This window comes from Aquila chrysaetos, chromosome W (assembly GCF_900496995.4).
Source record: "Aquila chrysaetos chrysaetos chromosome W, bAquChr1.4, whole genome shotgun sequence".
Taxonomy (NCBI): Eukaryota; Metazoa; Chordata; class Aves; order Accipitriformes; family Accipitridae; genus Aquila; species Aquila chrysaetos.
In genome coordinates, this window is record NC_054457.1 from 1577068 (window position 1) to 1649156 (window position 72089).

At 44.1% G+C, this 72089-nt stretch overlaps 1 protein-coding gene across 1 annotated transcript; it reads right to left on the minus strand.

The window, feature by feature from the left end:
• Positions 1–1828: 1828 nt before the first annotated feature.
• Positions 1829–43131, minus strand: LOC121232773 (ankycorbin-like). The gene is made up of 16 exons (XM_041121202.1): positions 43049–43131; positions 38529–38593; positions 32972–33029; positions 32411–32481; positions 32256–32288; positions 24731–24837; positions 12376–12554; positions 11659–11687; positions 10601–10687; positions 9869–9955; positions 9110–9170; positions 8657–8775; positions 6033–7556; positions 5089–5238; positions 3440–3505; positions 1829–3181 (listed from the first exon to the last, which is right to left on the minus strand). The coding sequence occupies exons 1-16, from the start codon at positions 43089–43091 to the stop codon at positions 3113–3115; spliced, it is 2748 nt and encodes a 915-aa protein (XP_040977136.1). The 5' UTR covers positions 43092–43131; the 3' UTR covers positions 1829–3112.
• Positions 43132–72089: the final 28958 nt, after the last annotated feature.

Here is a 72089-nt window from a genome sequence, read left to right on the forward strand (position 1 = left end):
CTGCCAAGATTGAAGTGTCTCAGGTGGACCTGGACTGGCAACATAAGGGTGAGCTATTTATGGCTCAGTGGGCCCATGACACCTCAGGCCATCAGGGAAGTGATGCAACATATAGATGGGCTTGTGATAGAGGGGTGGACCTGACCATGGACATTGTCGCGCAGGTTATCCATGAATGTGAAACATGTGCTGCAATTAAGCAAGCCAAGCGGTTAAAGCCCCTGTGGTATGGAGGGCAATGGATGAAATTTAAATATGGGGAGGCCTGGCAGATTGACTATATCACACTCCCACAAACTCGCCAAGGCAAGTGCTATGTGCTCACAATGGTGGAAGCAACCACCAGATGGCTGGAAACATATTCTGTACCCCATGCCACCACCTGGAACACTATCCTGGGCCTTGAAAAGCAGGTCTTGTGGCAACATGGCACCCCAGAGAGAATTGAGTCAGACAACGGGACTCATTTCCGAAACAACCTCATAGACACCTGGGCCAAAGAGCATGGCATTGAGTGGGTGTATCACATCCCCTATCATGCACCAGCCTCTGGGAAAATTGAACGATACAATGGACTGCTAAAGACTACATTGAGAGCAATGGGGGGTGGAACTTTCAAACATTGGGATACACATTTAGCAAAAGCCACCTGGTTAGTCAACACCATAGGATCTGCCAATCGGGCTGGCCCCACCCAGCCAAGACTTCCACATACTGTAGAAGGAGATAAAGTCTCTGTAGCGCGCATGAAGAGTATGTTAGGGAAGACAGTCTGGGTTAGTCCTCCCTCAAGCAGAGACAAACCCATCCAAGGGATTGCTTTTGCTCAAGGACCTGGGTGCACATGGTGGGTGATGCAGAAGGACGGGGAAGTTCGATGTGTACCTCAGGGAGATTTGATTTTGGGAGAGAATAGCCAGTGAATTAGGCTGTATGATATTTAACTGCTAAATAACCTGCCAATGTATGTCATTGTATCTATAGTGGCTATATGCCGTTCAAGGGTATTACAGTAAGAATTACCCAAAATGACTGAAAGATGGACTTTGAAACCGAGCCAAGTACAACAGTGATAGAACTTGAACTGGCGCCCAGCGATTTCCTCAAGATCAACGTCTTCGACCTGCAGACCAAGGGCGTGGGTTGCACCAAATGTACCAGCCGCAAACTCCAGAGGCAGCATGCAACAATCCAACACCTCACACCATCTCTGCTATCCTGAAGGACTGTTACAGCAGATGGAGCCCCAAAGTCATGGACTAAATAAAATTGATGGACACATTAGAGGGATAGCCCATCAACTAAGGGGTGATTAGTGTGTGTGTGGGTTGTCCATATACTTATATGTATATAAGACAAGGAAAGTGGTGGTGATTAATTGGAAAATGTAGGATCTGGGCATGATGTAGATGGTATAGAATAAGGGGTGGATAATGTCCTGGGTTCAGCTGGGATAGAGTTAATTTTTACAGGAACCTGGGAGGTCTGGGGGGGGCACAGCCGGGACAGCTGACCTGAACTAGCCAAGGAGCTATTCCATACCATGTGACATCATGCTCAGTATATAAATGGGGAGCGGGCTGGAGGGTGCTCTCTCAGCTTTTGGTGGGGGAAGTGGCGGAGCGTCGGGTTCCGGGTGGTGAGCAGTTGCACTGTGCATCACTTGTTTTGTATATTCTTTTATTAGTACTGTTGTTGTTGTTGTAACTTCTTTTTTTATGTTGTCCCAGTAAATTGTCCTTATCTCAACCCTCGAGGTTCCGTTTTTGGTTTGTTTTTTTTTCTTTTCTCTTTTCTGATTCTCCTCCCCATCCCACCGGAGGGGGGCGGGAGGAGTGAGCGAGCGGCTGCGTGGTCCTTTGTTACCAGCTGGGCTGAAACCACGAAAAACACGTAGAAACTTTTGATACCTTTTGCTGTTCTCTACCTATCATTTCTACATTTGCTGAAACAGCAGGCTGAATTGCATTGTACACTTTGCTGCTCTGGACCACACTGACAGACAGGTCTATTATTCCATACATATCTTTTTCATACTGAAAACACTTCACTATGCTTCACTATTATTGGGGGGTATAAAAAGAAACTCTCTAAAGCACGATTACATTAAAATATTTGTTAATAAGCTTAATGCAACATTATATAGAAAAAATGGTTTAGTTACCAAAAAAAATCATTAGAGGGCCGATAAAAATATACTGAAGAGAAGTTCTTTACAAAAGTGAGGTTAGGAAGTATGAGGCATTGACATTCACTGTAAACATCCTGTGTTCACTAGAATCCCTTGTCTAAAGTATATGTTCTTCTGGTTTTGTTCCTGAGCTTCATGGCCAACACTTGCATAGATAGCTAAACCTATCATAAAGGGTTGTTTATACAGATCTTTCTGTACTGCTTTGTACAGAACTTCAATAAACTAATGATTTTACCTTTTGAAATAGTTTCATCCCACTATCAGGCAGTTCAAGGAAACTATGAAGCATGGTATGATTTTTGTGTACTCAGTGCATTGGATGGGTTGGGACAGCTACCTTACGGTGTGTTAGTCTTAAATATTACATTAAGAAGTGTAGCTGTTTGATGTTCTGGCTCACCATAAATATCTACTTCTGCTCACTGCTGCAAGGCTCACTTCTGCTCTGCCAAAGACCGCATATAGCAAAATGTCAGGAATCTGAGTGCTACAACATCAAGCAACTAAATTACTCCCCAGTAACAAGATACAGCTTATAAACAGTACAGAAGACCTTATGGAGAATTTCACCTTTACCCAGGCAACATGAGTGGTTTCCTCCAGATTAACCTCCCTCTATTTGAGGAAACCAGAAAGTACTTTCAGGGTAAACATAACATGGAGTGGCCTAAGTAAAAAGTCTGAAGAACATACTTGCATTTTGGATATGAAAAGCAAGCATGTGTTTAGTTACTGCACACACAAATGCACGTGGGAAGTGGTAGAGACAGACAAACAAATCCTCCTCACAAACAGCACAATAACACAAAAGCAGCAAATTGCCGATTTTAAATCTTATGTTAAGGCAAATCTAGATAAACACCCATAACAGGATTAATAAAAATGGGGAGTTTTCCTTGGCTTTTTTCTTTACTTTTTCTATGATTGGCTTTTACACATCGATAAAATTTGTTTAAGCACTTTCTGGACATCTTCATCCATTTGACCCTAGACAAGGGGAGAAAGAAAAAAAGATGATTGAATTCAAGCATCTCTCTACTCCTTAAGAAGATTTACAAACTATTTTTGAGGTATAGTAATTACATGAGTTTCCCAAAAGGAAGCAGTGTTAAATTTGTGCTTAAACAGTCATACCTTTTGGGTAGGATGTCTTAGATAAAACATGCAAAGTTCTTACTAGATCTGCAGAAGAAACATCTTTCATTAAAATACCAACGCTCTGTAACTGACAATATGCAACCATACCTGCACAGCATAGAGAAGATGCATCCTGTAAACTGAGACAATTTCCTGATGTTGTTTCTTTGTTTCCTAGAAAATAGTTAAGCACAAAGTCATGGAGCATTCAGAACTGCTGAATTCAGAACTCTCCAACTAGATTTAGGGAACTCTGGGGAATTACAAACCATAGTCTTGTGCATGCATGGAAAACCAGCTCAGACAGTACTGTGCCACTAGCCATTCAAAACATAATTTGCTTGGAAGCGTAGTCCACAGAAATACTGTAATTCTACCCATCCCAGTAAAAAAGCTGGTGAGATGACATAAGTTGTAAAAAGCACTGAACTGCAAAGATGTGGAATGAGCACATACTCTACTTCTGAGCTTATCAGCAACCATAACTGAGGAAAGCCAACAATATTCTGCAAATCAACCCTCAACTGCAACTGAGCTCTTCCCTGATGTCAGTGACCCATCTGTCAGCTAATGTCTTCACAAGGAAGAAGAGGTGCTTACAAAGGTAAGGTTACCCATGAAATCCTCAGCTAATTACTATACATTCAAACAAGGAAAGCCAACCTCCTTTTTCATGATCACAGACTGCCACATCCCAGAAGCCATCTTTCCAAATAAACGTGAAGCTGTTAGGAAAGCTAGGCTACAGGAAGGAAAGAATGCTTCTGTCCTGTTTTAAGTCCTACCTGCTTTCCTAATGTGTTGCATATCTTTGCACCTTACACTACGTTGCTGGTCCTTGAGCAGTGGGAGATGAAGGTTCCTTTTGGACTTGGTAGACTGGGATAATAAACAGCCATATGCCTTTACACTGCTAGGACACAGTGTTTAACTGTCTGCTTATTTATTTCTCCCCACTGCAAGGGAATTTTCCTGGCTCATATACATATTGACTCTTCTGTCTGTCTGCTGGGGATGGTAGGAAAGTAGACACCAGGTAAGCCATTAAGGCTGGGAATTTTCTTTTCAGAGTTACTCCAGAGCTCTCAAAGGCCTCTGGTGGACAGTACCTTCTTTTCACCCTCTGCAGTGAATTAAAATGCTCTTTTGGACAGGCAAGCTCTTGGAAATGGCAATTATGGATCAACCCAGCTTAGAAGACTGGACTTTTCATGCACAAATGAGTACAATCTTAAAAATCTTTAAGCACTTCAGAATTTCAGAGAATAAACTGTGCTCCCTATAAACACATGGACTTGCTTGATTTGAAACTTCATGCCTTCAGTGACTATTTTCTTCCAAAAAGTCAAACTTATTTTAGCTTAAAAAAACCAAAAAGACTTCAGCTGATGAATCAATCCACATGTTCCTGAGAAAACACACAAATCCACTGCACACTGTCCATATTTTTCACAAATCAGGGTCTCAGCAGCAGGTCTGGCCACTACATTCCACTACAAGTACAGGAACTTTGCTCCACTATTGATCTGAGGAAATATATTAGGGAAAACAGCTTTCTTCAGTTAGACTATTTCTGAGTAGCAATTTGTGACTTGCAGATTCCTAAATGTTTCAGACCATTACAGAATTTCTGGATGAAAATTCCTTTTCTTGTACTCATTGACTGTGCTCCATTTTAAATAAGGCACAGTCAAGAATGGCACACACATCTTAGGAGAACTGGGAATAATGGTGGGTTTATGAATTATCACACTTACAGTCAGTTGGTTTTGCAACTGCTTCACTTGTTGTTGTAATGCCTCCAGCTGCTGGCTTTGTCTTTTGGGGGCACTGGTTAAGTAGGAAAGCTGAGAAAGGCTGTTCAATGCTTCTTTTAATTTGCTAACTTCCTTGGACATTTCATTGATCTAGGGAGGCAAAAAATAGGTTTTCATGAAAAGCTACAAGGTATACTGTATACTCGTGGGTCTCATCTTGGGGGTATTTGTGACTTAAATTTAAGAATTGGGGAAAAACAAGATGTAAACTCAATGGACAAACAGAGATATCATGTAAGCAAAAGGTTACAGTGCTTCTCTATCCCCCCTCCTAGCCCAGTCAATTCAAAATGCATTCTTTGTTCTGAAAGCCAGCAATATTTACAAACAAGGATTGCATTTACCACCTTTAGAGACACTGCTGCTGAACACGACAGAAACATACCAAACATAGGCCAGCTATTCACAGCCAGCAAAATACATAGCTTTTTATAAAGAAATTTGCAGTGACAGATATGGTAGTTGCAGAGTAAACATAGTCAAGTCATGCTGAGGTTGAGATGATATAGTAAACTCAGAATAGTGAATTTTTGTTCCTTTTTGATATTTTGGTTTTGTCTCCTTTGGAATCTCTTCCTGCTGTAAATCCCACTTCTTTGACTTCAGTTGCCTGAATAGTGTGAACCCAACCTAAGCAGAACTTAAAATAGGTAAATTGAAAGATCATACATATCTCCACAGAGGAGGAAAACCAACTGTAAAGTTAAACATATTGAAAACTTCTTTGACTTCGATATCTGAATTTTTAGATGGGCAAATGCACTCAGAAGTTACTCCACTCTGTGACACTTGACACATCGTCTATTAGGTCACCCATGCACCATCCAATATGTTTTGCAGTCTGAACTCATGTACTACCCCCTCCACTGTAGTGAGTCACTAACCTTTTTATCTTTATCCTCTTCTAGTTTTGATGAGCTTTCAGAATATCTTTTCATTTCAAGATCATCTTGAGCTTGATGGTACTTTTGGTGGTGAAGACCAGTCACCTCCCATTCCTTTGCTTCAAGCAGAGTATGCATACCTTCTTTCTCTTCTTTCAAGTGCAAAACTTCATTTCTCAGTTGCATAGCATCTAAGGACACGTTTTCCTTCTCTTTGATTACATCCTTCAGTTTGGATGACAAACCACTAACTTCACCCTCTAATGATAACTGGAGCTTTTCATATGTAGCCTTGGGTACCATTGCTTCATTAATTGCAGCTTTTTCTTCCAGTAATTCCTTCTGTAGGTTTCTTACTTCGCTTTCCTTGTTGGTAAGCAGTCCTTTGAGTTCATTTATTTCTTCCTCCATTTCCTTTACAGTATTTCTGAGTGCATTCATCACCTGATGGTGTTCAGTAATTGGCAAAGAGTTTTGTTTCTGAGTGTCTAACAGTTGCTTTAGTTCTTCTGCTTCATCTAATACTTTTGTGTACTGGGATTTCATTTCTGATAACTCATTCTCTGCTTTGTATTTCAAAGAATTTGTTACCTGCATCAGTTTTTCATGTTCATCTCTAGGAATGTAGTCCAAAGCTATATCATCTAGAGTTTTTCTCTTCCTATAGTCTTCAAGTTCTGTTTGTGCTTCTTTGTACAACTGAGACAATTCATTAAGTTGTCTGTTGAGCTCATCTATCATTCTGTGCATCGTATCTTTAATTTCTCCAGCTTCAGCATTAGATTCCAACTGTGTCTGATTTGTCAGCTTGTCCTGTAGCCTTTTAATTTCCTCTTGCCCTTCTTTGTACCTCTTAATCAACAATGCTTTCTCTTGATTAATGTTATCAATAACTGAACAATATGAATTCTTTATTTCCTCACACTCCACAGACAATTTGCTTGCCACATTCTGCTCTCTTTCTTCAAACTTTTTCTGTAGCACTCTCACTTTATCTTTTTGTCTTTCACTTTCCTCCAATGCTCTCTTCAATTCTTGCTTAAGCATTTCAACTTCTTCACATGTAACCGTCAACCTACTCAGCTCAGAACTGTTTCCTTCACTTTCAGAGGAAACAAGACCCAGCTTCATTTGCCTTTGTACATTCAAAACCTCTCTCACAGCTTCCTCATGCCTGTTTTGAGTTTCTTGGAACTTCAGGTTAAGACTAGAACCATTTTCTGAAATGTCTGTGCTATTTAAATGATCTGTTTCTGGGACTCTAGACTGGACCTGAGCTTCTATGTGCTTTCTTTTGGCTTCAGAATTCTCTAATTTCCTCTGCACATCCTTTAAGTCTTCCTGGAGGTACTTCATTTTTACTTCACTGGGGCTTGCCAACTTTTCTTGAATTTGGATGGCATTTAATGTAGACTTCAGCTCCTGAGCTGAGAACTCAATTTGTCTATCTGCTGTTTGATCAAACTCTGTTTGGGTCGAATGATAAGATTCTATGGTTGTATCCACTTCTTTAGGTGTTCTTTCCTGTGCAAAAAGAAACCCGAAGAATTGTACAATAAAAACAAGTACATGATTATATTTTTTAGAATAGAGTAAGCAAGGAAATTTTGCCACATCCTACAGAGACAATTAAAGCACCATGGAAGAAAGTTTTTAGAAAAATTCAAAACCCAACTGCTCCCATTTAGTCAACTACAGCGAGAGAAGGCAGTAAGTGCCAAGCTCCTCTGAAAGTCTAGGCTGATCTCCATAAGCTAATAATCAAAGCTATTGTCATGGTTTAACCCCAGTCAGCAACTAAGAACCACACAGCCGCTCACTCACCCCCCCTCCCACACCCAGTGGGATGGGGGAGAGAATCGGAAAAAAAAGTAAAACTCGTGGGTTGAGATAAGAACAGTTTAATAGAACAGAAAGGAAGAAACTAATAATGATAATGATAACACTAATCAAATGACAACAGTAATAATAAAAGGATTGGAATGTACGAATGATGCACAGTGCAATTGCTCACCACTCACCGATTGATGCCCAGTTAGTTCCCAAGCAGCGATCCCCCCAGGCCAACTCCCCCCAGTTTATATACTGGACATGACATCACAGGGTATGGAATACCCTGTTGGCCAGTTTGGGTCAGCTGTCCTGGCTGTGTCCCCTCCCAACTTCTTGTGCCCCTCCAGCTTTCTCGCTGGCTGGGCATGAGAAGCTGAAAAATCCTTGACTTAGTGGAAACACCACTTAGCAACAATTGAAATCATCAGTGTTATCAACATTCTTCTCATACCTAGCTCAAAAACATAGCACTATACCAGCTACTAGAAAGACAATTAACTCTATCCCAGCCAAAACCAGGACAGCTATGCAAATTAAAATTCTGCTAATACAACTGTTAACAACATCTTTTAGAATGTGCTTATCATAATAAACAAAGTTATTCAGTAATTTATTGGAAAATTGAGAAGATCAAAACACTGTTTTAATCCTTTGGGGCAGAGTGTTTCTATGATCTTACCACCAACAAGCTCGTTAAATCATCTTCACAGCACATCTCTCTAAAACGGTAAGCAGCTCTTTGTTCTGCTAGCAGATTAACAGAGCACTAGAACAGCACAAAAATATGCCACCTGTAATTTGTCCTGTAGTTCCTTATTGTGCAATGTCAAAGAAGTGATTTTTGCTTTCATCAACAGAAGTAGATCTTGCTGGTCAGCTTCAGAACTCACATCCAGTAAACTATCAGCACCTTTGGAGAAAAAAAAAAGATTCAAAAGCTTTCAAAAAGCTGAACTGCTAGCTAGTTAGTTATTCTAACCTTTCAAATTAAACAGTTTGTTCCCATGACCACTAAGCATAGTGAGCAAGTGAACTGTTCCTAGAAACTGTTTCCCAAAAAATGTGTTAGATCACCCAATAGAAGCAGGAGGTTTTGGTGGGGAGCCGCTAGTGAAATTACAGAACATTACTGCCAATACTTATTGTGTCTCACATTCTAAGCAGAAAGGCACAGATTTCAACATTTCACACCACCTAAAACACCTAACCAAATATGAAAATAAGGATTAAGTGTTATTGTATACCTGGTGTGCTGTCACTCAGTCTGTCTTTATTATTTCGATGCAAGGAGCTGAATTCTTCCTGCTGAGACACCAAAAGAAAATGCTTTCACAGAAAGTGGATATAAAGTTGGACAGTTCACCAAAGACAAGTATAGACAGTATAGATCTTGCCGAATAAAGCCTGGCAAAGTGGGTTTCTTTTATTTCTGGGGTCTTGTTTAATTGCAGCATGTGGCCAGTATTTCAAAGTCCACTGAAGGCATTCAAGTTCCATTGCCCAATTCTCATTAAATGTTAATGAAACATGGGCAACTATCTATCTCATAGATAGTTTGGAAGGCTGCAGCCCCTGTGATAAATAATTGCAATATATTGTGATGTTTAAAAAAAATAAAATCTTCATTACCATAAGGTAAAGATCAGACAGAACACACACACACACATTTCCCTGATGTATTTGGTGAAAGGGGGCTCTACTTTTTGCATTGCACAATGCCATGCACTTCACTGGTATTAGGTAATGAGCTCTCACAGCATTAATACTTTCATAACCATATTCCTAAATACTTACTAATTTATGACTAATTCTATTTACATATTCAGTAAACATTAAAGAAATCCACACTTGCTTTATAAATTACATTGAAACAGATTTGGATTCCTTTCTGTTCCTAAAACTCAGCTAATTAATTCACAGGAGACTCTGCAGTCAGCAAACTAGATTATTAAGGTATTGTACTTTCCTTCCCTAAGCTTAATAAGAACGGAAAACTTTGATACCTTGCACACTTGGTCAGCAAAGAAAGCCTGCCCTTTTCCATTCATGGGAGTTGAAGTCAATGAGTATGGAGAAGACAAATCACTAAGCTGTAAAAGACTTTATATAAATATGTATGTATACATACATGTACATATAACTACCTCTCTAACATGTGCCCATATATACACACACACACAAAAGAGTACTTTTCCCTGCACTAACACAAGTCACAACTCTAGGTTAGTTTCAAAGAGCAGATCTAATTCTTCAGTGCTCTTCTGAGTCAGTATTGCATATGCAGTATAGCTGCTATACAGGTAATGTTCCTGTTTAACATTAAATCTAACTGTTAAACTGCATTTTTACACTATATAAATCTATTTAAGTATTTTACTTTCATATGTATATATGCATATAATAATGTGTACATATATATGTATATTTAAAATATACATAATCATTTACTTATGGAAGTTGGCAAAACCAGGAAACCTTCAACTTTAGATGGAAAAAGCAATTGTACAGTAAAACTTGTACAGTTGTATCTTAGGTCATGCTATATGTCAAGCAATTTTCTTAGTTAACCTAACCAACGTATGCTGTCATGGTGTCATCCTAATGTCAGGAAAAGCACTCACGGTAAGACAGGCATATAAAATAACAGTGATAGAGCAAATCCAGCCCACATCATTAACATTGCTCAAAATGCTTTTCACCCCCTAAAAGCATCTCAAAATTGATGTTTTCTTTACCTTAATAGGACCGATAGGAGGAGGTGGGGCTTTGCGTTTTTTTGGAGTTACACTTCTTTCTGAACTTAATTTAGAGCTTTGATCATGCTGAAAGTTTCACCAGCCAGAAAAGGCAGGTTTGTTAGTTTGGTTAGTAAAGTCCAAGCAAGTTGTTTTATAAAAAAAAACCAACCAAACCCACATTAATATCAACTTTAGCAGCTCATGCAGTGCCTTATCTTTTTTTTCCTATGCAAAGACTACATCTCTATTAACACAAAGATATTAAACATGCCTGACAATAAGAATCTGCCCCCTTGTAATCCATGCTTCAGTGAAAACAAACAAGATTTAGTGAAAAAGCAGAAGCTGACAATAGGTTTAGCACTAGTGATCTTAAATACTTCCATTCATACATAGTCCAGTCATGTAATTCTTAATGGCTACCACCTTTCCTCTCCATCAGCTTCTGCCTGAGCTCCCTGAAAAACCCACCTCTCCACTCAGAGAAGGAATGAACCAATGCATTGCACCCTCATCCACTTTCCAGCCACCAGCAGGTCTACAAGATACTTGCACTCCAAGATATCATGATACTAAATAAAAAAGTGTAAAAAACTTATTTAATTGCCTAAACTTGCTGAGATTCTCACAGGTGGGGGTCTCCAGTAAGATGTAACCAGGTATAACCTTTAATTATGTGTTTTGGAAGCAGAGAACCTTTCTAGATCATCTTTACAATTTGAAGAGGTAGGGAGTCCAAGAGCCAAGATCCTGCATTACAGACGAGAAAAGTGGAGTATCTTCCCAGCACACATGTGCGCATACACACACATCCTCCCTTCCTTTTCTCACTGAGGGTGCTGGCTGCTATTACAGAGAAAAGCTAAGTCTAAAAGTGATGTTCCTGAAGCACATTTCTTAAATAAGCAACAAAAACCTTTCACGTTACAGAGTAGTCAATGGCAGCGCATCTCACAGTGACATTTACTAGTGCTTCTAGTCATGTCAATTACTGTTTTTTCTTAAGTTACAAGCCTATATAGCCCAAGTATTTTTAAAACCAAAAGGACAAATACCTGCTTTGCTTTTGTTGGTGACTTTGTATCTGTGAAGCAGAAAAGAAGTGGAATTAAGAACAGCTATCAAAGAAAAAGTTATTTGCCATTCCTAACTCATCTCTCAGCTCTACTTCCCACACCATAAATGCTTTGTTTGGTTTTTTAATTCCTGTCTGAAATCTGAGAAATATACTTTAATTTCCAAATTCGATTTGAACCATATCCTTTCTCTGGTGCTTTTTGTGTTTCATATTGAGATAAAATTTGAAGGATTGTGACAATTCTTATTCTACTATAGTCTCGCACCATTCTTGCACATTAGCTTCCTACTTTAAAAATCCGTCTTAGTTTGACCATAAAGTCCTCTGTCTGCATTAGTTCCTTCTCCAGTCCCTCTACTGAGGAGCTATATGTTCCACTTACTCTTTCACATAATTAAGGAGGATCTATTCCAAATTGTATGCAAGACTTCACAATGCTGCTACATCAGCTTACCTTTTCTTTCTCCAAAACACCTCTTTTTGCCCTGCTCAGTGCTTTATCCCATGCTAAATATTACCTACCATCTATGGCAAAGACCACATTTTCCTGCTTTTGGGAAGCCTCAGCCAGAACATCTTGAAGATGGCTTTTGAAAATTTTCAGGCTACCTTATGGAGTAAATTTGTTCATTGCTAAACATACATGTAGCCAATTCAAGAAGTGACAAACTGCAGATCGGCATCTCTTACATACCCATATCCTGAGATAACTTTGATGATAGGAGATTCTGGATCCCTGTATTCTCGGAGAGCTTGGAGTAATGGAGGGCATTCTGTTCAAAGACATCTACTAAACTGACATCTGCACCTTTCCTAAGGAAGGCTTCCACCATGTTAAGGCTACCAGCTTCACAAGCCATCATCAAAGCAGTTCTGGACAAAAAAAACGCAGAGTAAGTGTCAAGACTGTACTCTTTAAGCAGCAGCTCATTTTTTCAGGAAAAAAATGTGACCGTTATTGTGCAATAAAGTCCAAGATTTTATCAACATGTGTATTGAGACATACATGTAACTGTTGTTTCTCCTTACAAACACCTGCCTGCCCCTCCCCCTCTTCCCCATACTCCCCAGCTGGACCTTCTTCAAAGATCTGGCTTGCTTTGCACACATCTCCAAACATTTCTAAAAATGGGTTCCTGAGGTTAAGAGGAGAGTCATAGATAGAAATAGCTGCAGGATTAAGTCAGACTATCAAATCTTACTGCCACACTCCAATTACAGCTCTGCAAGTGGTGGTACAACAAAGGAAACTTCGTGGTTGGTGTCTACTACAGGCCACCCGATCAAGAAGAGGAGGTTGATGAAGAGTTCTTTCTTCAACTGCAGTAAGCATCACGCTCGCAGGCCCTGATCCTGATAGGGGACTTCAACCACCCGGACATCTGCTGGAAAAGCACCACAGTGAACTGCAAGCAGTCCAGGAAACTACTGGAGTGCATTGAGGACAACTTCCTAGTACAGGTGATGAAGAGCCCAACCAGAGGAGAGGCACTGCTGGACCTGTTGATCACTAATCATAGAATCATAGAATCATTTAGGTTGGAAAAGACCTTCAAGATCATCGAGTCCAACCATCATCCATGCCCACTAAACCATGTTCTGGAGTGCCTTGTCTACGTGCTTTTTTGAATACCTCCAGGGATGGTGACACCACCACTTCCCTGGGCAGCCTGTTCCAATGTCTGACAACCCTTTCAGTAAAGAAATTTTGCCTAATATCCAATCTAAACCTCCCCTGCTGCAATTTGAGGCCCTTTCCTCTAGTCCTATCTCCAGCCACCTGACAGAAGAGACCAGCACCCACCTCACTACAACCTCCTTTCAGGTAGTTGTAGAGAGCGATAAGGTCCCCCCTCAGCCTCCTTTTCTCCAGACTGAACAGCCCCAGTTCCCTCAGCCGCTCCTCATAAGACTTGTGCTCCAGGCCCCTCACCAACTTGGTTGCCCTTCTCTGAACACGCTCCAACACCTCAAAGTCTTTCCTGTAGCGAGGGGCCCAAAACTGAACACAGTACTCGAGGTGCAGCCTCACCAGGGCCAAATACAGGGGAACAATCACCTCCCTGCTCCTGCTGGCCACACTTTTTCTGATACAGAAGAACTTATCGGAGAGGTCAAGACTGGAGGTAGCCTGGGCTGCAGTGATCGTGCCCTGGTAGAATTCTCAATCTTGAGGGGTACAAGATGGGTAAAAAGTAGAGCCAGGACCCTAAACCTCAGAAAGGCAAACTTTTGGCTGTTTAGAGTGCTAGTGCATGGGTTCCCTTGGGAAACTGCCCTCAGAAGCAAAGCAGCAAATGAGAGCTGGGAGATATTTAAAGACATTTTTCTTAGGGTGCAAGAGCTCTCAATCCTGATGTGCAAGAAGTTGGGCAGGGGAGGCAGGAGGCCAGCTTGGCTAAGTCAAGACCTCTTAGTCAAACTAAAACACAAAACCAAAATGCATAGGCAGTGGAGGCAGGGATATACATCCTGGGGAGATTATAGGGATATGGCCCGAGAGCACAGGGAGGGGATCAGGAAAGCCAAGGCACAGCTGGAGCTGAACTTGGCTAGGGACATAAAAAAATAACAAGAAAGGTTTCTTCAGGACAACAAAGGAAGATGAAAGAAACTGTACCCCCCCGATGAGCAAAACAGGAGACCTGGCTACATCTGACATGGAGAAGGCTGAGGTATTCAACAACTTTTTTGCCTCAGTCTTCACCGGCAAGTGCTCTAGCCACGTCACCCAATTCACAGAATCCAAAGGCAAGGACTGGGAGAATGAAGTACTGCCTGCTGTAGGAGAAGATCAGGTTCGAGACCATCTAAGGAACCTGAAGGTGCACAAGTCCATGGGACCTGATGAGATGCATCTGAGGGTCCCGAGGGAACTGGCAGATGAAGTTGCTAAGCCACTATCCATCATATTTGAAAAGTCATGGCAGACTGGTTGTCCTGGTTTTGGCTGGGATAGTTAATTTTCTTCCTAGTAGCTGGTATAGTGCTATGTTTTTGAGCTAGGTATGAGAAGAATGTTGATAACACTGATGATTTCAATTGTTGCTAAGTAGTGTTTAGTCTAAAGTCAAGGATTTTTCAGCTTCTCATGCCCAGCCAGCGAGAAAGCTGGAGGGGCACAAGAAGTTGGGAGGGGACACAGCCAGGACAGCTGACCCAAACTGGCCAACAGGGTATTCCATACCCTGTGATGTCATGCCTAGTATATAAACTGGGGGGAGTTGGCCTGGGGGGATCGCTGCTTGGGAACTAACTGGGCATCAATCGGTGAGTGGTGAGCAATTGCACTGTGCATCATTCGTACATTCCAATCCTTTTATTATTACTGTTGTCATTTGATTAGTGTTATCATTATCATTATTAGTTTCTTCCTTTCTGTTCTATTAAACTGTTCTTATCTCAACCCACGAGTTTTACTTTTTTTTCCGATTCTCTCCCCCATCCCACTGGGTGTGGGGGGAGTGAGTGAGTGGCTGCGTGGTGGTTAGTTGCTGGCTGGGGTTAAACCACAACACTGGTGAAGTTCCCGGTGACTGGAAAAGGGGAAACATAACCCCCATTTTTAAAAAGGGAAAAAAGGAAGACCTGGGGAACTACAGGCTGGTCAGTCTCACCTCTGTGCCCAGCAAGATCATGGAGCAGGTCTTCCTGGAAACTATGCTAAGGCACATGGAGAACAGAGAGGTGATTGGAGACAGCCAACAAGGCTTCACTAAGGGCAAATCATGCCTGACAAATTTGGTGGCCTTCTACGACAGGGTTACAGCATTGGTGGATAAGGGAAGAGCGACTGACGTCATCTACCTGGATACGCGTAAAACATTTGATACTGTCTTGCACAACATCCTTGTCTCTAAAATGGAGAGACATGGATTTGATGGGTGGACCACTCAGTGGATAAGGAATTGGCTGGATGGTTGCACTCAAAGAGTTGTGGTCAATGGCTCGATGTCTGGGTGGAGACCAGTGGCGAGTGGGGTCCCTTAGGGTCCATATTGTGACCAGTATTATTTAACATCTTTGTTGGGGACACGGACAGTGGGATTGAGTGCACCCTCAGCAAGTTTGCCAATGACACCAAGTTGAGTGGTGCAGTTGATTCGCTGGAGGGAAGGGATGCCATCCAGAGGGACCTTGACAGGCTTGAGAGGTAGGCCCAAGTGAACTTCGTGAAGTTTAACAAGGCCAAGTGTAAAGTCCTGCACCTGTGTCGGGACAATCCCAAACATGGATACAGGCTGGGCAATGAGTGGATTGAGAGCAGCAATGAGGGGAAAGACTTGGGGGTACTGGTGGATGAAAAACTGAATATGAGCTGGTAATGTGCACTAGCAGCCCAGAAAGCCAATCGCATCCTGGGCTGCATCAAAAGAAGTGTGGGCAGCAGGTCGAGGGAGGTGATTCTCCCCCCCCACTCTGCTCTCGTGAGACCCCACCTGGAGTACTGTGTTCAGCTCTGGGCCCCCCAGCATAAGAAAGACATGGAACTGTTGGAGCAAGTCCAGAGAAGGACCATGAAGATGATCAGGAGGCTGGAGCACCTCCTGTATGAGGACAGGCTGAGAGAGTTGGGGTTCTTTAGCCTAGAGAACAGACAGCTCCAGGGTGACCTTATTGCAGCCTTCCAGTACTTAAAGGGAGCCTACAGGAATGATGGGGAGGGACTCTTTATCAGGGAGTATAGTGATAGGATGAGGGGTAATGGCTTTAAACTGAAAGAGGGTAGATTTAGATTAGATATTAGGAGGAAATTGTTTATTGTGAGGGTGGTGAGACACTGGAACAGGTTGCCCAGAGAGTTCATGGATGCCCCATCCCTGGAAGTGTTCAAGGCCAGGTTGGATGGGGCTTTGAGCAACCTGGTCTAGTGGAAGGTGTCCCTGCCCATGGTGGGGGGGTTGGAACTAGATGATCTTTACGGTCCCTTCCAACCCAAACCATTCTATGGTTCTATGATTTCATTGCTGCTGTCCTTCACATGTTGCTTTTAAGACAAAATAGACAAACAGATTTCAACCAAAAAGCCAAATAAATCTCAAAGCTCTTCAGTGAAACTGAGAGATTGGTTTGACCTCAAATCCTGAGCCACTCAGTTTAAAAAAAAAAAAATTCATTACAGCACAATCAATTCCTTCTCCAACACAGGGCATCTAGACAGTGCCAGATCTTAGAGTAAGGGTAACATTCAGAAGTAGCGCTTTCCTAACAGGTTGTATCTGTTCTTCCTCAATGAATTGAAGGGATCATAAGAGATGTACAGAATAATAACACACACAGAGAAAACCCCACCTTTCAAGCATGCTCTAATATTACTTTCCTGCTTGGGCATAATTCTCCCTTATCAACATGAAAACATACCTAATAGGTTGGCCAAGTTCACTGGCAAACATTCCTCAGTGCAGACACAAAACTAAAAAGTTACTACACTGACAATATTTACTAGATATTAAGACAATCATTTCACTGATGAAGTAAACATAGTCCCCATAACAGGTGAGCCCTGGAGAAGTGATGGCTGTTGCAGTGCTGTACTAAAAAGTAGTGCTGAGTGATAACTTGGATAGCAGTTCCACAGTGATACGAAACTAGACACGTGTAGTGGGTTGACCTTGGCTGGATGCCAGGTGCCCACCAAGCTGCTCTATCACTCCCCCTCCTCAGCTGGACAGGGGAGAGAAAATATAACAAAAGGCTCATGGGTCGATAAAAGGACAGGAAGAGATCACTCATCAGTTACTGTCACGGGCAAAACAGACTTGACTTGGGGAAATTAATTTATTGCCAATCAAAATCAGAGTAGGAAAATGAGAAATACAACCAAATCTTAAAACACCTTCCCCCCACCCCTCCCTTCTTTCCACGCTCAACTTCACTCCTGAGTTCTCTACCTACCCCCCACAGAGGCACAGGGAATGGGGGTTGCGGTCAATTCATTACGTGTTGTCTCTGCTGCTCCTTCCTCCTCAGAGGGAGGACTCCTCACACTCTTCCCCTGCTCCAACTTGGGGTCCCTCCCATGGGACACAGTCTTCTATGAACTTCTCCAACATGAGTCCTTCCCACGGGCTGCAGTCCTCCACGAACTGCTCCAGCATGTGTCCCTTCCACGGGGTGCAGTCCTTCAGGAACAGACTGCTCCAGCGTGGGTCCCCCACAGGGTCACAGGTCCTGCCAAGAGCCTGCTCCAGCATGGGTTTCCCATGGGGTCACAGCCTCCTTCGGGCATATCCATCTCCTCCGGCATGGGGGTCCTCCACGGGCTGCAGGTGAATATCTGCTCTACCATGGACCTCCATGGGCTGCAGGGGGACAGCCTGCCTCACCACAGGCTGCAGGGGAATCTCTTCTACAGTGCCTGGAGCACCTCCTCCACCTCCTTTTTCACTGACCTTGTGTGAGAGACTGAAAGAGTTATTGTCTCAAACATTGTTGTGGGGCAAGTTCTGCCTAAGGACGAACTCTACATAATAATGAACCCTGCATAGCATGGAACCACAGGTGAAAAGAAGCCCATCAGCACAGGACATCAGCAACAGGACAGGGAGGGCATGCCAGAGGGTGCTCAGCTCCCTGTTCTGATATGCTGAGCAGGGCAGCTCACCATGTACGGCCAAAGATCAAACAATGGTCATGTCTGCAGGGAAGGGGAAGTTACTCCCCAAATGACCCCCAAGCCCACCAACCCATTTCCCAAAGGTTCTGAAAGCACAAACTGTGCATGACACCTAATTAGCCTAATGAGTTTGAGTGCCCGCCTGAAGGAGGGGCAAGGACTGAAGCCCCACGCGCCTGCACCCACCAGAACTGGACCCTTAGGCTGACTGGACCAATGCTGGACCCAGGACCAGTGAAATCTTTCTCTTTTCTTTTCCTCTTTCTCTCTCTGTCTGGCGCTCTCTTTCTCTTTCCTTTTCCATAATCCCTACACCTCATCCCTTTAAGACATAAAACCATTGACCAAGTCTGGGACTAGGAGTGGATCCAGCCGCCCCTGGGCTCCTCTCTGAGAAGGAGTCCAGAAAGCAAGGGGGTCTGCTCTGAACCTCGTGACTCAACGGGAGGGCTCTCCTTATTTTCTTCCCTGAATTGATGTATATGGTTGCCACAGGTTACACGGTTTACTGATGTAGTTTCATGTTTTTTCTTGTTGTAAGAAACCCCACCACCTACTGTTAACACCTTCCAAGATCAGTTTGCTTCTGCCATGAATAAAATCTTTAAATGATCATTTGTTGTTGTTTCACCTTAATTTAGCCTGAGGGAATTCTGAATTCACCACGACCCCTCCCTGGTCTGTCCAGCCCAAGTCCTGACATTTTTTTTGCGTAGTCGGCAGGATTTCCTCAGTGTTGCTAAAGCGATCATTGGGACCAGGTCCTTACTGTGGACCCTCTCTGAGAGGAGTCATACACAAGGGGAGATCGTCCTCAGAGGAATTAATGATCTGATTTTGTTATGGTCTCCCTGGAAGGTCCAAGTGTAGAGGTAGTCCTCAAAGGACTAATAAAAAGCATCTGATCCCTGTAATTGTGTGTTCATTATGGCCTCCCTGGGAGGTTAGACCATAGACTGTACCCCTCTCCTGGAGAGATTAGAGGGCTACAATGCCTGGCCCTCTCCCCCTGGTATGACTTGGGCCCATAACAATTGGCATGATCCACAAACTGTTGCAGACAGATTTTTCATTTTGGCTAAAGAACGAAGGCTGAAGCAAGGAAAAGGGAAGGCGTTGGTTTGTGCAGTTTTAGGAACCACTTTGGTGGCAGCATGTCCTGGTTTCAGCTGGGATAGAGTTAATTGTCTTCCTAGTAGCTGGTATAGTGCTATGTTTTTGAGCTAGGTATGAGAAGAATGTTGATAACACACTGATGTTTTCAGTTGTTGCTAAGTAGTGTTTCCACTAAGTCAAGGATTTTTCAGCTTCTCATGCCCAGCCAGCGAGAAAGCTGGAGGGGCACAAGAAGTTGGGAGGGGACACAGCCAGGGCACCTGACCCAAACTGGCCAATGGGGTATTCCATACCATGTGACGTCACATCTAGTATAGAAACTGGGGGGAGTGGGGGCGGGGGATCGCCTCTCGGGGACTAACTGGGTGTCAGTCGGCGGGTGGTGAGCAATTGCACTGTGCATCATTTGTACATTCCAATCCTTTTATTATTACTGTTGTCATTTTATTAGTGTTATCATTATCATTATTAGTTTCTTCTTTTCTGTTCTATTAAACCGTTCTTATCTCAACCCACAAGTTTTACTTTTTTTTCCAATTTTCTCCCCCATCCCACTGGGTGGGGTGGGCAGTGAGTGAGCGGCTGCGTGGTGTTTAGTTGCTGGCTGGGGTTAAACCACGACACAGCACAACAGGACAAATGTGTGGCCTGACAAGCAGAAGGGGAGATGATAAAATCCCTTCAAGACTTGGTGAAGGCTTTGCAGGAGCAATTGGAAAATGAGACAAAGAGCCTCTCCAACCAACTCACCACCTAGTGAGTGACTAACCAGAGACTACATACTGCTTTGATGGAGGCTCTGGAGTGGGAAAGGGTATTAAGAGAGCAATTAGATGAAACCCACTCCCAGATCAGTGTAGAAAATGTGGGTGCAGACTCTGACGGGGAAAAGGAATCAAAATCATACCCTTTTGAAGACCTAGGACGTATAAAGGAAATATTTTCTCTTGGGACGGGGGAAGCCATGATGAGACCCTTGATTAAGACCGAGACTGTGGATGGTGGTCAAGGAGAAGCCCAACAAGTTACCACCCGCATCGTCCCCTATTCCCCCACCGATTTGGCCAAAATTCAGGAAAAATATTCCCGGGGACCCCGAGAAACAGAAACTGAGTATGTGTGGAGAGTATCCCTTACCAGGGGTGACCGTATCTTCCTAAGTGAGGATGAGGCAAGGGGATATTGGGGTCCGGGGGTTTTTCCTAACTACAAATGACAATAGAGAGCTGTGGTCCCTGACCCGAAGAGCAGCATATTGGGCAGGTGGATTGGACCCTATGGAGAGGGGAGACCCCTTCTCGATTAAAAAGCCTACAGTGGGTCACATTTTGGAGAGTGTACAAAAAGCTGCATGTCTCCAGCTGATGCATGATCAATTCCTGGTTCCGCAACAGCCCTCCCCCATGTAACACGCGGCAGACCCCGAAAGGTTGCATCCTCTTATAAGGGGACTGCCTGATGCCTTGAAATTGTATGCGGTGCAATTACAAGATCGCTTGAGAGCACCCCAACTCTGAAGAAGGGGAGGACCCCCAGAGATGACATGGGGAGAAGTAGCACAGGAATTGATTAATTATGGGAGATGGATGGGATTCACCAGTCAGGAAGAGACATAATCCAAAGCGGACCTTAGGAGGGTGGAAGGGAATGGGGAAATAAAACCTAAGCCCTCGTACAATTCTCGACCCCCACCTCCGACGAGGCCAACACGGCCTCCTGACAATAAAAGATACACACTGTGGACAGAGGGTATCTCAAAGGGAATTACCAGGGAGGTGATGGATGGGTTGCCCACTCCCAACCTGGAAGGTCTGGTGAAAGACTGGGACAAAATAAAAGGGGCCCTATCACCCTCAAACTTTAAAGACCTTTCTCCCCCATCCTGGGAACCCAGGGACATGGCCCCTTCTGCTCCTCGGGAGGCTGAATTGATTGATTTGGATGTCCCTGAGTCGGGAAACCCCCTCCGCCATCCCCAACAAGTGAGCCAGGGGACGGCCAGTGGGTCAATTTGAGAAGGCTCACAGAAAGTGATAAAGGGGACCAGTTAATTATTACCTTTCCCCTCAGCCCCTTTAAGACCCCAGTCACATTTTTGGTAGATACAGGTGCTCAGGTGTCGGCACTCCGAACAGATGTCACCAACTGTAATGGCATAGTTGCTGACAAGAAACAAATTTGGGTAACAGATGTTTTTGGAAACTCTCAGCCCCAGGCAACTGCCCAGGTCAAGTGCTGGTTGCCAGGAGGTGAGACTGTGACAGAAACTATAATGATATTGGGACCGCTACCAACAAACATTTTGGGGCTCGACTTATTGAAAGGGAGAGCGTGGATAGACTCCAAGGGGAGGGAATGGAAGTTTGGACTCTCTGCGGCTTCAATGAGGCTTTTGCAGTCGGCACTTGCACTTCCACCTTCAAAAATAGTCAATATGTGAAACCTTATGCCTTGCCATTAGGGGTGAGAGAGGGGATTGCCCCTGTAATAACTGAGCTACAGGAGCAAGGGATAGTTGTCCCCACACACTCACCTTATTCCCCAGTGTGGCCAGTCCGTAAACCCAATGGAAAGTGACGATTGAGCATTGACTATCGGCGCCTGAATGCCAATACAGGTCCCTTAACAGCTGCGGTGCCTAGCATGGCTGAGCTGATCGCAACAATACAAGAGCAAGCCCATCAAATTTTAGCAACTATCGATGTAAAAGATGTGTTCCTTATGGTCCCTTTGCAGGAAGTGGACAGAGATCATTTTACTTTTACATGGGAAGGCGTGCAATTCACTTTTACATGTCTCCCCCAGGGATATCGGCACTCGCCAACAATTGCTCATTATGCATTGGCTCAAGAGCTCGCCAAAATCACTCCTGCAGAAGGGGTTAAGGTATACCAGTATATTGATGATGTATTAATTGGTGGCCCTGATGTCAAGGTAGTGGGACAGACCCAAACAGAGATAATCACTCACCTAGAAAAATTAGGACTCCAAATTCCAAACGAAAAGATACAACTCCCATCTTCCGAAATGAAGTTCTTGGGTATCTGGTGGAGGGGTGGGACGGACAGTGTGCATTCCCCCTGAAACCTTGACCATCCTTGAACTAGTGAAAATGCCTGCAAATAAGAAAGAACTCCAACACACCTTAGGCCTGTTGGTGTTTTGGAGGAAACACTTCCCCAACTTCTCTATCATAGCCCTACCCCTGTACGATCTAACATGCAAAAGGGTCTCTTGGGATTGGACCCCAGTCCATGAAGAAGCCTTAAAATTGCTAATTTTCAAAGCTGGGGTATACCAGGCCTTGAGGCCAATTCATCCAACAGACCCACTCTGCATTGAATGGGGTTTTGCAATCCATGGGCTATCAGTACATATGTGGCAGCATGGACCCGAAGGCCCGACTCGGCCTATTGGATTCTATTCACGTAGCTTTAAAGATGCAGAGAAATGATACTCAGTTTGGGAAAAGGGCCTCTTTGTGGTCAACCTAGCTTTGCAATAGGTGGAAAAAATTATACGGCAACAACCAATTATCCTAAGAGGCCCCTTTAAGGTTTTAAAACTGATATTTACGGGGACCCCACTCCCTGTAGGAGTTGCACAGCAAGAAACCATAAGGAAATGGTATGCACAGCTAGATCATTATTGTCACACATGCCAAATAGAAGAGGGAGCGCCTAAACCACTCCAAATACAAGAACTGCGTGACATCCAGTTAACTCAAGAACTTCCTCCCTCATATATAAAACCTGCCCCTCCATTCGAAGCTCATCTAAAAAATGTGTGGTTTACCTCCCTGGTCTGTCCAGCCCGGGTCGTGACACCTTGGTGTCTGCAGAGTTGTTCCTGTCACATTCTCACTCCTCTCTCTTCTGGTTGCTGTTGCACAGAAACTTTTTTCCCCTTCTTAAATATGTTATCACAGAGGTGCTACCACGGTCGCTGATTGGCTCAGCCTTGACCAGCGGCGGGTCCATCTTGGAGACGGCTGGCATTGGTTTTATCGGACATAGGGGAAGCTTCCAGCAGCTTCTCACAGAAGCCACCCCTGTAGCCCCCCTGCTACCAAAACCTTGCCACGCAAACCCAATACAACATGCTGTTTTCAAAGGTTCTCCCCTTCCTCTCCCAATAAGGCTTCTCCTTTTTCAGTAAAAACTTAACTACTTCTGTGAACAGGAGATGCAAGAGTAGTCACTCTCCTTACCAGAAGGAAAGGGAGAAGTAAAATAGTATATTCCATGTTATATCATTTTCCTTGCTTGTACACACAGTACTTTCTTAAAAAAGAAAATACAAAAACGCAAGCCTGTACTATCTATGACAGAAACACCTTCATCCAATTAAACTAGAAACTCTTAACACTGTCCGTTGATTAAACAGTAGAGTAAGGGGAAGGCAGAGGTCCCAGTGGGGAGCACCTCAGGTTCAAAGCACTGATGAGGCCATTTGAACCAACCAAGATGACAAAGGGGTTTTATTTAGACAACTGAAAACAAAGGGTGCACTAATAAACTTCAGAGTGATAAAAAACAAGTTAGGGCCCAGCCTTATCCTCCCAGGTATTGCCAAAGAACAATATGGACATTGTTTCACATACAATAATCAATATTGCTATCAGGTGTAAGTGCCAAGTCTTCTCAGCATCCTGCTTTACCTTCACTGTTTAACCAACTGTTTATAAAACAGTCCATAATTTTCAAAGACTCTTGAACTTCATCAGTATCATCAAAACAAGTTAATTTTTCACAATAAGGATGTTGCTTTTTTAAAAACAGTTTTCTGACACACTAGATATCTATTAACGCAACAAATCTCTAAATGGCACCTTCTAAGATGACAGCATCTCCACTATATAGCTTTACTGTATTTTTCTCTTGCTGCTGTGGCTGCATTATGGTAGAAAAAAGAACCCTCCACAGAATTCGCTCCCAAGTAATAGTTTTAGGATTTAAGCTGGAGAAACTAACTCATGCCAAGAACAGAGCAGCATTTAAAACTGGGACACAAAGTGATGTGTGGGTAAGTGTTATCAATCAGATCTTTGTAGAAATTATTTAAAAATGGGATTTACTGCTCTGCTAGCCCAGGGAAAAAAAAATCTTACAGGCACATCTAGTTTTATAGTTGCATAGTTTCTGTTTTGCCTTTCCCTTTAGGCAGAATTCTGTAAGCCTGCTCAACAATCAGGATATGCTGTCTAGTAAAGGAGGCATTATTTCACATAACAACAACTATTTTGGGAAGGATTTGGTAAGAGAGCTTCATTTGATAGTCAGCTTTGGGGAAGAATTAACACATTAACCTGCTGTACCTTCCATTTTTATCCCTGGTGTTGATGTCTGCTCCATGATCCAGAAGGTATTTGCAGACTTCCGTATGACCATTTTGTACTGCAAGCAGCAGAGGTATGTTCTCATCCTATGAATGCATTTAAAAAAAACCAACAAAAAAGAACTATGAACAATAATCCATCCACTTACAAATATCACTCTGAGATTTAAAGGTCAGCTACAAACTTGCCTTCTACATAGCACAAACAAGGTGCTATCATTACATTTTTCTCGTGTACCATAAATGTAGCTGGGTTTACTTTAATTACTTCTTTGACCATGGGGGATGCAAAGCATTAGCATGCTTTTTGCTGTCTGTACTCCCTTTGCTGTTTGCTTAATGCTATAACATGATGATTTTGGAACTACACAATACCTCTATGTAGCTCTACAACAAAAATGATATTTTTACCTAACTACAAGGCAAAAATACAACATTTCACATAATCACAGAATAACTTAGTTGGAAGACATCTTTAGAAGTCATCTGGAGTTTTCCCCCTTGTCCTGGGTTCAGCTGGGATAGAGTTAATTTTTACAGGAACCTGGGAGGTGGGGGGGCATAGCCGGGGCAGCTGACCTGAACTAGCCAAGGAGCTATTCCATACCATGTGACATCATGATCAGTATATAAATGGGGAGTGGGCCGGGGGGAGGGCTCTCCTGCTCTTGACTTTCGTTGGGGGAAGTGGCGGAGCGTCGGGTCCCGGGTGGTGAGCAGTTGCACTGTGCATCACTCTTTTCTGTATACTCTTTCATTAGTACCGTCGTTGTTGTTGTAACTTTTTTTGCGTTGTCCCAGTAAACTGCCCTTACCTCAACCCTCGAGGTTCCAGTTTTTTTTTTCTTTTCTCTCCTCCGTCTCCCCCCCTATCCCACCGGAGGGGGCGGGAGGAGTGAGCGAGCGGCTGCGTGGTCCTTTGTTACCGGCTGGGCTGAAACCACGACAGTCCTTTTTGGCGCCCAACGTGGGGCACGAAGGGTTGAGATAACGATAGATCTGGCTAGAGCGTGTTGAAACAAATTTGTCATACGCCTTCCTTATATTAGATAAATAGATGTTAGTCACAATGTTGATTAATTTGTTTACATGGTGGCGTTTTGGAAGTCCTTATATGCTCTATGTATTGCCTGTAGTTACGTTTCTCACCTCTGGGAGAGTGATTGGGATTATCATTTTGCTGTACTGGGCAATGTCGACTTGTGAAATGATTACATCACTGGTCATGAGATTAAGCTGGTATCTGTATGAGGCAGTGATATCATTTCCATACTTTGGGCACCTTCTATCGGATTTTATTGGTAATCACAGCCAATCCATGGGGGAGTTAGGGGGGGATACTTCCCCCCGTCCGTTCGCCTCCCTTCTCTCCTTCCGACTAATTACAACAGCTTTTGAGAATTTTGAATATCCTTGGGATGCGCAAGCCAGTGTGCTGTTAGTGCTATGCCTCCTGAATATGTTTCAGGTCTTGTTTAGGGCTACAAAAAGGCTCTTTAAGAGTACCACCCAGAGATCTGCCCCAAAGCTGGATATTCATGGGTGGCACGGCATGTGGGAGGATATGGGCAGGTATCTAGAGAGCTTCTCACCTCCAGTGGCTTGGAAGTTCACTCCCAAACAACTACAGAACCCTCATGAAGTGGTAGAATATTTGAAAGAAAAATGCTGTGGCTATTCCAAAGACGTACAACTCGCAGCACTGTGCTGGGCCCTGGCCAGTATCTACCAAACACTGCTTGATATTAGGCAGCACCCTCAGGGAGAAAAGGGGGAAAAGATGGAAAACAGGACAGCAGGCACCGTGGCTACCCCTACCCCTACAGCAGGCACCGTGACTACCCCTACCCCGGCAACAGGCAGCGCGGCTACCCCAACCGCAGTGACAGATACTGCAGCTAAACCAGAGAACCAACCTGTGCCGGTATCAGTCGCCCCTGTACAGAAAAAGAAACACACAAAGAAATCAGTTCGCTGAGTGAGAGATGAAGATGAACCAGGGTCATCACGAGAACAGGAGGAAGAGGCAGAACCTGAAATAATCACCCGATCTCTATCCCTGAGTGAGTTGCGTGACATGCGAAAAGATTTTAGCCGCCACCCAGGTGAGCACATTGTTACCTGGCTGCTCCGATGCTGGGATAATGGGGCTAGTAGTGTGGAATTAGAGGGTAAGGAAGCCAAGCAGCTGGGATCTCTGTCTAGGGAAGGGGGCATCGACAAGGCGATTGGGAGAAAAACACAAGTCCTCAGCCTCTGGAGGCGACTTCTGTTAGGTGTGAAGGAAAGATACCCCTTCAAGGATGAAGTTACATGTCACCAAGGCAAGTGGACCACCATGGAGAGAGGTATCCAGTACCTGAGGGAATTAGCCGTGCTGGAGGTGATTTATAATGATCCAGAAAATGCGCAGTCACCCATAGACCCAGATGAAGTCCAATGCACACAACCCATGTGGCGGAAGTTTCTACGAAGTGCACCACCAACCTATGCCAACTCATTGGCAGTAATGTCCTGGAAAGAAGGCCATGGACAAACGGTGGATGAATTGGCTGTCCAACTCCGGCAATACGAAGGAAGTCTCTCTTCCTCCCTATGGGCCTGTGTCTCGGCTGTAGAGGAATTGTCCCGAGAGTTCCAGCAATTCAAAGTGGATATGTCTTCCTCCCCACCTGTACAGGCCCGCATCGCAGCTATTGGGAGTAAGCATTCCTCTGCCCAAGAGAGAGGAGAGAGAAAGTACACACGATGGGCTAACCTGTGGTTTTACCTGCGTGACCATGGAGAGGACATGAGGAAGTGGGATGGAAAACCTACCTCAGTCCTGGATGCACGGGTACGGGAGTTGCGAGAAAAAGCAATCAGAAAAGAGGATTCTTCTTGGAAAACTGCTGCTCCAGTTTCCTGTGAGCAGTCCCCCAGATGCAGTAGATGGGCTGATCTCATTTCTGATCCTCTTGAAGGGACTTCTGATTCACGTGTGCGAAAAGTGAGTAAAGAATATTCTAACCAGGATTAGAGGGGCCCTGCCTCCAGCCAGGTGGAGGAGAGGGACAACCGAGTCTACTGGACAGTGTGGATTCGATGGCCTGGCACATCAGACCCACAGGAATATAAGGCTCTAGTAGACACTGGTGCACAATGCACCCTAATGCCATCAAGTTATAAAGGGGCAGAACCCATCTGTATCTCTGGTGTGACAGGGGGATCCCAAGAGCTAACCGTATTGGAAGCTGAAATGAGTCTAACCGGGAATGACTGGCATAAACACCCCATTGCAACTGGCCCAGAGGCCCCGTGCATCCTTGGTATAGATTATCTCAGGAGGGGATATTTCAAGGACCCAAAAGGGTACCGTTGGGCTTTTGGCATAGCTGCATTGGAGACGGAGGAGATTGAACAGCTGTCTACCCTGCCTGGTCTCTCTCAAGACCCTTCGGTTGTGGGGTTGCTGAAGGTTGAAGAGCAACAGGTGCCAATTGCTACCACGACGGTGCACCGGCGGCAATATCGCACCAACCGAGATTCCCTGATCCCCATCCATAAGCTGATTTGCCAATTGGAGAGTCAAGGAGTGATCAGCAAGACTCACTCACCCTTTAATAGTCCCATGTGGCCCGTGCGGAAATCTAATGGGGAATGGAGACTAACAGTAGATTATCGTGGGCTGAATGAAGTCACGCCACCACTGAGCGCTGCTGTGCCAGATATGTTAGAGCTTCAATATGAACTGGAATCAAAGGCAGCTAAGTGGTATGCCACAATTGACATTGCTAATGCATTTTTTTCCATCCCTTTGGCAGCGGAGTGCAGGCCACAGTTTGCCTTTACTTGGAGGGGTGTCCAGTACACCTGGAATCGACTGCCCCAGGGGTGGAAACACAGCCCCACTATTTGCCATGGACTGATCCAGGCTGCACTGGAAAAAGGTGAAGCTCCAGAGCACCTGCAATACATTGATGACATCATCGTATGGGGCAACACGGCAGAAGAAGTTTTTGAGAAAGGGAAGAAAATAATCCAAATCCTTTTGAAGGCTGGTTTTGCCATAAAAGAAAGTAAGGTCAAGGGACCTGCACAGGAGATCCAGTTCTTAGGAGTAAAATGGCAAGACGGGCGTCGTCAGATCCCTATGGATGTGATCAACAAAATAGCAGCTATGTCTCCACTAACCAATAAAAAGGAAACACAGGCTTTCTTAGGTGTTGTGGGCTTTTGGAGAATGCATATTCCAAATTACAGTCAAATTGTAAGTCCTCTCTACCAAGTGACCCGGAAGAAGAATGATTTTAAATGGGGGCCTGAGCAACGACAAGCTTTTGAACAAATTAAGCGGGAGATTGTTCATGCAGTAGCTCTTGGGCCAGTCCGGGCAGGACAAGATGTTATAAATGTGCTCTACACTGCAGCGGGGGAGAATGGCCCTACCTGGAGCCTCTGGCAGAAAGCACCTGGGGAGACCCGAGGCCGACCCCTGGGGTTTTGGAGTCGGGGATACAGAGGATCCGAGGCTCGCTATACTCCAACTGAAAAAGAGATATTGGCAGCATATGAAGGAGTTCGAGCCGCCTCAGAAGTGGTTGGTACTGCAACACAGCTCCTCTTAGCACCCTGACTGCCAGTGATGGGCTGGATGTTCAAAGGGAGGGTCTCCTCTACACATCATGCAACTGATGCCACGTGGAGTAAGTGGGCCGCACTGATCACACAAAGGGCTCGCATAGGAAACCCCAGTCGCCCAGGAATTGTGGAAGTGATCATGGACTGGCCAGAAGGCAAAAATTTTGGAATGTCGCCAGAGGAGGAGGTGACACGGGCTGAGGAGGCCCCGCTGTATAATAAACTGCCAGAAAATGAGAGGCAATATGCCCTGTTCACTGATGGGTCCTGCCGCATTGTGGGAAAACATCGGAGGTGGAAGGCTGCTGTATGGAGTCCTACACGACTAGTCGCAGAAACTGCTGAAGGAGAAGGTGAATCAAGTCAGTTTGCAGAGGTGAAAGCCATCCAGCTAGCGTTAGACATTGCTGAAAGAGAAAAGTGGCCAGTGCTCTATCTCTATACCGACTCATGGATGGTGGCAAATGCCCTATGGGGGTGGCTACAGCAATGGAAGAAGAGCAATTGGCAGCGCAGAGGTAAACTCATCTGGGCTGCCGCACTGTGGCAAGATATTGCTGTTCGGATAGAGAAGCTAGTGGTAAAAGTACGCCACGTAGATGCTCATGTACCCAAGAGTCGGGCCACTGAAGAACATCAAAACAACCAGCAGGCAGATCAGGCCGCCAAGATTGAAGTGTCTCAGGTGGACCTGGACTGGCAACGTAGGGGTGAGCTATTTATGGCTCAGTGGGCCCATGATACCTCGGGCCATCAGGGAAGAGATGCAACATATAGATGGGCTCGCGATCGAGGGGTGGACTTAACCATGGACACTATCGCACAGGTTATCCATGAATGTGAAACATGTGCTGCAATTAAGCAAGCCAAGCGACTGAAACCCCTGTCGTATGGAGGGCGATGGCTGAAATATAAACAGTGGGAGGCCTGGCAGATTGACTACATCACACTCCCACGAACCCGCCAAGGCAAGTGCCATGTGCTTACAATGGTGGAAGCAACCACTGGATGGCTGGAAACATATCCTGTGTCCCACGCCACTGCCCAGAACACTATCCTGGGCCTTGAAGAGAAAGTCTTATGGCAACACGGTACCCCAGAAAGAATCGAGTCAGACAACGGGACTCACTTCCGAAACAACCTCATAGACACCTGGGCCAAAGAACATGGCATTGAGTGGGTATATCACATCCCTTATCACGCACCAGCCTCCGGAAAAATCGAACGATACAATGGACTGCTGAAAACTACATTGAGAGCAATGGGGGGTGGAACTTTCAAACATTGGGATACACATTTAACAAAAGCCACCTGGTTAGTTAATACTAGAGGATCCACCAATCGGGCGGGCCCCGCCCAACCAAGACTTCCACATACTGTAGAAGGGGATAAAGTTCCTGTAGTGCACATGAGGAGTATGTTAGGAAAGACAGTCTGGGTTAGTCCTCCCTCAAGCAGAGACAAACCCATCCAAGGGGTGGTTTTTGCTCAGGGACCTGGGTACACCTGGTGGGTGATGCAGAAGGATGGGGAAGTTTGATGTGTACCTCAGGGAGATTTGATTTTGGGAGAGAATAGCCAGTGAACTAGGCTGTATGATATTTAACTGCTAAATAACCTGCCAATGTATGTCATTGTATCTATAGTGTCTATATGCCATATCAAGGGTATTACTGTAAGAATTACCCAAATGACTGAAGGATGGACTTTGAAACTGAGCCAAGAACAACAGTGATAGAACTTGAACTGGCGCCCAGCAATTTCCTCAAGATCAACATCTTCGACCTGCAGACCAAGGGTGTGGGTTGCATCAAATGTACCAGCCAGAAGTTCCAGAGACAGCATACAACAACCCAACACCTCACACCATCTCTCTTATCCTGAAGAAGTGTTACAACATATGGAGCCTCAAAGTCATGGACTAAATAAAATTGATGGACACATTGGAGGGATAACCCATTGACTAAGGGAATACTATTTGTATGTGTGTGTGTGTGTGGGGGGGTGTCCATATACATATATATCTATATATAAGACAAGGAAAGTGGTAGTGGTTGATTGGAAAATGTAAGATCTGGGCATGATGTAAATGGTATAGAATAAGGGGTGGATAATGTCCTGGGTTCAGCTGGGATAGAGTTAATTTTTACAGGAACCTGGGAGGTGGGGGGGCATAGCCGGGGCAGCTGACCTGAACTAGCCAAGGAGCTATTCCATACCATGTGACATCATGCTCAGTATATACATGGGGAGTGGGCCAGGGGGAGGGTTCTCCTGCTCTCGACTTTCGGTGGGGGAAGTGACGGAGCGTCGGGTCCCGGGTGGTGAGCAGTTGCACTGTGCATCACTCTTTTCTGTATACTCTTTCATTAGTACCGTCGTTGTTGTTGTAACTTTTTTTGCGTTGTCCCAGTAAACTGCCCTTATCCCAACCCTCGAGGTTCCAGGTTTTTTTTCTTTTCTCTCCTCCGTCTCCCCCCTATCCCACCGGAGGGGGCGGGAGGAGTGAGCGAGCGGCTGCGTGGTCCTTTGTTACCGGCTGGGCTGAAACCACGACACCCCTCTGCCCTCAATCCAGAACTAGGCAAACTTCAAGCTACAGTACATTGCTCAGAGACTCATTCAGTCAAGTTTTAAGCATCTCCAAAGCCAGAGACACTATGACCTCTCTGGGTACCAGTTCCAGTGCCTGACCACCTTTGCGAGCATTTCACAGCAATTGGCCACATAACAGGCCTTTTCCACAGCCTACTGGAGTCAATGGGAAGACTTTTAATCATGTTTTGAATATATCAGAATTGAATCTAGCTACTTGTACCAATGCCTCAATATAATGAGCAGCAAATCCTGCCGCTACTGTATTAGACTGTGAAATACTCACCCACCTCTGCTATGGCAAGCTGCAAAAGGGACTTCCTCTGCCAGAGAAATCCAAGAAGAAATATAAGCATAGTATTGCTTTGAACTGCTGCACCTGAGATTGACTGGAGTGGAGGGTGGTAAAAGCTTTGAAGTACACAATGGGAGAAGAGGTACATACCAAATCTTTGACGTTAATTGGACATTTGTGTTCACACAGAAGTTGAACTGCCTGAAGACAACCACATGCAGCTAAAAAAAAAAAAAAAAAAAGACAAGCAAGAAAGTCCATTAAACCCCCTTTTCAAAATTTGTGTTCTGCACTTCCACTTGCAATATTGCAGCATTACAACGGGGTCCAAGAAAAACAAATTAAACTGTATTTCTCTGTTTTAAGAAGGAAGGAGAGAAAGGCTAAAACATGAACAGCAAGCTGTTCATGCTAATTTGGACCATGAATATTGGCTATATTTCTGCATGAGAAGATATAATCTTTAAGGACTGAAATCAGAATCAACCTAATCTTAAGTATTCCAATGACTTTGCACTTGCAAGTGTGAACTTGTTAACTGTAATTAACTGAAATTCAGTATTTATCTAAAAAAATACCTGAAATTTGTAAACCATCAGGTGGAGTCACTAGATTTATGCAATTAGAACCTAAAAAGCTCCACCAGGCTGAAGAGCTAGGAATATAATGCACAACAAAATAGATAGTACAAGCTTTCAACAAAGAAGTTACCTGCATAATGTAAAGCTGTTTTCCCAGAATTGTCAGTACTGTCTGCTGGACATTTACTCTGTACAGTTCAAAAAGGAGAAGAAAAAAAAAAAGCAATTAGAGAAACACCAAGAAAATAAAACATATGTTGGATGCTAAGGACAGAGTGCTGCACATCTTTGAGAAAAGTTTTATGAGCTACTCCAGAAAGCTCAGTCCATATAATAAAAACAGAATACTGAAGAAAGGCACAGTTTCCTCTCCACCAATCTGGTCTCTCCTTTCTTCTCCTTTCTTGGTACCATCTTATACTGAAGCCACAGGAAACACTCATAGTGAGGGAGATATCGCTAAAAAATGTTATAGTTTTGGAACAATTTAAATCAGGAAATAAAAAAGGAAAGAAACTCTCTCCCCTGCCTCACAAAAGCTTCATATTTTACATTACAGTAAGAGCTAAAGCAATCACGTTCTAAGGCAATTAGTCTTGAGTTAGTTCTGTCGAAGGCAATAATGCTTAATTTTCATTTGAAAAAACTAAAGCATCAACAATCCAGTTATATTTTGTAGTATTATAAGCCACCACCTACTACTGATCAATCTAGACTTTGAAGTAATTGTGGTGGGTTGATCCTGGCTGGACGCCAGGTGCCCACCAAAGCCGCTCTATCACTCCCCCTCCTCAACTGGACAGGGGAGAGAAAATATAACAAAAGGCTCGGGGGTTGAGATAAGGACAGGGAGAGATCACTCACCAATTACCATCATGAGCAAAACAGACTCAACTTGGGGAAGATTAATTAAATTTATTACCAATTCAATCAGAGTAGGGTAATGAGAAATAAAACCAAATCTCAAAACACCTTCCCCCCACCCTTCCCTTCTTCCCAGGCACAACTTCAGTCCCGAATTCTCTACCCCCTCCCCCCGAGCAGCACAGGGGGAGGGGAAATCCGAGAGTACTGAAGGAGCTGGCGGAGGAGCTTGCCAAGCCACTCTCCATCATTTATCAGCAGTCCTGGTCAACAGGGGAGGTCCCAGAGGACTGGAGGCTTGCCAATGTGACTCCCATTTACAAGAAGGGTGGGAGGGATGATCCAGGGAACTACAGGCCTGTCAGCCTGACCTTGGTACCAGGGAAGATTATGGAGCAGTTCGTCTTGAGTGCGCTCACACAGCATGTGCAGGACAAACAGGGGATCAGGCCCAGCCAGTATAGGTTCATGAAAGGCAGGTCCTGCTTGACCAACCTGATCTCCTTCTATGACCAGGTGACCCACCTAGTGGATGAGGGAAAGGCTGTGGATGTTGTCTACCTGGACTTCAGCAAGGCCTTTGACACTGTCTCTCATGGCATACTCCTTGAGAAGATGGCGGCTCATGGCTTAGACAAGTGTACTCTTTGCTGGGTGAAAAACTGGCTGGCTGGATGAGCCCAGAGGGTTGTGGTGAATGGGGTTAAATCCAGTTGGCAGCCGGTCACAAGTGGTGTTCCCCAGGGCTCAGCATTGGGGCCAGTTCTGTTTAATATCTTTATCAATGATCTGGATGAGGGGATCGAGTGCACCCTCAGTAAGTTTGCAGATGACACCAAGTTGGGAGGGAGTGTTGATCTGCTTGAGGGTAGGAAGGCTCTACAGAGGGATCTGGACAGGCTGGATCGATGGGCCAAGGCCAATTGTATGAGGTTCAACAAGGCCAAGTGCTGGGTCCTACACTTGGGTCACACCAACCCCATGCAGCGCTACAGGCTTGGGGAAGAGTGGCTGGAAAGCTGCCTGGCAGAAAAAGACCTGGGGGTGCTGGTTGACAGCTGGCTGAATATGAGCCAGCAGTGTGCCCAGGTGGCCAAGAAGGTCAACGGCATCCTAGCCTGTATCAGAAAATGTGTGGCCAGCAGGAGCAGGGAGGTGATTGTTCCCCTGTATTCGGCCCTGGTGAGGCCACACCTTGAGTACTGTGTTCAGTTTTGGGCCCCTCACTACAGGAAAGACTTTGAGTTGCTGGAACATGTCCAGAAAAGGGCAACCAAGTTAGTGAGGGGCCTGGAGCACAAGTCTTATGAGGAGCGGCTGAGGGACCTGGGGTTGTTTAGTCTGGAGAAAAGGAGGCTGAGGGGAGACCTTATAGCTCTCTACAACTACCTGAAAGGGGGTTGTAGTAAGGTGGGTGCTGGTCTCTTCTGTCAGGTGGCTGGAGATAGGATGGGAGGAAATGGCCTCAAGTTGCGGCAGGGGAGGTTTCGGTTGGATATTAGAAAAAATTTCTTTACTGAGAGGGTTGTCAGACATTGGAACAGGCTGCCCAGGGAAGTGGTGGTGTCACCATCCCTGGAGGTATTCAAAAAGCACGTAGACAAGGCACTTCAGGGCATGGTTTAGTGGGCATGGTGGTGTTGGGATGACAGTTGGACTCGATGATCTTAAAGGTCTTTTCCAACCTAAACGATTCTATGATTCTATGAAATGGGGGTTATGGTCAGTTCATCAGACATTGTCTCTGCTGCTCCATCCTCTTCAGGGGGAGGACTCCTCACACTCTTCCCCTGCTCCAGCATGGGGTCCCTCCCACGGGAGACAGTCCTCCACGAACTTCTCCAACGTGGGTCCTTCCCATGGGCTGCAGTTCTTCACAAACTGCTCCAGCATGGGTCCCTTCCACGGTGTGCAGTCCTTCAGGAGCACACTGCTCCAGCGTGGGTCCCCCACAGGGTCACAAGTCCTGCCAGAACACCTGCTCTAGTCTGGGCTCCTCTCTCTCCACGGGTCCACAGGTCCTGCCAGGATCCTGCTCCAGCGTGGGCTTCCTATGGGGTCACAGCCTCCTTTGGGCACCCACCTGCTCCGGCGTGGGTTCCTCCATGGGCTGCAGGTGGACATCTGCTCCACCGCGGACCTCCATGGGCTGCAGGGGGACAACCTGCCTCACCATGGTCTTCACCACGGGCTGCAGGGGAATCTCTGCTCTGGCGCCTGGATCATCTCCTCCCCCTCCTTCTTCACTGACCTTGGTGTCTGCAGGGTTGTTTCTCTCACATATTCTCACTCCTCTCTCCGGTTGCAGTTTCTGTTGCACAGCAACTTTTTTCCCCTTCTTAAATATGTTATCACAGAGGCACTATGACTGTCACTGATTGGCTTGGCCTTGGCCAGCAGCGCGTCCATCTTGGAGCTGGCTGGCATTGGTTTTATTGGACATAGGAGAAGCTTCTAACAGCTTCTCACAGAAGCCACCCCTGTGGCCCCCCAGCTACCAAAACCTTGCCATGCAAACCCAATACAGTAATAAATAAAAAAAAAAATCAGTAAATAAAATACAAATCTTTATCAAGACTTGTTTTGCTACAGAAGAATTTAGTTTTAGTTTATAGCAAAGAAAAAAAAGATATCACCCTGAAATATTGGGTTTCTAAAAAACAAACATTAGAGCTTGTGACCTTCAAATGTAGCACTGCCTGAACAGTTCTATGATTTCCTAGGAAAACAGGTTCACATAGATTAATGCATTCTGTAACAAAAATGTCAAGATTTTGCCTGTATAAAATAATTTTTTAGCCTGTTTTAATTCAACTCCAGCATGTTAAGATTAAACATTCCTCACACATACAAACAGCTTATATCACAAAGCCAGTCCACAGAACTGAAAGAGCAATGCAAAGAGCATGAATTAGTGGAGAATATTACCAATGGATTTGTACTTACAAACATATTTAGAAATCTGCATATTATAATAAAATTAGCAAAACATCAACAAAAGCACTCTGTGGTTATAGCTGGTAAGTGAATGGGCAGCAGATATTTGGTATTAAATACACATCTAGTTGCTTAGTTGATCATGTTGCTGCATGCGATACACTGAGCGACAGCTTGATGTCACTGTTTATACTTGTCCTGATTTCAGCTGGGATAGAGTTAATTGTCTTCCTAGTAGCTGGTATAGTGCTATGTTTTTGAGCTAGGTATGAGAAGAATGTTGATAACACACTGATGTTTTCAGTTGTTGCTAAGTAGTGTTTAGTCTGAAGTCAAGGATTTTTCAGCTTCTCATGCCCAGCCAGCGAGAAAGCTGGAGGGGCACAAGAAGTTGGCACAGGACACAGCCAGGACAGCTGACCCAAACTGGACAAATGGTATTCCATACCATGTGACGTCACATCTAGTATATAAACTGGGGGGAGTGTGGGTGGGGGGAATCGCTGCTCGGGAACTAACTGGGCGTCAGTCGGTGGGTGGTGAGCAATTGCATTGTGCATCACTTGTATATTCCAATCCTTTTATTATTACTGTTGTCATTTGATTAGTGTTATCATTATCATTATCATTATTAGTTTCTTCTTTTCTGTTCTATTAAACTGTTCTTATCTCAACCCAGGAGTTTTACCTTCTTCCTTCTGATTCTCTCCCCCATCCCACTGGGTGGGGGGGAAGTGAGTGAGCAGCTGCGTGGTGCTTAGTTGCTGGCTGGGGTTAAACCACGACAATACTGTAAATGGGTTTGCATTAGAAGTAGTAGATATTTTCAATGAAATCCCGAAGGGGGGAGCCTCAGTGGTTAATGATAACCTCTTCCAGGTGTGCAGGAACAGGGGAGTCAGCTTGCAATGAGTCTGGAGGTGGGAATCGGTGAAATTGTACTGAATATTGTCAGAGACATTGACACGGGTCAGTCATGGGACAATTGGAGAGCCCTGAGGTAACTGGGGAAAAGGAATTTGGAAGTTGGGATATGGGATCCATTCTCTTTCTGTACCACTGTGCTGGAGCAGGGTTGTTATACATTATTTCATCTGTAGTCTGAGCCACAGTCTTACTGATAACTCCAAGCTCCTAAAAGTCTGTCCCATTCCTCTGATCACTTCCACCAAAATCCACCTGGCTTTCTGAAATGGAGTAGAGATGGACAATGTCTCTCCTTGCTTACTAATGCACATCTTCAGCCTCTACACCATGGAATCTTCTCTTCATCTTCAGTTTTGATTTTCTTATTTTCTTTCCCCATTATTGCTACTGCCTTCTCTAACCCCTCACTGTCCTTTGCCTCATTTCATTGAGGATTTGAGTATTTCCATATTTTAGCATCTATACTACTTTGGTTTCTTCTCCCTTTGACTCTAAACTTGACAGACATTTCTATGGTCAACAACGGATTCTTTAAGTTGCACAGAGAGCATTCCAGTAGAACAATATCAAAATCCCACCACAAGTGAAAAAATCCTTTTCCCCTATACCTCTTAACCCATCTACTTCCAAGCCATCCAACCACACAGCCAAAAGACAGGAAGTTAGACAGAAGCTGCAACCTGCTTGAAACCCAACCCTGCTATATCAGATCAGCTAAACAGGGAAAACTGTATTTGTGGACCACTCAGGGAAGATACCACACTGTTTTCTAACATCCATTCAGAGTGCCTAAAAGGTCTTTAAACTCAAGCACCTCTCTTGATTGCAAGGAGACAGGACAACAGTACAGGAGTGTGATGCAGATTATTAGCAGGAAATGTGTCAATATCTAGCGGAACCAATCTAGAGGAAAAAAAGGAAAAATTCAAAAATCAAAATTAATTTAATTTTTACTTTACCTTAAGTAACCTCTTAATGCAATCAGGGTGACTGTTCTTTGCTGCAAGATGTAAAGCACTGTGACCTAAATGAATAAAAGCAAAACAAATTAAGTATTCAATCACTCCAAAGCACAGGAATAAACTCTTCCATGACAAAGGCAAGATTTTGAATTATCCATCTTGTTCCTATCACAACACGTTGTCCTGGTTTCAGCTGGGATAGAGTTAATTGTCTTCCTAGTAGCTGGTATAGTGCTATGTTTTGGGTTCAGTATGAGAAGAATGTTGATGACACACTGATGTTTTCAGTTGTTGCTAAGTGTGAGAGACTGAAAGAGTGAAAGTCTCAAACATTGTGGTGGGGCAAGTTCTGCTTAACAAGGAACTCTGCATAACAATGAACCCTGCATAGCAAGGAACCACAGGTGAAAAGAAGCTGATCAGCAGCCATCAGCAACAGGACAGGGAGGGCATGCCAGAGGGTGCAGAGTTCTGATGTGCTGTTCTGATATGCTGAGCAGGGCAGCTCACCATGCATGACAAAAGATCAGGTCTCTGCAGGGAAAGGGAAGTTACTTCCCCAAAGGACCCCCAAGTCCCAAAGGTTCACAAACCCCTCATGACACCTAATTGGCCTAATGAGTTTGAGTGCCCGCCTGAAGGAGGGGCAAGACTGATAAAAGGACACAAACTGAAGCCCCAAGGTGTGCAAGCCCACAGGAACTGGACCCCTCAGCTGACTGGACCAATGCTGGACCCAGGACCAGTGAAATCTTTTTCTTTCCCTTTTTCTCTCTCTGTCTTGTTCTCTCTTTCCTTTTCCATAATCCCTACACCTCATCCCTTTAAGACATAAAACTGTTGACCAAGTCTGGGACTAAGAGCGGATCCAGCCGCCCCTGGGCCCTTCTCTGAGGAGTCTAGAAAGCAAGGGGGTCTGCTCTGAACCTCCTGACCCAATGGGAGGGATCTCCTTATTCCCTGAATTCATGTGATAGCATATTTCCATACATTCTGTATGGTATGTCTAAATATTTTGATGGTTTTAATATTTTGTACCTGCTATGAAAACTGGTTTGCTGCTAGATAACTGTGTAAGTGAGCTTTGATAAATGATCATATATTAACATTATGGTTGAAACAATAGACAAAGGGTAGCCGGGGACATAATTACAAAAGTGTAGTCAAGTGATTAACTAGCAATTATTCATAAGTTTTGCAGTTCTTGGCTCTTATGACTAGATGTTCCTGTATGCTAGATGAGAACAATGTTGAAACTGACCACATGTGATTGAAACTGCGTTAAGCTTCAAGATCAAAGAACAAGGACAAGAATAAAGACTTCAAGGACAGACAACAGAATCTCAAATGGGTCGGTGGTCGTAAAAGCAGCCCTTTGACTCAAATGGATCCTTCATTGCGCATGATCGGATGTAGGCAGTACTATGATAATCAGTTGCAAACATTTTTATGTATATGTATACTAATCTGATTAATATGCAAGTAGTTATTCTATATAACCTGTTAGTGCTAAAGCTGTGGTATGCACGCTAGGTGGAACTATCCCCCGTGCATCCAGCGCTGCAATAAAGAATGCCTGCTTTCTAAAACTCCAAAACGAGTTTTAGAGAGTTTCTTCAACTGGCTTTTCGGTATCACATGTATATGGTTACCACGGGTTACCTCGTTTACTGAGGTAGTTCCATGCCAATTACTGTTGTGAGAAACCCTGCCACCTACTGTTATGCCTCCCAAGTTCAGTTTGCTTCTGTCATGAATAAAATGTTTAACTGATCCTTTGGTGTTCTTTCACCTTAATTTAGCCTGAGGGAATTCTGAATTCATCATGACTCCCTGGTCTGTCCAGTCCAGGTCGTGACACTAAGTAATGTTTAGACTAAATCAGCTTCTCATGCCCAGCCAGCAAGAAGGCTGGAGGGGCACAAGAAGTTGGGAGGGGACACAGCCAGGGCAGCTGACCCAAAGTGGCCAAAGGGTATTCCATACCATGTGACGTCATGTCTAGTATATAAACTGGGGGGAGTGGGGGGGGGGGGGATCACTGCTCGGGAACTAACTGGGCATCGGTCAGCAGGTGGTGCGCAATTGCACTGTGCATCATCTGTACATTCCAATCCTTTTATTATTATTATTATTGTCATTTTATTATTGTTATTATTATCGTTATTAGTTTCTTCCTTTCTGTTCTATTAAACTGTTCGTATCTCAACCCATGAGTTTTACTTTTTCTTTTGATTCTCTCCCCCATCCCACCGGGTGGGAAGGGAACTGAGTGAGCAGCTGTGTGGTGCTTAGTTGCTGGGTGAGGTTAAACCGCAACACACATGAAAAGTAAGGATAGATAAAATAAAATAAAAACCTGCATCAAGCAGAATATATTTATGACAGACTGTTGTTCCGGCAGGTAACAGAATAATCTTAATGTTTAGCTTCATAGCTAGACATAGCTTCATAGCTTTCAGGACATGGTTTAGTGGGCATGGTTGATGGTTGGACTCGATGATCTTGAAGGTCTTTTCCAACCTAAATGATTCTATATAGGAATGACACAAACATTGTGTCAGACTATATACCTTGGCAGAAGTAAATCTGATTGCACAGTTCTGTTTTGTTTCTTAAAAAACAATTTTCCTATATGTCATGGTTTCAGCCCAGCTGGTAACAAAGGACCACGCAGCCGCTCGCTCACTCCTCCCGCTCCCCGCCGGTGGGATAGGGAGGAGATGGAGGAGAGAAAAGAAAAAAAACCTGGAACCTCAAGGGTTGAGATAAGGGCAGTTTACTGGGACAACACAAAAAAAGTTACAACAACGGTACTAATGAAAGAGTATACAAAACGAGTGATACACAGTGCAACTGCTCACCACCCGGAACCCAACGCTCTGCCACTTCCCCCACCGAAAGTTGAGAGAGAGACCTCCCCCTGGCCCACTCCCCATTTATATACTGGGCATGATGTCACATGGTATGGAATAGCTCCTTGGCTAGTTCAGGTCAGCTGCCCTGGCTATGCCCCCCCACCTCCCAGGTTCCTGTAAAAATTAACTCTATCCCAGCTGAACCCAGGACACTATATTACTCAGCCTCCCTTGCAGAGAGATGTCTGTCAAGTGTCTTCATGATTTCTGCTATTTGGTAATGAAAAAGGAACCCAGTGCTAAGAGCAAAACCAACCAAATTCACCAGCTACCACTACAACAAATTTGTATCATCCACAGAGTGCATGTAGAAGTGGACTCAGAACACATGCCTACTTAGTTTTGCATCTCATAGACTCCCTTTTCTGTTAATTTACTTATCATCTGTGAGCTCATATTTAGTTATGCAATACAGTGATTTACTGACTATGGATTTATGATCAAAGATTGCAGTCTCTCCTCTAGTTTCATTTTACAGAGTATCTGAAAAATTAAAGGGGCCAAGACAGCAAAAGAATAAATTATCCATGTAAGGAAGAAAGAAGGAGCCAAGATTTAGTACCCAATACAGACAGTAGAGCCACTTGTGACAGTAGAATCTCACTGTAAATAATGTGACTATTACAGACAAGGCTTTTCCTAAGGAATACTGAGTCAACACTCTCAGGTGAGAGTAGACAATCTCTTATTATCCAAACAACTAATAAATCCTGAGGCAAGATGAAGTATGAATTCTGAATAATAGTCTGTATCAGGTACATATATTCTCTTATCATTATGTATAATCTGAATGCTTCTTCCAGTATCACAGACACTTCCTTATAGAGGCAAATTATTTCCATGTATGACAGAAATTCCCTCAGGCTGCAATCAGTGGCCAAAACAGACCCTGTGAGCCCACCATTTACAGATCATTACTTAAGAGACAGAATGCTGACAGCTCATTCAGGTGACTGCTAGCCAGAGAAAATGCTGGGCACAGATTCCACAACTGAAATCTATTAAGAAGAATTTGCCAGTTTCAAATTCAGCTCCCATTATTCTCCTAGTAGAGTAGTAATTAAGGCATAGGACTTTCAAGGGCTGAAACAGCATACTTAATAGCTCTCAGCTCTGTTTTGACCTATATGATTTCTTTTCACTATGTCATAATCCTGACGAAATGTCATACTGCAACTCCTGTACAGTTAATGGGGTTAATAGCTTGGATACACATAAAAGCAACACCAAAGATCTTGATTTAACCTATGCAAAACCTCAAATGAAGTTAACAAAAAGAGTCGGGGAAGGGGATTTAAAAAATAAATAAATAATAATCGAGCAACTATTTTGCAACTGGATTCCACTATAAATGCTGACATTTATAGTATTAGCGCAAAAGTTTTCAAGAGCTTTAGAATCTGAATTCTATGTGCAGAAAAGCAAGTATGCCTGCACCTGCAAATGTTACAACTGCTTTTCCTACACCGGGGGAGGGGGGCAGGGAGGTGTGGGAGGGAAAAGCAGTGTTGTCAAATCTGTGGTTGCACGCTGCGCATCAAGAACTATATAGGCAAATTGAGAGTACTGTGTTACATTTGTAGGTTCACAGAGGCATACCTGCACCATCTTGGGCTTTCACATCTGCACCATGTGTCACCATGATTCTGAGGCACTCTGCATGCCCTTTTGTAGCTGCCAGGTGAAAACTGGAAGAGAGCATTTATATGTCACTTTTCTTTTATTAAGATCTCCTTTCTCTTTCATTCACAAACCAAGTACTGTCAAGTTCTCCCCTCCCTGTCCTTAGATCTTTTGGCATCCCTCCACTGCCTCCCAAGAAGATAATAGCTCTCAAAGTGAGAAGGCACATCAAAAAGCTTTTGTAGTCATACTTTTAAACAGGCTGCTGTCTTATTAACCCATGCTATATACTCTATGTGCATCTAGTCCCACCCAATTTCTAAACTAATGTCCCTAGTGATGTAATATATCCCCACAGAATGCCTGGGCTTGGGGAATTAATGAAGAAAACATTCACAATGACTGACTTTGCTCTAGTCATTGTAGTCAATCCTGATTTCCTCCTCTCATTGGACAAAATTTAGTTCCTCTAAAAGGTGATTTAGTTCCTAAATTAAACTAAATCAACTTCTGCTTCTGAACTGTCCTTTACAGAGCCCATCTTTCTTCTCTGTAGAGGGGGAAAAAAAACCCTCAGTGTTTGTGAATATCACCTGGAGAAATCAAAGCTACTGGATATTTGTGAGACTATGCTAGAGATGTATTTTTTTCAACTTTTGGTTTTACTTTTCACCTCAAGCATCTGCTTGTTTGAACAGTGGGAAATTGCAGAGGTTACCAACCACACCATGGCAGGATGCACTTAACAGCATCAATTACCAAATATATAATTACAGAACAAACCAAAGAAGTTATACTGAATTCAAGCTTTTTTACAGCCGAAGGTTCATCTTTGACATCCTTGGCACCTCAAGATTCACAGAAGCAGTCTTATACATATGCTTCTGACTTAATTTTGCTGAGAAACAGAAACGAAGGAAAAACTTCTGAAAACAGAGAAGTTTATATCTTCTTGATGCTTATCATGCCAACATATGCGAGTCTCAAGATATGGGCACAGTACAGGCAGACATATTGCTTCTCCATGGGTCCTACTAATATCAACTCGATATACAAGAGCTGATTTCCAGTGAGAGTAATGTAAAATACAAATTCAAGACAAAACACTTCCAATTACTATTAAATAGTATGTGAAAAGTTGGGACCTTCATGAACATGCCCCAAACTGAAAAAGCCAGTATTCCTGGGATGTTTTCTAATGTCTTATAAAGGAGATGTTAATTTTTATCATTACGCACCCCTGTGTTAAGGGGTTTTTTTCCCCTGGAATCTAAAGGGAATGTCACAAATCACGTAGCCACACCAACTACTGTATTTAAAAGTTTACATTTTGAACAAATGCTTCCTTTAAATGTTAAAACTAACACTAAAAGTTCAGCCTGCTAACCAGGGAAATCGGGAATAACAGGCAAGAATGAAACAGATATTTCTGGCACAAAGTATGTGAACTGCAACACTGTGTTTCTCTAAGCTGTAGACTTTTCTTTGCAGCCGCCTTGAAAATCCAGCAGAGAAAAAGACCTACAGACAAGATCTGGCAAAGGGCAGAGAATTAATCAAAACAGGAAAGCTTCTGGAAGGGAGTCCTCTATCAAGTACAGCAACTACCTCACTTCCTACAAGGAGTCCTTCCACACTGGCTGCTGCTTATTGCAAATGACAGACCATTCTCTGCAAATATAAAAATATCCTGTGTGCTCATCCTCATGCTTATTACTGCCATAAACAAACCAAAGAGTTAACACTTCCAAGAGCATAAAAAGCACTGCTGTTGGCTGTGCTGTAGTAATTCAAAATCAAAACTTCATGTACTTGGTGACCAATGCAAAGTTCTGTAAACATTCTTCTTTAGAAGAGGAGGTTTCTCAGGCTCTGGGAAAATGGCTGGGGGAGGGGTGCAAAAGGAGTCCGACAAATTCCAACACCTCTAATTTAGCCAGGGCAACATACCAGCAAATGCTAAAATACATTCAGATACATTTGTGTAGACACAATACAATTGAAGTCACTTAAATATTAGGAAGGCTGTGAAGCACACACTTGGCTCACTTACATTTGACAATATTCATGAGAATAATGAATACCTGAATAATAATAACTTGGCTAAATCTGGGACACTGAGGTTTTACGGACAGACTGTGTAGGATGGTGCCAAATGCAACATGAATACGCAAGTGCAAAATTAGTTTTATTTAGGTAAAATCAGACTGCAAAGAAAGCATCAGAGAGATATGAAAAACTTAACCTCTTTCACACTACGCACCTATGAACACATCAGTCCCACCAATGCAAACAATTCCCATGGCAGTTCTCAACAAATCATCACACATACAGATGCTTCGTTTCATGCAGCCAAAAATATTTTCAAGTAAGAAAGGCCTGGTTAAAAATATTGCTTCTTCCAAATAGATGGGATGAAAGAAACATCAACTGTAAGCAGCACAGGTGGTGTGAAAGATGAGAGAACATGTATGAAGGATGTAAAGATCTAATGAGAGCAAAAAATATAGAAGCTATCTGGAGAGTCCCATAAAAAGATGATAAGGTTTAACTCGCAGCCATTTATACAGTGACCAAAGCCAAACAGCATTGGGCTGCTACAGCTCCCTCTAAATTGCTTGCTGTGTGTCCCCTCCCTATGTCCTTGTACTGCTACCATCTCTCACATAACCCTGTAGTGAGATGTTTTTTTCTTAATAATCTAGAAGCAATTGGAGGGGAATGGGGGACATGGTTAATTAGCTGCTGGTTTAGTAAACTGAACTTGCTCACCAGGAAATCAGCCCTTCTCATGAGAGAGAGGAGAATGACTCCAGACTGGGATGAACAGATTATAGTCATATTTAAGTCAGAGTATTTACAGAGCACTGGGAAAAAAACTAACCCTTGAGGAGTAATTCTAACTGATTTTAAATTTAATAGCCCCTTTTTTTTCTTTTTTTTTTTTAAACAAAAAAACTTTAGTATTAGATACTGAGGGCTCCTGTGTAGCAAGGGAGGCTCTTGAAACAAAGAAGCGTGTAGACATTAATTTCAGTACAGAATAAATCTTTACAAGCTACATAAACTTTCCTAAAACATTTGAGGCAGAAGCAGCAGGTTTCCAAACATTGGAGTTCTCACCATCTGGAAGCCTTGAGCAGTGGTACATTTTACTTGCATCTTTCACAAATAAACCTCCCTTTATATGAAAGCAAACAACTTTTCCTCCCACTTCCTGGTTGTGCAATGACTTAGGCAAACAAAAACAAACATGCAAGGCTTGATTTGGAGCAAGGGCCACACTGAGGGTTAGATTCTCACTCATACTAAAAACCCATTCCAACATAGTTCATTTTCCCTTCACAAAAGATAAGCCTATTGCTACCACTTATAGCTGTATCTTGATACCCCAGCCTGAATTGATTTGAGGTAGATTTCTTTTATTGCTGTAAAACATTACTCTTCCTGAGGAGCGGAATGGTCTTTTATTATTGTCTCCAGACCTTTCAGTGAAGCAGAGGAGCAGCTACCCTTCCCAGTGGTTTTCTCACTGGATCCAGAAATGAAGCAAGTCAGCATTCAAGACCCAGCTCTGCAGCAGCTGATAAAAATCAGTTGGTTGACACTGCTTTTTCCTACTGGAAATGTACAGGTCAGGTAACTACTCAGTCCTCAGCAAGATTAAAGAAAAAATTACATTCTTCAGGAAGAACACAAAGCCCAGTTGGAGTAAACAGCTTTGAGAGTAAGAGGGAACACACAGCAAAATATCATCAGATACGGGGTTAACTGGAAAACAGTTGCAAGATTATCACCTCAAAGTCCTGTCAGGTATAATTTTTACTGACCATAAATGTTACTCAAATAACATTTTCAGATGCACTGAGAGATGCTTTTTATGAATGCTTGGTGACTAAGAGTAGACAGCTGTATATGACATCCCTGAACTAGTTTTAAAGAGCAGATTTCTTACAGATAGAAGTCAACTGGTGGTGAAACAGGGAGCCAAAGGAACCTTAGTAGATATAGTAGATATATGGATGTAGATAGGAACTGTTTAATAATTATCTAGCTTATAGTAAAGTTAAAGAAATTTCAATAGAGGTAGACATGGCCCAAGGGGATGAGAAGTGATGCTTAATGTTTGCATTGTTGGCCCAAGAGGATGAGAAGTGATGCTTAATGTTTGCATTGTTGAGGCTGGCTGGGGCAGGAGATAGTCCCTGATAAGAAGCAGCAGTCGACCCCAAAAACCAGCCAAGACCGGCCTTGTGACTTCTTGGAACTATTTTTAATATGAAGCGGGGATAGATCGTGCCTATGTATAGGCATATTGCGAAACTCCATGTATATGTAACACTTGACTGTATAAATTTGAAGCGAACTGCCGCGTCAGGTGCGCACGACTTTGGTGGGACTACCCCCCCCCCCCGTGCTGCCCAGTGCTGAATAAACATACCTACTTTACAATCTCACTGATTGTGGAGTCCGTTTCCACACATCAGTTTGGCGAGCCAGGCAGGAGACTCTGCTCGGCTGCGGGACCGACTGCGGAGCGGACGCCCCTAGGCGCGCCCCGAGCACTTTCCTCGGAGGAGCCTCCTCTGCCAGCCGCTCACCGCGGGAGCAGACAACGACCTCCTGAAGCCGCGGACCAAACGGTATGTGTCACAAAGGGAGCCTGTAAAGGTACAGGCCGGGGCAGCTGGTAAATCGCGCAGAGACGTCTGGCGTGCAGCGTAGTCCCCGTATGGGAGGAGGGTACCCTGTATGGTAACAAGGGGGGATTTGCTGACCGATAGAGCGGCCGCCAGCGATCTTGGGGGTAGATCGAGCAAATCCAGGGTGACAGCTGTATCCCAGTATCGGGAGCCAGGACGGACCTGTCGATGACTGGTATATAAGAGGCAGGAGAAGGGTAAGCGCACCCCCTCGCAATTGCGCTTGGTACATTTTTGGGGTAAGCGCACCCCCTCGCAATTGCGCTTGGTACATTTTTGCAGCTGCTGAAAGGTTGTCAACTGGAGCGATGACTGTATGATGTGAATGATTGGAAATTTAATGTTAAAGATTTTGTGTGAGTATGTGGAAATGTTATGTTGAGATTTATATGTGTATATATGCTTGTTAATGTGTAAATGTCTAAAACTGTGGATTGAATGTTTGAGTAAAAGAGACACAGCTCAGCTGCGGAGCGTGTGTGGAGTTCTGATCCGCAGTTTCGTAACTCCACAAGGGGTACGGCCAGAGACGAACGAAGTGTGACTCACTGATGATTTGGAACTTGAATTTATATGTTAGCGTTGTAATTGTAAGTTTGAGTTTGATTATCTTAATCATTTTGTGGTGTTGGTATAAGAAAGTCCCTGTATGGTGCATCGCATAAATGTGGGTATTTGAATGGTGCCTTTTACATCCAGGAAATGAGTGTATGCCCTCATATGTCCTGGAATGCGTGTGGTGTAAACAGAGGTTGCAAATAAATAGATTGTGGAGGGGATATTGAATGCCCTGAGTGTCGGGTTTGGACTCCCTGGGATAAGAGGGGACAGGCTACGTATATAGTTGAGATTGTTTGTGGTTGGAAAGGTAGCCGAAATAGTGAAATTGGTGTGTGGAAAGGAAAATTTAATCCCGGAAATTCGGGACGTGTGGGAAGAAAACTGGGAGAAGACTATAAAGAGGTGCAAGAAATGATTTGCATGGAAGCTTATTAAAAGGAGAAGTTATAAAATGGGAAACAATCAAGGGGGAATATTGAGGAAGAGTCCTTTGGGTTGTGTAATTGCCCACTGGAAAGATATTGTTGGGACCGAAGGTACAGAAAATAAAAAGAACCTTATTAAATACTGCAATCAATGGTGGCCATTGTATAAGTTAGAAGGTGATACTAAGTGGCCACTTAATGGGTCAATAGATTATAATACTCTATTACAACTAATGCTATTTTTAAGGAGAGAAGGAAAATGGGATGAGGTTTCGTATGCAGACATGTTTTTCACCCTCCGAAACCATCCGGAGTGGCAAAGGGACTGTGGAATGGTACCCCCACAGGACCCCATGGTGCTTGCACTTGAGCAAGAAAACAACAAGGAGCTCAGAGGTAAACTGAGACGGTGTTGTTCGGCATGTAGTATTGGACAAAGATGTACAAAGACAAATAAAATCCATCAGGCACCAGAACAAGATCTAACTGATTTGTTTAAGCCTCCCCCTCGATCACAGGAACAGGATGCAGACTCGGATAGAACTCCAACCCCCCCCGAACAGCCCTGTATCTTCCCATACTAGGAAGAAAACTACCTCAACAGCTTTACAAGCACCTCTCCGAGAGGCGGTGAGTTCGGATGGTGGGACGATGTTAATCAAAGTACCCTTTTCTACTGCTGACTTAGGGGAATGGAAAAAGGTTGCAAAAGATTATAGGAGTGATCCGATAGGTGTAACTAAGCATTTCCAATTTATTGTAAAACAGCATAACCCTGACTGGAAGGATATACAGCTATTATTGGAATATATGACTGAGACAGAGAAACAGCTGATTTTAAAAACAGCAGGGAACCTTGCTGAAGATCATTATAAGATTACAGGAGGGGACATTAAGGAATATTTCCCTCTCCAAGACCCAAAGTGGGATGTTAATAGATCTGCACATATGGAAAGATTGCAGGGGTATCAGGACTGGATTACAAAAGGAATGGAGAGGGCAATCCCCAAAACTATAAATTGGTCAGCTTTATATGCAGTCAAACAGAGTCCTTCCGAGTCTCCATCTGAATTCCTGGATCGATTGAGGGATGTAATGCGCCGCAGCACACCGCTGGATCCTGGGTCAGAGGTAGGAATACAACAATTGGACTCCCTGGTTTTGGGTCAATCTACAGGGGATATAAGGCGCAAACTTCAGAAATTACGCCCTACAGAGGGTAGGAATTTAGAAATATTATTGGATGAAGCATGGAGAGTATTTAGTAACAGAGAAGAAGGATATAGGCAAGGGCAAAAGAAATTAATGGCTGTTATCCAGGAAGAAAGAGGAAGAGGGCCTAGATGAGACTTGCCCCGACTCGGCAAGGATCAATGTGCTTTGTGTGAGAAATTTGGTCATTGGAAAAAGGAATGCCCAAAGAACAAGAAGGAGGATCAGAGGGCTCAAACAGGAAGAACGGTAGCCCATGTGAAGGGAGATTGACGGGAACCTGGGGAATCTACCCTAGCGGATCCACTGGTTATAATTAAGCGAGGGAAAACACAACAAGAGGTAGAATTTTTGGTAGATACAGGAGCAACATACTCGGTTCTGAACCAAGCTTTGATGCCCCTGGGAGATGATTATGTCATGGTGAAAGGAGCGACTGGCCAAAGTGAAAAGGCATATTTTTGTAAACCTTTAGAATATAAATTAGGAAAACAGTGGGGCATTCATAAATTTTTATATATGCCCAACTCCCCAAAGGCACTTTTGGGAAGGGACTTGTTGGAACAATTGGGAGCAAAAATTGTATTAAAAAAGGGGGAAATTACTCTGCAGGTAAAAGATCGGCAATATATTCAAATGTTGAGCCTAACCTTAACCAGTCTTCCCCTAGAAGGAAGCATTAACGAGGACATCTTAAACCAAGTGTACCCAGGGGTATGGGCTACTGATGCACCTGGAAGAGCGAAAAGTGCTCCACCTGTTGAAGTTAGGATCAAGGAAGGCCAAAAGCCAGTAAGAATTAAACAATATCCCCTAAAGAAGGAAGACAGAGAAGGAATCCAGCCGGTGATAGAAAAACTTTTGCAGTTGGGATTATTAAAAGAGTGTGAGTCTGAATTCAATACCCCTATATTACCTGTTCGGAAGCCCGATGGGTCATATCGGGTGGTCCAAGACTTACGGGCGGTGAATAATATAACTGAAGATCTTTACCCAGTAGTGGCGAACCCATATACCCTGTTGACTGTATTAACACCTGAATTGACTTGGTTTACTGTTTTAGATTTGAAGGATGCTTTCTTTTGCCTCCCTCTCCATGAGACCAACCAAACATTATTTGCTTTTGAATGGGAAAACCCCAAGAGTGGTCCAAAGACTCAGCTCACTTGGACGGTGTTGCCACAACGATTTAAGAATAGTCCTACCATTTTTGGCAATCAGCTTGCGAAAGACTTAGAATCCTGGGAAACCCCATCTGAGGAGGGAAAGCTGTTGCAGTATGTGGATGATGGTTGTATAATATGGACGGTGAGTCTGTTGAATTTCCTGGGACTTCAAGGGTACCAGGTATCCAAGAAGGCGGCACAGGTAATGCAACGCAAAGTGAATTATTTGGGCTATGAAATTAGTGAGGGACAAAGAACTTTGGGACAGGCCCGTAAAGAGGCAATATGCCAAACTCAGAGACCTCAGACAGTAAAAGAGTTACGGACTTTTCTGGGAATGACAGGGTGGTGCCGATTGTGGATCTATAATTATGGATTGCTTGTTAAACCACTGTATGCGTTGACAGCCACTGAGCAGAAACACCTTGAGTGGAACAAGGAGACCGAAAGAGCCTTTGAGCTACTGAAAAAGGCTTTGATGTCGGCCCCGGCCTTAGGACTCCCAGATGTGAGTAAGCTGTTTCTTCTTTACTCCCATGAGAAGCAGGGCATTGCCCTGGGAATATTAGCACAAAACCTGGGTCCATATCGACGGGCAGTTGCCTACCTCTCTAAGCACTTAGACACGACTGCAAAAGGTTGGCCTGGATGCCTGCGGGCGGTTACAGCTGTGATACTGAACATACAGGAAGCCCGAAAGTTTACTCGGCCAGAAAATGACTGTTTTGGTGTTCATACAGTATCAGCAGTACTGGAAGCAAAGGGCGGACATTGGCTCTCTCCACAAAGATTCCTGAGATATCAAGCTATATTGGTAGAGCAGGATGATGTGGAGATTGTAGTCACTAACATTGTTAACCCAGCTTCTTTTCTCAGCGGGAACACAGGAGAACCGGTACATCATGACTGTTTGGAAACCATCGAAGCAACATACGCAAGCCGCCCAGACCTGAAAGACAGCCCCATGGAAAACAGGGAAACTTGGTTCACAGACGGAAGCAGTTACGTCCTAAATGGTAATCGACATGCGGGATACGCCATCACCACCAGCCAAGAGGTAATAGAATCAGGGGCTTTGCCCATGAACACCTCCGCACAGAAGGCAGAAATAATTGCTCTAACCTGTGCCCTGGAATTGGCCCAGGGCAAAGTTGTGAACATTTATACAGACTCAAGATATGCCTTTGGAGTTGTACACGCACATGGAGCAATTTGGAAGGAGAGAGGACTATTGAATTCCCAGGGGAAAAATATCAAACATGCAGAAGAAATTCTGAAGTTACTGGAAGCTGTCCAGCTCCCTAAGAAAGTGGCAATTATGCATATTAAGGCACACCAGAAAGTGAGCTCAGATTTGGAAAAAGGGAACGAGCTGGCGGACAGAGAGGCAAAACAAGTGGCCAGAACAAAGGTAAAAATAGAAGGGGCCTTAATTCCTGATAGACAAATCTCCCTAAAAGGTAAGCCAGAATATACCAGGGAAGATCAGAAGCTTATTACAAATTTAGAAGGGTCATATAATGAAGAAGGGTGGGCTCATACCCCACAGGGAAAACTAATCATTCCCTCTTGCTTACTGTGGCATTTGATATGGGAGGAGCATAGGAAAAGACATTGGGGAACAGAGGCTCTGTATAAACATTTGATAAGAGAAATTGTGGCTAGAAATTTATATACCACAGTGAGACAGGTGACTCAACAATGCGATCTTTGCCTTCAGACTAATCCTAAGAATACCCCCAAACTAGAAATGGGCCAGATTGGAAAAGGCAATGGGCCTGGACAGCAATGGCAAATTGATTTTACAGAACTTCCAAGAAAAGGGGGGTATCGATATTTATTAGTATTAACTGATACCTTCTCAGGTTGGCCAGAAGCATTCCCAACAAGAACAGCTAAAGCTCGGGAGGTAACTAAAACACTGGTGCAAGAGATAATACCACATTTTGGGGTTCCAGCAACCATATCCTCTGACAGAGGACCACATTTTGTCTCAAAAATAGTACAACAAATTAGCCGCCATTTGGGTATAGATTGGCAGCTTCATACTCCATATCACCCCCAGTCGAGTGGTCAAGTGGAAAAAATGAACCACTTAATCAAACAGCAAATTGTGAAATTGGGAGAAGAAGCAAATTTGACATGGCCTCACTCTCTCCCTTTAGCCCTTTTGCGTATACAAACAAGACCAAGGGCGAGGGAAGGACTGAGCCCCTTTGAAATGTTGTATGGACGACCCTATGAAATACAGAAAGGGGTGTCTGTGCAAGCTGGGGACGAAATTGTGACCTCTTACATGGTAGCACTGAGTAAGCAGCTCAATAAAATCAGGAAGCATGTGGCTGGGACTCGAGGGAGAGGTTTGGATGGACCTGTACATAATATACAACCTGGGGATTATGTATATGTAAAGTCTCTTTACAGAAAAAACTCTGGAGCCGCAGTGGGAAGGACCATTCCAAGTACTACTCACCTCCTTTACTGCAATCAGAATCAAGGAACAGAACGCTTGGATTCATCACACCAGAGTGAAAAAGACACTCAAAACTCCATGGAAAGTCACCACAAAACCTGATGGACATCTAGTTTTTACGCGGTAATATGGGGAGTTGTGGGGACTCTGTGTAAGGCGTGGGATGAAAACCTATTTGTCAGATATAACCAGGAGCTAGCAAAGGATATTAATGTATCAAGCTGTTGGATGTGTACCTTAATACCCAGACAAGGAGAAACCTTCCCATTTATTGGTGTCCCCCTCAGAACAACACTAAAACACTATTGAATAGAACTGCCAACTATACTTGTTTATATGGAAATGGTTCCAGAACTATAGTGAAGTATAAACTTGATCTGGATAGCAGAGACCCACATGATAATGATCAATACAATTGGTCTTGGAGATTAAAAGACATGGAAAGAGGCAGAGGGGGAGACCCCATAATGATGCGCCCCCATTATGCCAACACTTCTAGTTTTCTTGGGACACTGAATGGAACTTGCTTTCGATGTAATGAATCACACTCTACAGGGATAGCTAATACAGGATGGGGAAATCTAACAGGGAGTTGTTATCTTCCTCCTCCTCGGGAGCCGTCCAATTGTAATCTCCCTGACGGACGTTGGTACCCTTGTGCAAATGGGAAGGCACATAAGAGTTTACCTATCTATTGGTGGGGAGAATGCACAGAGGGAATAATAATCCCACAAACACTCCCTGTCTTAGGAAAATTACAGGGAATATTCCGATCCCCATGGCACCACACGAGGACTAAAAGAACCTCTAACCCTCTTATAGAACAAGGTACCACATTCCACAGTGTGGTACGATGGCTTTTCCCAATGCTTGGAGTATCTGAATTGGAAAAAGCAATAGTCAATGTATCAGCGGTGGTCGAGATTTTAGCCAATACTACTGCTGACGCTCTAGGAAAATTACAAGCCGAAATTGATTCCTTGGCAAAGATAACGATACAAAATCGCCTTGCATTAGATATGTTAACCGCAAAGGAAGGGGTGTGTGCGTACTTATAAATCAAAGCTGTTGTGCTTATTTAAATGAAAGACAGCAAGTAGAGACAGATATTGGAAAGATTTGGGAAATTTCTAAGGAGTTACATCTTATCACTATGGATGACACATCACGGGGATTTTCTGAGATATGGGAAAAACTAACTTCCTGGTTGCCAAATTTAACATGGCCAAAACAACTGTTTGTGACAGCAATAGTAATCATTTTTCTGCTCATAATCCTTTGTACAACAATTCAATGCGGCTTATGGTGTTTCCAAAGCACAGGGGATTCCTACAGCGAATGGAAAAAGAATCAGTTGCGACAAAAACTCGAGTCCAACAAATATTTTGAGAGAATGCTAGATAGGGAAACAATGCATTAGAAGTACTAGAGTTGTATATAGTAAAAGAATTTACTATTTTCTAGAAAAGGGGGGACTGAAACGGGGAGCCAAAGGAACCTTAGTAGATATAGTAGATATATGGATGTAGATAGGAACTGTTTAATAATTATCTAGCTTATAGTGAAGTTAAAGAAATTTCAATAGAGGTAGACATGGCCCAAGGGGATGAGAAGTGATGCTTAATGTTTGCATTGTTGAGGCTGGCTGGGGCAGGAGATAGTCCCTGATAAGAAGCAGCAGTCAACCCCAAGAACCAGCCAAGACCGGCCTTGTGACTTCTTGGAACTAATTTTAATATGAAGCTGGGATAGATCATGCCTATGTATAGGTGTATTGCGAAACTCTATGTATATGTAACACTTGACTGTATAAATTTGAAGCGAACTGCCGTGTCAGGTGCGCACGACTTTGGTGGGACTACCCCCATGCTGCCCAGCGCTGAATGAACATACCTACTTTACAATCTCACTGATTGTGGAGTCTGTTTTCCCCACGTCAGTGGAGCACTTACAACTGTCCTAAAAAAGCCTATCCCTTATTCAGGGCAAAGGACATTTTCCGCATTTTGATTATAAAGTCAAGCTTGCAAGGGAATAGAGACTTCTATCAGTGTCTGACAGAGCACAAGAGTTCAGATAAAGCTGGTCTTTGCTAAGAGGCTGAGAATGAGTGTTTCCAGAAATTATTTAAATGCCAGACAGTCTAACTCAAATAGAAAAATGTTGTAATTCTTACTACTTAGCTCACTGTGAGAGACTGAAAGAGTGAAAGTCTCAAACATTGTGGTGGGGCAAGTTCTGCTTAACAAGGAACTATGCATAACAATGAACCCTGCATAGCAAGGAACCACAGGTGAAAAGAAGCTGATCAGCAGCCATCAGCAACAGGACAGGGAGGGCATGCCAGAGGGTGCAGAGTTCTGATGTGCTGTTCTGATATGCTGAGCAGGGCAGCTCACCATGCATGACAAAAGATCAGGTATCTGCAGGGAAGGGGAAGTTACTCCCCAAACGACCCCCAAGCTCCACCAACCCATTTCCTGAAGGTTCTGAAAGCACAAACCGTGCATGACACCTAATTAGCCTAAAGAGTTTAAGTGTCCACCCGAAGGAGGGGCAAGGAGATTATAAAAGGACACAAACTGAAACCCCACGTGCATGCCCACCGGACCTGGACGAACGCTGGACCCAGGACCAGTGAAATCTTTCTCTTTTCTTTTCCTCTTTCTCTCTCTGTCTCACTCCTTTTTCATAATCCCTACACCTCATCCCTTTAGATATAAACCGTTGACCAAGTCTGGGACTAGGAGTGGATCCAGCCACCCCTAGGTTCTCCCTGAGGAGGAGTCCAGGAAGCAAGGGGGTCCACTCTGAACCTCGTGACTCAACGGGAGGGCTCTCCTTATTGTCTTCCCTGAATTGATGTATATGGTTGCCACGGGTTACACGGTTTACTGATGTAGTTTCATGTTGTTTCTTGTTGTAAGAAACCCCGCCACCTACTGTTAACGCCTTCCAAGATCAGTTTGCTTCTGACATGAATAAAATCTTTGATCGTTTGGTGTCATTTCACCTTAATTTAGCCTGAGGGAATTCTGAATTCACCATGACCCCTCCCTGGTCTGTCCAGCCCGTGTCGTGAGACTCACATAAAGCATTTTTTTTACAAATAATTTCCCCACAGGTAGAAGAACAGAATTAATCCACCTTTAGAGGTTAGACTTGTAAAAATGGAGCTAATTGAGCTTGCTGAGGTGGTATTAGCAATAGGACATGGGTCTGCCGAATCCAGGTTCTCTGCTTTACCATTTACACAGCTACATCCTGCAAAACTGAGCACAATCCTCTAACTGAATGTTATTTTGATAGCTGGCTTAAAACAACTGGGTGGTCCAAATATCTAGGGAAAATACCACAAAAGTAGAGTGGAACATGATAAAATAAGAAAAAATAAATATGAAGTCTTAATTTACGACAGTCACCTTCTAACTAGGAAATTTTCATTTGTGAAAAGAAAAACAAAATAAAAAGAGCAGAAAAATTACACCCTATCAGGGGGCTCCATCTCTGTTTAGCAAGGTCACGCTCCAGAGTTTTTTTTGGGGGCAGAATGAGCATTCTCTGTAACGCAGAATTTCTCCAGGGCCTGAAAGTAGTGCGACACTGTATTTACACCAAAATGCAAAGCAACTAAAGAACATGGTTGAATTATGGATGCTAAGTGAATAGAAAATAGCAAATACAATATTATGACAAACATGGAACAAAGTCAAGCATACAATATTGTTCTCTGCCATTTTAATGAGTGCTCTGAAAATATTTTAAGTGCAAGAATGTTTGAAATACACTATGAACTCACATACGCTTATTGTCAAGGTTTATTCTGAGTAAAAACACCCCTCCCCAAAGCAGATCATTCTTCTTCATTTTCTAATGTATGTCAACTCTTTGTTGACTTTCAAAAAGTTTGACTTGTCTGCAACAGTTTGAAGATTTACAGTTTCCCAACTGACCAATATCCTCACACAAACAAACAAGATTGATAAAATAAAGATATAGAGCTGTTTGGAGTCTTTGTAATGCTGACTAAACAAATATAGAAATAGAAGATATTCAAGGTTCACTGCTACCAGATCAGACAGGCAAGTAATTTGCCAGCTATCTCAGGAAGAGACCCAGTGATAATCTGGCTGATTTTCTGCACTGATTTGAGCTTTTACACATTTTAGAGGCAGCACCTAGCTTACAGCGTCTATAGTGATTTTCATAGACAATATTATCCCTCAAGGTTTCAATTCCCACTTCAATAACAACAGCAAAACTAAATATATTCTATATCTGGCTTTTGATTGTTTTCCACCATAGTGGCAACTGAGTGGCAGAAGTGCTAGAGCATGCCAGAGACCTGGCCTGGAGGAGAAAGGGCCATGAGTACCACTAGAGCAGCATATTCTGTGTGAAGGAAGTGCCTGTAGTCACTCAGGAGGAAGTCCAGTGTGGTCTCCTCTCACATGTAGCACAATGACCAGTAAATAGAGAAGAATACAGATTACTTTTCTGTGAATGATTTGGGATTTTATCAGCATAAAACCAATGATGAAAGTAAGCCTTTTAAACAAAACAAAATTTTTGATACATCCTGAATCTAATTCATAGAAAAATAATAACTTTCTGATTTAAAGACTGAGAAAGGCCCAGAATGGTCCTGAAACTGGAGGTGTTTTCTGCCTTCCTCTGCCAACCCAGACAGGGTTCTCAGCAAAGTAGTAACTCTGTTCAAGCAAGGATTATGTTTCTATGACCAGCACCTGCCTGGTTCTGCTTCTTCCTTGCACCAGCACATGTAGGTAGGTACTTGCATGGTTGGTGAGCTGATACAGGGAACAAAACCAGTTGAAAACCAATGCTGCTTTCCACTGTTTCATCCGGGGCAGCTGACCTGAACTAGCCAAGGAGCTATTCCATACCATGTGACATCATGCCCAGTATATATATGGGGAGTGGGCCGGGGGGAGGGCTCTCCTGCTCTCTCTCGACTTTCGGTGGGGGAAGTGACGGAGCGTCGGGTCCCGGGTGGTGAGCAGTTGCACTGTGCATCACTCTTTTCTGTATACTCTTTCATTAGTACCATCGCTGTTGTTGTAACTTTTTTTTGCGTTGTCCCAGTAAACTGCCCTTATCTCAACCCTCGAGGTTCCAGTTTTTTTTCTTTTCTCTCCTCCGTCTCCCCCCTATCCCACCGGAGGGGGGCGGGAGGAGTGAGCGAGCGGCTGCGTGGTCCTTTGTTACCAGCTGGGCTGAATCCACGACAGTCCTTTTTGGCGCCCAACGTGGGGCACGAAGGGTTGAGATAACGACAGATCTGGCCAGAGCGTGTTGAAACAAATTTGTCATACGCCTTCCTTATATTAGATAAATAGATGTTAGTCACAATGTTGATTAATTTGTTTACATGGTGGCGTTTTGGAAGTCCTTATATGCTCTATGTATTGCCTGTAGTTACGTTTCTCACCTCTGGGAGAGTGATTGGGATTATCATTTTGCTGTACTGGGCAATGTTGACTTGTGAAATGATTACATCACTGGTCATGACGTTAAACTGGTATCTGTATGAGGCAGTGATATCATTTCCATACTTTGGGCACCTTCTATCGGATTTTATTGGTAATTACAGCCAATCCATGGGGGAGTCAGGGGGGGGATACTTCCCCCCGTCCGTTCGCCTCCCTTTTCTCCTTCCGACTAATTACAACAGCTTTTGAGAATTTTGAATATCCTTGGGATGCACAAGCCAGTGTGCTGTTAGTGCTATGCCTCCTGAATATGTTTCAGGTCTTGTTTAGGGCTACAAAAAGGTTCTTTAAGAGTACCACCCAGAGATCTGCCCCAAAGCTGGATATTCATGGGTGGCACGGCATGTGGGAGGATATGGGCAGGTATCTAGAGAGCTTCTCACCTCCAGTGGCTTGGAAGTTCACTCCCAAACAACTACAGAACCCTCATGAAGTGGTAGAATATTTGAAAGAAAAATGCTGTGGCTATTCCAAAGACGTACAACTCGCAGCACTGTGCTGGGCCCTGGCCAGTATCTACCGAACACTGCTTGATATTAGGCAGCACCCTCAGGGAGAAAAGGGGGAAAAATGGAAAACAGGACAACAGGCACCGTGGCTACCCCTACCCCGGCAACAGGCAGCGCGGCTACCCCAACCGCAGTGACAGATACTGCAGCTAAACCAGAGAACCAACCTGTGCCAGTATCAGTTGCCCCTGTACAGAAAAAGAAACACACAAAGAAATCAGTTCGCTCAGTGAGAGATGAAGATGAACCAGGGTCATCACGAGAACAGGAGGAAGAGGCAGAACCTGAAATAATCACCCGATCTCTATCCCTGAGTGAGTTGCGTGACATGCGAAAAGATTTTAGCCGCCACCCAGGTGAGCACATTGTTACCTGGCTGCTCCGATGCTGGGATAATGGGGCTAGTAGTGTGGAATTAGAGGGTAAGGAAGCCAAGCAGCTGGGATCTCTGTCTAGGGAAGGGGGCATTGACAAGGCGATTGGGAGAAAAACACAAGTCCTCAGCCTCTGGAGGCGACTTCTGTTAGGTGTGAAGGAAAGATACCCCTTCAAGGATGAAGTTACATGTCACCAAGGCAAGTGGACCACCATGGAGAGAGGTATCCAGTACCTGAGGGAATTAGCCGTGCTGGAGGTGATTTATAATGATCCAGAAAATGCGCAGTCACCCATAGACCCAGATGAAGTCCAATGCACACAACCCATGTGGCGGAAGTTTCTACGAAGTGCACCACCAACCTATGCCAACTCATTGGCAGTAATGTCCTGGAAAGAAGGCCATGGACAAACGGTGGATGAATTGGCTGTCCAACTCCGGCAATACGAAGGAAGTCTCTCTTCCTCCCTATGGGCCTGTGTCTCGGCTGTAGAGGAATTGTCCCGAGAGTTCCAGCAATTCAAAGTGGATATGTCTTCCTCCCCACCTGTACAGGCCCGCATCGCAGCTATTGGGAGTAAGCATTCCTCTGCCCAAGAGAGAGGAGAGAGAAAGTACACACGATGGGCTAACCTGTGGTTTTACCTGCGTGACCATGGAGAGGACATGAGGAAGTGGGATGGAAAACCTACCTCAGTCCTGGATGCACGGGTACGGGAGTTGCGAGAAAAAGCAACCAGAAAAGAGGATTCTTCTTGGAAAACTGCTGCTCCAGTTTCCTGTGAGCAGTCCCCCAGATGCAGTAGATGGGCTGATCACATTTCTGATCCTCTTGAAGGGACTTCTGATTCACGTGTGCGAAAAGTGAGTAACGAATATTCTAACCAGGATTAGAGGGGCCCTGCCTCCAGCCAGGTGGAGGAGAGGGACAACCGAGTCTACTGGACAGTGTGGATTCGATGGCCTGGCACATCAGACCCACAGGAATATAAGGCTCTAGTAGACACTGGTGCACAATGCACCCTAATGCCATCAAGTTATAAAGGGGCAGAACCCATCTGTATCTCTGGTGTGACAGGGGGATCCCAAGAGCTAACCGTATTGGAAGCTGAAATGAGTCTAACCGGGAATGACTGGCATAAACACCCCATTGCAACTGGCCCAGAGGCCCCGTGCATCCTTGGTATAGATTATCTCAGGAGGGGGTATTTCAAGGACCCAAAAGGGTACCGTTGGGCTTTTGGCATAGCTGCATTGGAGACGGAGGAGATTGAACAGCTGTCTACCCTGCCTGGTCTCTCTCAAGACCCTTTGGTTGTGGGGTTGCTGAAGGTTGAAGAACAACAGGTGCCAATTGCTACCACGACGGTGCACCGGCGGCAATATCGCACCAACCGAGATTCCCTGACCCCATCCATAAGCTGATTTGCCAATTGGAGAGTCAAGGAGTGATCAGCAAGACTCACTCACCCTTTAATAGTCCCATGTGGCCCGTGCGGAAATCTAATGGGGAATGGAGACTAACAGTAGATTATCGTGGGCTGAATGAAGTCACGCCACCACTGAGCGCTGCTGTGCCAGATATGTTAGAGCTTCAATATGAACTGGAATCAAAGGCAGCTAAGTGGTATGCCACAATGGACATTGCTAATGCATTTTTCTCCATTCCTTTGGCAGCGGAGTGCAGGCCACAGTTTGCCTTTACTTGGAGGGGTGTCCAGTACACCTGGAATCGACTGCCCCAGGGGTGGAAACACAGCCCCACTATTTGCCATGGACTGATCCAGGCTGCACTGGAAAAAGGTGAAGCTCCAGAGCACCTGCAATACATTGATGACATCATCGTATGGGGCAACACGGCAGAAGAAGTTTTTGAGAAAGGGAAGAAAATAATCCAAATCCTTTTGAAGGCTGGTTTTGCAATAAAAGAAAGGTCAAGGGACCTGCACAGGAGATCCAGTTCTTAGGAGTAAAATGGCAAGACGGGCGTCGTCAGATCCCTATGGATGTGATCAACAAAATAGCAGCTATGTCTCCACTAACCAATAAAAAGGAAACACAAGCTTTCTTAGGTGTTGTGGGCTTTTGGAGAATGCATATTCCAAATTACAGTCAAATTGTAAGTCCTCTCTACCAAGTGACCCGGAAGAAGAATGATTTTAAATGGGGGCCTGAGCAACGACAAGCTTTTGAACAAATTAAGCGGGAGATTGTTCATGCAGTAGCTCTTGGGCCAGTCCGGGCAGGACAAGATGTTATAAATGTGCTCTACACTGCAGCGGGGGAGAATGGCCCTACCTGGAGCCTCTGGCAGAAAGCACCTGGGGAGACCCGAGGCCGACCCCTGGGGTTTTGGAGTCGGGGATACAGAGGATCCGAGGCTCGCTATACTCCAACTGAAAAAGAGATATTGGCAGCATATGAAGGAGTTCGAGCCGCCTCAGAAGTGGTTGGTACTGCAACACAGCTCCTCTTAGCACCCTGACTGCCAGTGATGGGCTGGATGTTCAAAGGGAGGGTCTCCTCTACACATCATGCAACTGATGCCACGTGGAGTAAGTGGGCCGCACTGATCACACAACGGGCTCGCATAGGAAACCCCAGTCGCCCAGGAATTGTGGAAGTGATCATGGACTGGCCAGAAGGCAAAAATTTTGGAATGTCGCCAGAGGAGGAGGTGACACGGGCTGAGGAGGCCCCGCTGTATAATAAACTGCCAGAAAATGAGAGGCAATATGCCCTGTTCACTGAGGGGTCCTGTCGCATTGTGGGAAAACATCGGAGGTGGAAGGCTGCTGTATGGAGTCCTACACGACTAGTCGCAGAAACTGCTGAAGGAGAAGGTGAATCGAGTCAGTTTGCAGAGGTGAAAGCCATCCAGCTAGCGTTAGACATTGCTGAAAGAGAGAAATGGCCAGTGCTCTATCTCTATACCGACTCATGGATGGTGGCAAATGCCCTGTGGGGGTGGCTACAGCAATGGAAGCAGAGCAATTGGCAGCGCAGAGGTAAACCCATCTGGGCTGCCACACTGTGGCAAGATATTGCTGTTCGGATAGAGAAGCTAGTGGTAAAAGTACGCCACGTAGATGCTCATGTACCCAAGAGTCGGGCCACTGAAGAACATCAAAACAACCAGCAGGCAGATCAGGCCGCCAAGATTGAAGTGTCTCAGGTGGACCTGGACTGGCAACGTAGGGGTGAGCTATTTATGGCTCAGTGGGCCCATGACACCTCGGGCCATCAGGGAAGAGATGCAACATATAGATGGGCTCGTGATCGAGGGGTGGACTTAACCATGGACACTATCGCACAGGTTATCCATGAATGTGAAACATGTGCTGCAATTAAGCAAGCCAAGCGACTGAAACCCCTGTCGTATGGAGGGCGATGGCTGAAATATAAACAGTGGGAGGCCTGGCAGATTGACTACATCACACTCCCACGAACCCGCCAAGGCAAGTGCCATGTGCTTACAATGGTGGAAGCAACCACTGGATGGCTGGAAACATATCCTGTGTCCCACGCCACTGCCCAGAACACTATCCTGGGCCTTGAAGAGAAAGTCTTATGGCAACACGGTACCCCAGAAAGAATCGAGTCAGACAACGGGACTCACTTCCGAAACAACCTCATAGACACCTGGGCCAAAGAACATGGCATTGAGTGGGTATATCACATCCCTTATCACGCATCAGCCTCCGGAAAAATCGAACGATACAATGGACTGCTGAAAACTACATTGAGAGCAATGGGGGGTGGAACTTTCAAACATTGGGATACACATTTAACAAAAGCCACCTGGTTAGTTAATACTAGAGGATCCACCAATCGGGCGGGCCCCGCCCAACCAAGACTTCCACATACTGTAGAAGGGGATAAAGTTCCTGTAGTGCACATGAGGAGTATGTTAGGAAAGACAGTCTGGGTTAGTCCTCCCTCACGCAGAGACAAACCCATCCAAGGGGTGGTTTTTGCTCAGGGACCTGGGTACACCTGGTGGGTGATGCAGAAGGATGGGGAAGTTCGATGTGTACCTCAGGGAGATTTGATTTTGGGAGAGAATAGCCAGTGAACTAGGCTGTATGATATTTAACTGCTAAATAACCTGCCAATGTATGTCATTGTATCTATAGTGTCTATATGCCATATCAAGGGTATTACTGTAAGAATTACCCAAATGACTGAAGGATGGACTTTGAAACTGAGCCAAGAACAACAGTGATAGAACTTGAACTGGCACCCAGCAATTTCCTCAAGATCAACATCTTCGACCTGCAGACCAAGGGTGTGGTTTGCACCAAATGTACCAGCCAGAAGTTCCAGAGACAGCATACAACAACCCAACACCTCACACCATCTCTCTTATCCTGAAGAAGTGTTACAACAGATGGAGCCCCAAAGTCATGGACTAAATAAAATTGATGGACACATTGGAGGGATAACCCATTGACTAAGGGAATACTATTTGTATGTGTGTGTGTGTGTGTGGGGGTGTCCATATACATATATATCTATATATAAGACAAGGAAAGTGGTAGTGGTTGATTGGAAAATGTAAGATCTGGGCATGATGTAAATGGTATAGAATAAGGGGTGGATAATGTCCTGGGTTCAGCTGGGATAGAGTTAATTTTTACAGGAACCTGGGAGGTGGGGGGGGGCATAGCCGGGGCAGCTGACCTGAACTAGCCAAGGAGCTATTCCATACCATGTGACATCATGCTCAGTATATACATGGGGAGTGGGCCGGGGGGAGGGCTCTCCTGCTCTCGACTTTCGGTGGGGGAAGTGGCGGAGCGTCGGGTCCCGGGTGGTGAGCAGTTGCACTGTGCATCACTCTTTTCTGTATACTCTTTCATTAGTACCGTCGTTGTTGTTGTAACTTTTTTTTGCGTTGTCCCAGTAAACTGCCCTTATCTCAACCCTCGAGGTTCCAGTTTTTTTTTCTTTTCTCTCCTCCGTCTCCTCCCTATCCCACCGGAGGGGGGCAGGAGGAGTGAGCGAGCGGCTGCGTGGTCCTTTGTTACCGGCTGGGCTGAAACCACGACACCTCCCCACTACCAAAACCTTGCCACGCAAACCCAATACACCTCTTCATTAATGGAGTTCTTTGTCACCCTTATTACTTGAGCATGAAAACAGCAGTGGCAGACTGCAGCAGAAGGACCAGCTTAAATTATCCCCATGCCACTGCTGCCCTCATTCCCTCTAGCTGCACTGTCCTGCTTCAAAGTGTGTCAGGGAACTGATTTCTTGAGGCATTTTTTCCCCTAAGCCAGCATAAAGATCTGGGAACATGAGTTCCTTACATTGGCAATCCTACACAGAAAGGGCACAGCGGAATCAGCTGCAAGGTGAAAACCAAATCAAAACTGAAGAAGACAGAGTACTCCCAGACCTCACCAGATAAATCCTCATGAAGATGCATTTCAGTTACTATGGCCATTTCTATATTACAACTTCAGAGAGTGACAGAGCATCAATGGATACCATGACAAGACTATCCAGATGTTTGGCAAATCAGACTGCCTTAAAGGAAAATCAGACATCTACAGGTACCACTATCAATATTTACTAGGTCTTTAATTTTTAATTTATTTTTTTTAAACAAATAAAGGCCATAGCTCCACACTGCACCCATTTCATCTCCTCCTAAGAGTAAATGTAATTGTGGTAGTACATTCCCCCCCCCATCCCGCCAGCAGGAAACAAAACTTCTCCAGGAAGGGAGAAGGGGAAGGAAACCCTGGAGGCTGCAGGTTGAAATTTGAACTGGCCAATTGAGATGCGCCAGGTACACCGAGGTGACCCTCCTAGCCAATAGAATTAAATGACCACAGGTCAGATTCGACAGGGGTATAAACGGGGTCCCGCCGGAGGACACGTTGACAGTCCTCCTCGGAGCAGCGGGTCTGCAGTCGGGGACTCCCCCTTGGGCCGGGGCACCGCCCGAGGTAACTCCTCGAGGGAGAGAGCCCTCAGCTTTTAGGTGAGTGATACGCGCATTTTGAGCCATCACTTTAAATCTTGGGGATTCTTAAGTCGGCCGTGTAGTATTAATTCTCTTTACATCATTGAGCCTGTGGTTTTATAAAATGTTACCGGACTTCTAACTAACTTTTGCTGAAGAATAAATCTGAGTTTTAACACCTGTTGGATTTGGTTAGTCGTGTATCCGTAACAGTAATTTATGTGGCTTTTCACTAAATGCAGGCAGTCTATGTCATGCTCATGTCACACACATGCATGTAGCCACATGAGTGCAAAAATTAGCATAGGGAAAAACAGTTACAGGAAATACATTTTGTTTTCAAGCCAGAGTCGGCACATTACAAACTCAGCAAATGAAGTATTGTGAGTTTTAAAAGACATTCAATCAATGAGTTGCTACTAACATCTTCTAGAGTGCAGGCAGGTTAAGATTTTAAGAAAGTTGACATAGGCAGGTATGGATTTACTAGGAGCTGTGGGAGATTTTTCCCTTCTCTCCCCCTTAGCACCAGCTAGTGCAAACTGAAGCAATGCACAGTCTGTGTTCTCCTATCTTCTGTTTAAACATGAGATGGCATCTGCCCTCCCCCAGTACACACAAAACCCTCTAGCAAAACCCCTTCATGCTGCTTCTGTGTTAGCATGTATTATGGAACAGCTTTCAAAACAAAACAAAACAAGAACCCCCCAAAAACCCCACCAAAACAAAACAACAATACAATACAGTCTGTGGGAGCAGCTCAGAACACCTGGCATTTGTTTTCAAGAGTGAACCATTAGAATTTGTTGGGCTGCATGTTTGCCGAGCCTTTGAAGAACTAGTTTCACAAGGTCAGGTTGGAGGATGGCCTTGTGTAGGCCTGGGAAGATGTGGCTGAAGACAGTCACGAGTATGTCTATGGAATGTTTTTATCTTTAACTGTTCTGAGGACTGGCAAACATCCCAGCTGGGCCAGATATGCCCTCCTGTGTTAGCAGTATTGGCTGTGTGCCGTTAGTTCTTTCTAGATCTTTGTTGAAACATATATAAGTTGGATTCTTTTGTGAAATAAGGGGAATCTTGCACAGAGAGCTTGAGCACTTGATTGAGTCGCCACGCAGTCTTCATATGAAGTTTCCAGCTTTGCCCCATAGCATAATGAGTCTTGTTTCAATCATACACACCTCGAGGTATAGGACATTAATAAAAGGCAAGCCTGCTGAACGGCTGTTTTCTTAATAGGAAAGAAGTGATTGCATCATGCAACACAGGAGCTGGCAAGCTACAGACTCCTGATTTTAGCCTTCAAACTCAGCAAAAATATCCACCCAGCCATTCTTCAGAGATATTTCTGGGATCCCCAGAAGCTTTATATTTTTCATTCTTAGGTTGTGTTCCAGCAGTTCCATTTTCATACACAGTTTTCTTTGGCAAACTCTATTACCACATTACCACAAACTGCCACTTCAAGTCTGAAACATATAGACTTTTCTTCCATGTACCATTAATTGTAAACATAAGTGCTCACAATTTAAATTTATCATATGAAGTTTCCTGCAGAGTGTCTATTTTTAAAGCCCCTCAATAACTAACATCAGCAAATTACAACAGAGATTCTGCCAAGGGTGAGCTTCAGGGCACTCCTAGGTATTGACAGAAAGTCTGAAGTTTTGAAATGCTACTTTTATTTTTGGTGTTGTAGAGTAGGAAAACGGGCAAAGTACAAAAAACACTTAAGTCTTGAAAAGCTTAAAGAGCCTAGAAACGAGAGCAGTCACCTGTGCCTCTACAGCCAAGTTCAGAGGGATGGAAGAAGACAGAGGAGTAGGGAAGCTTCCTTCTGATCATTTCTTTAAAAAACACATCCCACATCTAAAGCCCAAAGAAGTGCAAAGTTAGCTTCTTGATATATGTACCTTCTGGCAAAACATCTTTTTAGCATAGGGTGAAATCCCTGAGGATGCCATGGATGTGTCCAGATCAATGTAACTTCCTCCCTGAGTTAGGTAAAACCATTCATCCATCTACTGCACTTTCTTGCAAGGCCAGAATAAAGTTAAAATTAAGCCCAACAATGAGAGCAATGACAAGCATCTCCCTCAGCCTCCATCATCCAACACAAACCACTTGGTATTGCTGCCTATGGGCCAGCAAAAGCTAATAACCACCTCAGTACATGAAAAGTCATTAAATTAGAGCAAGGAAATCCCAAAGCATGTTAGCATAACAAGAGGCCACGAAAAGGCTGGAAAGGCTGAGAACAACTGGATAAAAGTTAATCTAAAGAAAATATTTTTGTTGCATGAAAATCCAGCAAGGCTTAAGAACTGCATACAGTGCTCCAAGAACCAAAGAGCATGGATATCCTTATGCGACATTAGCGATGTTGACAAAGGACAGCTCAGGGTTATATGCGGTGTTTGAAGTTTCTGTGACTTTTACACTTATAATACTTCAGACCTTTTCAGATTTGAAGCAACAGAACTATTTGGATTTTTTATTAAACTGTATAAAGTGAACTTCTTTTACTTCATAGGGGAATTATAAACCGAGTGCAATAATATGTTGTCCTGGTTTCAGCTGGGATAGAGTTAATTGTCTTCCTACTAGCTGGTACAGTGCTATGTTTTTGAGTTAGGTGTGAGAAGAATGTTGATAACACACTGATGTTTCCAGTTGTTGCTAAGTAATGTTTAGTCTGAAGTCAAGGATTTTTCAGCTTCTCATGCCCAGCCAGCGAGAAAGCTGGAGGGGCACAAGAAGTTGGGAGGGACACAGCCAGGGCAGCTGACCCAAAGTGGCCAACAGGGTATTCCATACCATGTGACGTCACATCTAGTATATAAAGTGGGGGGGAATGGGGGGATCGCCGCTTGGGGACTAACTGGGCGTCAGTTGGCAGGTGGTGAGCAATTGCACTGTGCATCACTTGTATATTCCAATCCTTTTATTATTACTATTGTCATTTGATTAGTGTTATCATTATCATTATTAGTTTCTTCTTTTCTGTTCTATTAAACTGTTCTTATCTCAACCCACGAGTTTTACTTCTTTTTCCGATTTTCTCCCCCATCCCACTGGGTGGGGGGGATGTGAGTGAGCGGCTGCGTGGTGCTTAGTTGCTGGCTGGGGTTAAACCATGACATATGTATTTATGGTAATTAATCTACTAGTAACACATGCCTCAGAGACTACTGGTTAATATTACCTTTTAATATTTGTTTTAGAAACTCTTTAAATGACTATGGCAATATATTTTTATTTACCATTTCAGAATAACTATACTAAAGCTTTTAAGACTGCATTTCTGCAGAAGAGTAGGGAACTGGAACATAGACACGTGCAGGAACAGCCAACTTCAGAGCTTTCCTACATTTTCCAGTTAGTACTTTCCTAACACAGAATGCACCTGTAAAGCAGGTAGCAGAAAATGCAGAGTGATATATAAACCAGATAAATAAGCAGTCACCAGCATAGTCTATTGCCTGAGACCTCATTTTGAAGCTAAAAAAATTAAATAAGTCCAACATTTCCATGTTGCTCTGTTTTGCCTGCCTGTTCCCTTTCCCTTCCTAGATTAGAGTACTTTTTTAAGCCAGTAGCAGCTAGTTGGTGTAATTACACATACAGGTCATTTGATTGCATAAGTCTTTGAAAAACATGTAAAACAACTGCAGCCCATTATGTAGATACAAATCTGAAAAACAACTGCAGCCTTAGACCTGTCTCCTCCAATTGAAAAGAAATTGATGCACAATGCAATTGCTCACCACCCACCGACTGCTGGCCCTGGTGGGATGAGGAGAAAATATAAAGAAAAGCTTGTGGGTTGAGATAAGGACAGGGAGGGATCACTCCCCACTTATGGTCACAGGCAAAAGACAGACTCAACTTGGGGAAGAAACAAATTCCATTTAATTTACTACAAATCAAATCAAAACAAGGATACTGAGAAGTAAAACCAAACCTTAGAACACCTTCCCCCCACCCCTCCCTCCTTCCTGGCTCAACTCCACTCCCGGGTCTCTCTACCTCCTCCCCCCAGTGGCACAGGGGGATGGGGAATGGGGGTTGCGGTCAGTTCATCACACATTGTCTCTGCTGCTCCTTCCTCCTCAGGGGGAGGACTTCTCACACTCTTCCCCTGCTCCAGCATGGGGTCCCTCCTACAGGAGACAGTCCTTCATGAACTTCTCCAACGGGAGTCCTTCCCACAGGCTGCAGTCCCTCACAAACTTCTCGGGCATGGGTCCTTTCCCAAGGCTGATCTTCAGTCACAGACTGCTCCAGCGTGGGCTTTCCCATGGAGTCACAGCCATCTTCGGGGGCATCCAACTGCTCCAGTGTGGGGTCCTCCACGGGCTGCAGGTGGGCATCTGCTCCACTGTGGACCTCCATGGGCTGCAGGGGGACAGCCTGCCGTCTCCCCACGGACTGCAGGGGCATCAACCTCCTCCGGTGCACCTCCTCCCCTCCTTCTTCACTGACCTCAGTATCTGCATAGGTGTTTCTCTCACATTCCAATCCCCTCCCCCACTGTAGGTTCCCCTTCTTAAATATGTTATCCCAGAGGTGCTACCACTATCGCTGATTGGGTCGGCCTTGGTCAGAGGTGGGTCCGGCTTGGAGCCGGGGAAGCTTCTAGCAGCTTCTCACAGAAGCCACCCCTGCAGCCCCTCCCCCGCTACCAAAAACTCCGCCACACAAACCCAAAACACAGGCATACAAAAACTTCCAACCATCTAGGCTATGCTCTGATCCAAGCAACTGACAATCTTCTTGAAACCTGGCCAGGATTGGTAAAATATGGGTACTTGGCAACTCTGTGAATGGAGCTGCTTTACAGGGAATTCCAGTGGCTGTCTGATGCTGCATTACAGGTTTGGCCAATCCTACCCATGAACAGGAGTGGAACAGGCAGCTCACAGGCTATTCGAACATGTGTACAGGGGCCCTTCAGAGGCAACTTGCTTTCTTCTGAGATGACAGCCCTAATAATAGATAATGAAATGCAATAGTTTATTAAGAATAGCCATCCTGTCAGCCTGTGTGAAAAAGCAAGTATAAAACAGAAGATGCAAGCTGGCTCCTAGAAGAAATACAGACTGATTGTTTCCCCTTTGAACTCTAGCTATCATCTGCAGGAAGTCCTGTGCATGTAAGATGCAAAACCCGTGGGATGTTTCTCAATGCTCAAAGAACTTTATATGAAATAGTGAGTTTGTTCTTTAAATAAGTGGAATTTATTTGTTTTACAATATAGGAAATCACTAAAGAGAGAAAGTAAAAAGCTTCAGTTTTTCAGAAGTGAAGTTTAGGATCTTTGTAATTGAAATCAAACTAAAGAGTGTTAATTTCTGTCTCTTCAGAAGATGGCCTCTTCACTTTTTTTTTAATAACATGAAGGCATAAAAATACTAAAATATCTTATAAAAATTTGCTTAAAAAAATGCATATAATTGAACTTGAATGTTGTTGATTTCAAGTCCTGTCAAAAATATAGCTAAGAACTAAAAATTGGATCATGGTGCATCTCCAAGTCTAAGTAAGTGAGGGGTCATGTACTCAAAACCATCAGAAATGGTCTACATAGAGTTTCAGTCAATAGCCAGGAACAAACCACTGACATGAATTCCACTCCACAGATCTCATTTAAAAGCCTGCATGATTCTCAATGCAGTAATGTTTGCATGAAATGTGGATTTTTTTAATGTATTGCCAAATTATAAAATCAAAGTATTGCTCCTCCATTATGGAGATACGAGCATTTCCTCTCACTGTACATTAACAATTGGTTCATACTGAATGTAATAGAAAGTTAATTAGCCCAATATACTATCCTGGCAGAGGACAGTTTTGTCCAACCATGCTCAGATGTTTCCTTAACATTTCTAAGAGCTAGACTAAAGTGGAAAGTAATTTATCAGGAAATTAAATATCAACATCTTAATTAAATTATATTCATAATAATGCTGCAGGGGACATGAGGAACAAAAAGGAACAATCAGGATTTGAACCTGAAAAGTACTTCAGGTAAGTCTGGGAGAGACAAAAGCTTTTACACCCAAATCTCCCATGGAAACAAACTTTACAAGAAATTTTGGA

Coding starts and splice junctions, on each gene's coding strand:
- LOC121232773 (XM_041121202.1), bottom strand. CDS start 43,091: ATGGTGACACATGGTGCAGATGTGAAAGCCCAAGATGGTGCAG. Junction 10,688..11,658: donor CACCAACAAAAGCAAAGCAG/GTATTTGTCCTT, acceptor TGAAACTTTCAG/CATGATCAAAGCTCTAAATT. Junction 3,506..5,088: donor AGTTGCAAAACCAACTGACT/GTAAGTGTGATA, acceptor ACTATTTTCTAG/GAAACAAAGAAACAACATCA.